We start from the raw sequence: 72,089 nt of genomic DNA, 5'->3' as shown, positions 1-72,089 counted from the left end.
TGTTGAGGGTGGAGGTGGTGATGTTTATCTCCGTGGGAGATGTTCTGCTAATGGGCCATCCATTGAAATCAGGCACGGCATTGTTCTTTATCTTTTCACAACTCATCCTTCCTCCATGGAGGTATCTTCTGCTAATGGCCCATTGAGTCCCACTGTGTGACTGATAAAATTACTGCATCCCATTGGAAGTTGCTCCAGCCAGGGGGAAGGGCCCAGCATTTCTTACCAAGACAAAACACGGGTTTTGGGACACCAAGGTAGCCCCCTTCTCCACTGGACTCCAAAGGGAAGCTGGATTTCTCCACATCACCACTGGACCACCTTCTACACGAGCACTGCTTCAACTGAATCACATCTGTCACTACAAAAAGACTACAGCCACCATTTAATGGGACTGCTACCAACACCATGCCTGACGGGGTGTCAGGTTGTACTCTGATTTTGTCAGGGCTTGAGGTCTGTTTCTTTGTAGTATTGTATTTCTATTTTAATTTTCCTAGTAAAGAACTGTTATTCCTAATTCCCATATCTTTGTCTGAGAGCCGTTCGATTTCAAAATTATAATAATTTGGAGGGAGGGGGTTTACATTCTCCATTTTCAAAGAGAGGCTCCTGCCTTTCTTAGCAGACACCTGTCCTCCAAACTAGGACATGTAATCACACTCAAATGGAAAAAAAATTGAATAAATTCAATTCACTTCATATATGAAGTAGGTAAAGATTAATTCCTTTTAGAGTGAAGTGAAAAACCATGTGTTTTCCATGCAATTTCACCATCCTCCAGAGCAACTCAGAATTACAGGGAAGGGAAATATTTACATACTCCAAAGGCTGAGTAAGTGTATTGCTCAAGGTTGAACTTCTGTAAATTAGCATGAAACATGAACAAATACTGAACTTTGAGAAATTATTATTGGACCACGATAATGCATAGTAAAGCAGTTTACTGGCAGGAATCAACACACATCCAAACATGAACTCACATGTACAAAGGAATGAGTTATGTATCAATAATTTCATAGTTAGTCAAAGAAGCTCACAAGAAAAAGAACTGAAGAGGAAGCAATGTTTTAGAAGTAAATGTGCATGGTAATGATGAGCAAAGTTTTGAGGGTTATGATGAGTGTGACATTTTAACAGTAGTTAAACAACTGACTACATTCAGCTACATATCAGAAAAGCTCTAATGTTACAAGGATTAATAGATAGAACCTAAAACAAATTGAAACCAGAAATAAAATATTGATAAAGGAAGATGCTAACAAGAGCAGCAAAGAGAAGACTAAGAGTATGAAAACTCAAATTACCTCAAATGAAGTGAAAGCACAACTAAAAGATTTTGTGCATTCTTTATTGAAGGAAATGGTTTACTGAAGCAAACTGAATCTCAAAACTTTTGAAGGCTATACTCTATGAAATCTTGGCTTTGATAGCAAATATTTTCTACAAACTTCTTGAGTCAGTGAAGGCACAGTATGTGAGGATAATAGGAAAAAACATCCATATTCAAAGAAGAGGGAGTGAACTACGAAAAACAATCTATATTAGTCAAACTTCAATGGCATTTAAGGTTTTAGAGCCAATTAGGAAAAGTCATCTAAGGAAGATGGAGTGAAACAAAAACCGCAAAATGCAAGTATATTAAAGGCAAAGCCAGGCTGAAGTATTCTTTTTCCTTAGGAAGAGAACTAAAAGCTTCTTTAAAAGCAAGCAAAGGAAACAAACTTTAATAAACACCAGCTAAAAACTTGTGGAACACTACATGCTCAGTTGGAGAAGGGATTATTGCAAGAACTCTTAAGGTCCTTCTGGAAGGACTGTGCCCTCACTTGTAGCCATGTCATCTCACAGTCTCCTTAATGACCTTGGGATAAAGTATGTAAGTAGGACTCCACTGGTTAAACCAATTGCGCTGGTTTTGTATTAATTGAGCTTCGGTGAGGAGCTAATGAGCCCAGCCTAGGAAGTGATGTTCTCAGAGAAACTAACAGCTTCCTTTGTGCCTGGCAAAACCAGCTGCTGGCTGTCTTTAAAAACAGGCATGCTAACAAGCCAATAAAAGGAATGGATATGCCTCTGCGGAAGTCACATTTTAAGATTAAAAAACCCCCAGGAATCTCTCTTCTTTTCAGCCTGAGTACAGTAACAGGCCAGCCCAGCTCCCCGCGTGGCCGGGCCGGCTGGGCTGGGTGGGCAGGGGGAGCGGAGGCCATCGGCCACGGAGATCCTGGCTGCTTCCCTCTCTCCCCAGAGCAGCCAGGCTGGCCCGCGGCTCGGCTGGAATGCTGCCGCTGCTCAGTTTCACCAGAAACTGCCAGGCAGGGGCAGGGGAAGCCATCTACCCACTGTGCTCTAGCCTGGCTGCTAAGATCCCAGCTTGCCCCCCAGCACGGCCACCTAAAAATTCTCCACTGTAAACAGCTCCGGCCACCCAGCAGGGATCTCATGAGTATGTGCAGGCCTCAGGCAAAATATTAACTCTTTCACTGCACAGAGGACCTTCAATCCTCTCTCAAGTGAAAGAAAAGGACAGAGTGAAGGCACACAGAGAAACAACATGAAGGCATAAAGGTCAGTAAGGAAGGAGTCAGGTCCCAGATGGGAGACCATGAGGAAATGCCCTAGCTTGGACTAAAATTCTCTTGTAAGGCTATGGTGAAGGTACGATTGATATATCAGACTCTTTCCCCTGTAACTCATTAAAAAGCATGGGGTGGTTGAAGTGTTCAAATTGTAGATTGTAGAAATAAAGGCATTTATGCTAAAGCAAGCAGATGTTGAAGTAGCTGTGATTTCATGAGAAGTGTGAACAGAGACAAAGAAGAGTGATGAACACCCTTTGCCCTCAAGAGAAGACGACGACCTGTGTTCCCAGAAATGAAGATGATCTCAGAGATAGATGAAGAGAGCCTTTGCTTTTGAACAGATCATCCTTAAAATAGTACCCCATAAGTTTGACATGGCCCACAAAGGCAGATGTGGGAAGGCTGTAAAAATGGGAGGGACTTCACAATAGTAGGTTTTTGGGCAGCTGCTATTCACGAAAGTTAAAAGCCACGTGAGCAGTTTTCCTGCGGAGAAGTCTCCATAGCACGACGAGAGACACCTCTCCCTAAGTGAACTGGAAAAAGACTATTTCAGAAACGGGAAACTCACTGATTTGTCTCTGTACATTGTCAGTGGGAAAGAAAAGAGGGTATAAGTGGGAGGAGAAGTGTTCTGAAGGTTTTATTCTGGTTCTAATTATTTTTTTCTTTTAGTTTCTGTTAATAAAGTTTTGCTTTATACGCTTTAAAGTTTGAGCCCGCTTCGCTCTTCTCCTAATCCTATCTCACAATGGGAAATGAGTAAATAATTCTAGTTGGTGCACTGGCATTTGGTCAGCGCCAGACCCCTTACATAAACTGGTGCGTTGGCTGGGAAATCTCAAATTGGTGAACCAAAACCACTACACCAACAGAAACCCGAGGAATAGAAGAAAAGCAGCAAGATACTTCAAGAAGCAAGAGGTCTCACATCTTGAGTAACCAAAACTAACCTTTATAGCTCAGCATTTCCTTGACATCACAGCCTTAAGGATGCCTTCCTGTTTTGTGAAGCATGAAAATATCTGGAATCAAGGAGGATGGCTGTACACTAACCAAACATGGGAAGAGAGAGATGATTTGGAAAACATCAACACTGTTTCACAAAGACATACTCTCCTCTGATTTGTCTGGACAGATATGCAATTGTGTGGAGGTCTATGTATGATTGTATGATAATCTCTCTGCATTTCTAACACTCTCAGCAAGGTCATCCATCAAGGATATCTAGACAGGTGACAGGCAGCACTCTCCAAGGTTCTGCTCTGGGATTTGTGGTGTAGACAAAATTTAGAATGATGTGGAAACACCAATGTGGTGACACTGTTGATGTTTATTTTTCAGGGTAGTTGAAAAGGGCAGTCTTCAACAATTTCAAGAGAACCTCATGAAACTGAATTATTATAGATAATAACACAGTAGAAATTCAGGACACATAATAATAAAGTCAGTCCTAAGGAAGAAAAACAAAGTATTCTAATTTCCAATGCAAGATGATGTTTTCCAAGCTAACTGTTACCACTCAAGTAAAATTTTGAGATTACGATAAATAGTTACATAAATACAATTTAGAGCTCAGTAGAAGTCAAAAGAGCAAATCGAATAATAAGAATTATTGGAAAAGGAGCAGAGAGCAAAATCAAGACCATTATGTCCTTGTATAAATTGAGGGTTTATCCATAAATTGAATACTGTGTGCAATTCCATTACTCGCATCTTCAGCAGCACATAATAAAATTGGGAAGGGTTCAGAGAAGGGACACAAAGATGTTCAAAGGTTTTTCCCACTAAGAAGCAGAAGTTTGGGGATTTTTTGTTTCAGAGTCCTGAATCTGAAAAAGAAACAACCAAGGAAGACAATGTTAGAGAGACACACAAAAAGATGACACCCTGCAGGGATAGCAGTACTGCATCTGGCAGGCAACTCAGAAAAGGCATTTGAGACAGGCTGTCCAGGGCGGACATTGTAGCATTAATCATAAAAGAAACAATTTGGCTAGCCAAAGTCTGCAGGGAGAGATAACGCCTCATTAAATCAAAAACTATACTTGGAGAAGAGATGACAAATTTCTGGGTATACTCATCCTTCGGGTTATTTGGCATCTACCACACTATATATCTGGCAAGAAAATGTCTCTTTCAAGGCCAGTATTGAAATGTCTTAAACCTTTCTCTTTTTCTAATGACTCGATTGCTATTTTGTTTGCAAAGCACAGCGCATATCAGTTGTTTTACTGTCCTCACAGCATCCTCGTACTGCCTGAAGCCCACATGATGTAGCTGAGGTGGGAATGGGAGAAAGGATCCCCACACACACCCTTCTCCTGTTCATTGCATGGGGAACTAGAGCCTGTGGCTCAACATTATATACCACTGCAGCACCTACATTAACATGAGCACTGGTCACTGCAGGAAAACCTTAGTCACTTCTGAGTCTTAGTTCCTAACTTAGAGACTTTTTAAAATGAAAAATAAAACAATCCAAACATGAAGAATGCTTCCAGCTGTAACAGGAGCTGTAACAGGGTTGCTATACATTCTCTTTTCTTGTTGTTGGCAAGATATACGTGTAAGTGATATTTGTGATATGTGATATTATTCAGCAGTGTCATTGCATCTGCTCATGCCACAGTGTTACAGGTTGATAAGGAAGAAATGCAGATATCTATGAAACTGCTGTAGCTGAGCTCTCATCTGAGCTGCATGCTGTGATGGTATTTTCTCTGATTTACAGTTCAGAGCATTCAATTCTTATTATACACGATCAGGAAGCAATCTGCATTTTCTCTCCTCTGTAGTAATCCACTGGAACAAGAGCTTTTTATCTTACAATGTCTCCTCCAGTGCTCCTAGAAAAGAAATTTTTAACATAACAGAATGATAAAATATCTATTAAATGCAAGGCTACTGAGTACAAGTTATTTGTCCTCATGCTTATTATTCCACTATTGGAAGTTAAATACATTTCCATGCACTGTTACCTCAGTGACCTAAAGAGCATGTCAGTAGAGCACTACCCACATTGCTGCCACCTGTGATCTCTCTGGAAGTCTCAGAAGCAGCAGCAGCAGCAAGACAAGGAAACAAGAACAACCCAATAGAATTAGTGGAACTGCCACAACGCACACCGGGGGCAGAGTCATTAAAATGCTGCAGAATTAGTTTCAGTCTGGAAATTATCCGTGACCTAAATGCCTTTTATAGATTACCAATCCTGATGACGTTTTGCCTAATGGCACATTTAAAGCAGTTTTCCATCATTTGTAATTAATTGTTGAAAGCAAATAAACACCCAAATGTCTGATAGCATAGCCTCAATTCTGTATACCAAGGTAAGTGGTGAATTTTATTCACACAAGCAACTCTTTTAACTTCATGCATACAAAATTCCAGGGAAACAACTACATTCATCTGCACTTGCAAAATCAGAGCCAAGGATCATTGCCAACCTTCTCTCCTCATAAAGCAAAACATGTACTTTCTTTTTGTTCCAGAGCACTTGTGGTAGAGACTGGTTAATCTCTTTGTTGTGAGGTCACAGTGTGGGAGTGGGAGTTGGGAGGGAATGTGTGGAAAGAAGGAGAAAAACAATAAAGTAAACATTTCACAACAATCTCCAATAAAAGTCACCACAAGGCATGCCAGCACTGCCAGATGGATTGGGTAAATATGAATTTCAACAGATTTTCCTCTGAGATGATCTCCTAGCTTGAAAAGCTACACTGTGAGTTGACTGTTTATGGTTTGGATTTATTGCATGTCAGCAGCTTCAGCCTAAATATGTTCCATTTAACAGAAAGAACACAAAGCAAATAAAATCCCTTTCTTAACAAAAAAAATTACTTCCCAAAGGAACAGAATGACTGAACTATTTGATACAAATTTATCATATTCTGCCTTAGAACTATTCCTGAAGTTTTATTACTTTTCTTCCTTTCATATGCTCATTTGTAATTTAGTATTGCTCTACAAGGTTAAGCAGCTGCTGTACACAAGGGTGAATATGTATCAGCAAGGTGCAGTGGTTTTTGTGCATGTTATACACAAGCAGCTATACAGTATTGGCCCAAGAGATATGAAACTGTAGGCAAGTAAAGGGTGCATCACAGCTAAGCATCACATACATATCTGGGGATTTAGCAGCTGCATGCCTGGTCAAGGCTTTCTGGAACCACAGCCCAGCAGATGAAAGCATACACACACTGAAATATTACCTGAACCAAAACCAACCACACTAAGTTTCTGAAAGCAGATATTTAGTAGCTGCTTGTGAAGAGCTGAAGTATCCCTCAGACCTGCAAGCTTTTATTCTGGGCTGTTACCACTAATTAAATATGTCAAAACTAGGTCCTTTCAGTAGAACAAATATAAACATAGGCTTATAAAAGAAGCCACAGGCCTGTAGTTTTATATGTTATTAGTGAAGGGGCATAGTTTGGCAGCCTGGGAAAACATTTCATTAAAATACCCCATGCAAGTTGAATGCTGGGCTGCATGCGGTTATTGGCCTCCGCTCAGTTGAAACTGCTTTGCTACCAATTATTATGGCAAAGCAACTTTGGCAACAACAAAGTCTGCAGATATCTCTGAAAACAGTCTCCTGCCTGTTCAGCTCCAGCTGCAAGTGCACCATAGGATCCTCATGGGTCCTTCTGCCCTTTTCAGAAGGAGCTCATTAGCCAAGCATCAGGGCCAAGTCTATCACCTGCCATCTGCCCTGGACTAGAGGCTCCCACACAGTATTTTCCACTCTGTATTTCCATTCTCCTTCTGTCTTTCACAGACAAGAGAGATAAGCAGACCTTTGCTGTGAAAAGCTGAAGGCAGCCAAGCCCCACAATTTCAGCATAACTAGAATTACAACCCCCAGACCTCCACCTGTATAGTGTCCTTCCAGATCACACTATACTGTAGCAGTAAACTATTATTATGAGTGAAAAGCCATCATGGGAAAGGTAGAATACACCAGAATTAGAGTTGCATTCACAATGTCAGGACACAACTATTTTTATCTAGTGAAGACAAGCCTGTTGCTTTGGATTTGGTTCTCAGCTTCATTTCAGGGTAAAAGTTGGTGTTCTGAAAAACTACTATTGCTTCATTATTTGTTTTGTTTTAATATTTTCAGAACATTTTATTCTAACTATGCCCTTTTCATTGATTCATTCTTTCATAAAAGGTAAATGTTTAGGGTAACTTTGATTTGCACTTTAAAAAAAACAAAACAAATACAAAAATCCAATTACAAGTTTTGTCTCTAAATGAAAAGAAAAGAGAAAAGGTATAATTGCGGGCAGTTTTTGAAGTTTTTACTCAGAACTATCTGATTGGAAGATGCTGTAAACCAGCCCCTTCTCCACAAACGCTTTTGCTCAATCCGTACTTCTGGTTCTCCTTGTGGATGACATTATTTACTTCCAACTGTTCAAACCATACTCAGACAACATAATTATGCTGTTAATTTTACACTGAACTTTGTTATGGTGTTCCTCATTCCCACTACCCCTTCCTAGGCTCCACAGGAGTATCCTGGACCCTTCTGCATGACCTTGTCCAGCTATGACCTCCCCTTTTCTGCCACAGATAACATATTCTTGCCCCAGTTACATCCTTTCCTTTAACACCATATCACAGCCACTACTTCATTTCTTTCTACCTCATCATCTTGACCAAGGTATTTTTATTACTCAAGCCAAGCTAACAATCACTCACTGGAAGTCTGCAGAGACAGAGGCTGGGATGGAAAAACAGAAACCTGGGTAAGTGGAGCTATCCCCAGCCACTCGTACCTCTTCCCATCCAACATTAACCGCCTGTAACATTCAGGTAGCTGTGGGAAAAGTCTTCTGTACACTCCATCTCAGACAGACTCACAATATCCATTTTTTCAGCCCATGCAGTCAAAGTAATAAGAAACTTAGTTTAAAAGAAACAAAAAGATTTCTGATGGAAAATATTAAACACCCTTAATAAATAATGTAATTTTTTGCTGCTGAAGGAGGAGACAACCTTTCTACAACATGAGCCTCCTATTCTTAGAGGGCATTTTCCCATATTTTGCCTCTCTTCCTATATGTGGTTATTGCTTCCTCTGACTCCTTAATCTCTGTGTTCCCCCCCATATTTTCAGCAAAATGTCATTGAAACAGACCAAGGCTTGACTCATGTCAACTGACATCAGCTCTTCTGTTTATAATTAGTTCTAGGCTTTTAGGAATATAAACTAACAGATATATTTTACCTGAGCAGTATGAAAATTTCCTTCTCATGTAAATTGAGGATTAGAAGAAAGCTCACCCATCTCTGGAATATGGCAGCACACACACAGCGCAGCAAGACTGGTGACCTGCTGCTAGCTAGGAGACAAGGCTGCTGCAGCATCTTCAAATCTTACTATCATGTTCATTTAAAGTGTCCTTGGGGGTGATAGATTAGAAAAATACCTACTCTGGGCAATTAGTTGCTATCTGATTTAATTAAAGGGCTATGTGCTGATAACTACATAGACAGTGGTAAACATCCACAGAAGTTGCTCATTCACACACCTTTTTTCCCACCTTAGAAAGGTATTAGAATCACATGTGAATCAAACAGTTCATCACCTCTAAAACAGAAAATACATACTCCATTAACTCCGTTAGCAATTGCAAAATAAAAGTGTGCAAAGAAATTCTGAGACCCTGATATATCTACCAAGAATCTGAAACTCAGAAATTAGGCTTGAAAATAATTTCCAGCGTACAGGTGTGAACTCAAGGACATCTAATAGTGACAGAAGTTATTGTGAATTTAACAACTCAGATATGGTACATTAAGATGAAAAAGTTAAATCAGCACTAATAGTGCATTACAAGAAAAAAATCCTTTAAGTGTAGAGATCCAGGGGGTGCAAGCTTTATAGCAAGATTAACACTCCACCTTGAGCCCAGTGTGTACCAGAGCCAGGGCAAAACAAAGGATGAGTGCAAGTGGCACTTTCAAAACAAGGTTACCTTTTAGAAAACAACATTTGCAATACTTAATTTCACTATGAAACATGAGGGGTTGGTGGTCAGTGTTCTGCTCTGTGGAGGGCCAGCCTCCAGGAGAGCAGTCCTGTATTCAGAAAAGAGGCCATCACTGGTATTGACCCCTGCACGTCCTCCACCATCTGCTCCCTGTCCTGCTGAGCTCAGCACGAGGATCAGTCACAGGCACTGAGAGGCTTGAGCAGAGACAGAGAGGGTAATATCATCACCTGGAACCCTGTAACAGAATACTGCATCAGGCAACTGACATGGAAGTTATGGAAAATCAAAGGATGAATATCAAGTACTTATGATCCATTCCACTGGCTGAGAGCAAGCTCTCACTGAGCTCTTTACAAACACAATTATTACATTTAAGAAATTACTATATGCTGTCCTTTTGTCCTCTGCCTTCCCGCCACATACTTCTCCTAATTACCCTGATTGCACAAATTGCAAAGAGCTCTGGAAAAGTGAAGTATGTAAAAATAGTTGAACTGTCTTTGTTTTGTTTGATTTTAACTACTTCATTGCATAATATTAAAAAAACAGACTTTAGGTCCATTAGCTTAAAACATCAGAAAACAAACAAGTGATGAGCTTTGTCAGGATAAGATGTACACGAAAGACCATTTTATTTCCATCAACCATACAATTTCCAAACAACACGCTATTTGTGTGCACTTGATATGCTTCCTTCTGGCTCGGTTGGTTTCAGATACATTGGTGATTTATGAGATGCTACATTGACTGGTTATGCTAACGTGAAAGCATTTGGAACAGCTGCAGAACCGTACCAACAACCACTTTTCTGAAGAAAAATAAGTTCAGCAGGAACCACGTGTAAACAGATTCTCTGAAAACCACGGAGACATTTTAAAAGATGGGTCAAACAAACATCTCACAGTCACCAGAAGACAAAGTTTCACTTTTCTCAGGAAAAATCAAATAGGCTTATGGGTTTTTTCCCAATTCTATGCACTGAATCAGCTTACCTAGGGATCAAGGACATCTGAGTCAATTCAAGGGGCACTGGAGCGTGGAAGACCATACAGCCAGTGGGCAAGTTCTCCAGAAGTAAAACGCTTTCCTGATAGCAGTAATCTGGTAGACGTGCTCTGCCAATGCCATGAAATTACACCCCCATTTGTATCCTAAACTCAGACTAGCAGAGATAATTTTGGCCAGTGAGTGGATAAAAGACAGGGGGCTGTCTTCCAAACAGCAATGATCCAGGAGGATGGCTAATCACGCAGCAGCAGAAGTTCTCAGGCAGAAGGACCGGCACAAAGTCAGCATTTTCCTGGTCAGTATTTAATATAGGTAACTTCAGAACCATCACTGCCACAAAGCAGCCATACAGCAATAGGTAAAGTGCTTGCTGCCTCTCAGTAAACTGTCCTTTTTGTGAAAAAATTATGAAAAGGCAAAACTAAATAGAAAATACATTTTTGAAGGTGTCTGCAACGTGCATGATTTGCAGCACCAGACTGCAAAACCTTACGGTCCTTTGTAACAGACTACTTAAATCAGTTCTGTTTTCCTGTTTTCTGGTATAAAAGACCTGGACCACAGACAGCAGGAATCACAGAGCACACATAAGCATTGATGTGCACAACAGCACTAATCCAGAAAAAAATTACACTATGAATTCTCAAATTTACATAACAGAAATAAGATCCTTTCCAAACCTTTGTCTTTGCAGTTGCATAAGGTGTCCTTTCTCTTCCCTAGCTCACTTTCACAGAAGTTAGGACTCACTGATCAGTCTTTGAGAAGCATCCCATAACACACCATAGAACTTTTCAAATCCAAAATTACTCTTTGATAGGCATGTGAGACTTGACCTTCACTCTCATAGTACAAGTCTTGATAAAACTGGACATTTTAAGTCACATAAAGAGCATTTGTGGAGTATTACTTTCCTTCTCACAAATGGCAAGTGCCTCGTTTGCTAAGAATCTATGGCATACACCTGTTCACTTGAACATACAAATTTTGAAAAATAATGTAGGCAAAAAAAAGACCTAATTTGAGTTCCAACTTTTCATATTCATTCCTATAATGCTGCAGACAGACTCAGCAGAAATCATACTTTACAAATAATTCAATGTGGTTTCTAGAATTCACTTACATAAATAAGAAAACTCAAATATACAGAGTTCCCCTGCTCTCATCATCCCAAGAAGGATGACAGTGTTAAATATATATATATATAATTTTTTTTTAAAAAAAGGTTCCTGTGATGATTTTTTATAAATGCAGTGGAGAAAAGACACATTTCTGTGCCTCTATTCCCAAGTTTTCCATTGACTGAGCAAGTGACAACTCTACAAGCAGGATTTTCAGCTGTTTACATCCACCCTGTGATATCTTCAGAGACTGGAGGGCTCTCAGTTCACCTGCTGTAACAACTGAACTGAAGTCCATAACTAAAAAATAGACATACAACCAGGCAGGACTAGGGGAGGACTCATCAGCATGTGTCCTTATCTCTCATGAGCTGGCCTAATGCTTCAGACTTATTGCAGAATCGTGTGTCCAGTTCCTGCTATCCCTTTCAATTCTATGGTTAATTTGGAAATTAGAGTAGCTGTATTTTGTAGCTAGATTTGCTTCAGGGAGAAAAGTAGCCGGGCAAGAAGCAAATTCAAATGCAAGCATCCTAAAGGCACTATTTCCAGGATTATCTGATTTCAATTTAAAAAAACCAAACCAAATGAGCTGTTTTGATTCAGAAAGATCATTAATAATCTTTGAACTCTTTCGTTGTTCAGTGGATTGGGACCCACAACCATCATTCAAACTCCTTTCAATCATACTGACTTATGAAAACAGAGGTCATATAATACAAGACTGTCCAAAAGGAGAAAACAACAGTTAAGTAAAAGGAGCAAAAGGCACAGAGATTGCCAGCATCTACTACAGCTGAATTTGAGAACTCAGTTTTACAGACACTGATATATAGTGACATACCCTTGCACCCTTTTATTCTTGACTCCCTAAAACATTTGCAAATAATTTTCTACCATGGACTTCACTGGTCTTTCTCCTCTTTACTTGCCTTCATACTGTGCTGCCATTTTGCTATGCATTCATGCTGGCTTTCATACCAAGCAAACTATTTTAAGAATCTCAGACTTTGATATACTTGCGGGATGCCTAAAATCAGTGCCCCCTTCTAAATCCTAGTAATGCTAGACCCAAACATGATAGATTTCAAAAATACCATAAAGTCAACTAAGCACAAAAAACTGAAGTAATTTTTTATTTAAAACTTATATTTTAAATTAAAACTCACCAGATCTACCCTGTGATAAATTTCATGTTTGGACTTGGTCCAGCTGGGCACCCTTTCTCCCCAGTAGCCAGGAACAGAAGTATGAATGCAGGAAGAATGGCACCATAGTGATAATTTCTGTGGACATTGTACCTACAGGCTTTCCTGAATCAGAGTTTGTGTATTCAGTCTACTTCCACTAATTTTACTGGAAACTTCTTGAATCATCTTAGTTCAGCAGTTACTTGTTTTGCTCCAATCCAGCATGAGGTTGCTTTCCTAGTGCTGTTACAGAAAACAGAAGGTGAAGCTGGATTTCTATGGTTTTCTATTTCTATAAAACAGGGGGAAAAATAAGCACAGGGAACAAAATAGGAATACACAGCCAACCTCATTGTGAATCAAACCAGAAGGGTTATTTTGGCTACTCTGTTTCATGTTCTTTTGAACTTTTAGGACTTACTTTGACATCTTGCTGCTTCACTTTCATGTGGGCAAAACACCTGGCAGGAGAAAAGAGAGGCAATGACTCTCATTTCACTCTGAGATTTGATAGAGTTTTGTCGCTCCAGGTGAAACCTGAACGAAAGGAAGGGAGTCCCAAGTCAAGCTCTCCACGGACCTCAGACACCCTCCGCTCTCTCCATGCACCAGTACTTTTACCAGCCTCTAAACAAGACTATTCAGACCTGGTAGTAGAGGATGAGATCTCCACTGCTTCAGTCTGTGCTGGCAGTTAGGGAGTGGGGAAGGGGAGTAATTCCCACTTCCACAGCCCTGACCCTTGATTCCTGTGTTCCTACAAACTGCTGTTGTCACCTGATTTGATACCATTGCAGTTTGATGAGCACATGTTGGTAAACAAAGCGGCAATGGAAGGGCAGCATCCTGTTTATATTTCACTGTGGGATGATTCATTTACAGTTCTTCAGCAGTGTAGAGTCTGTAATCATGCAAAAGGTCAGCAGTTTCTGCTAGGGCTTTTGCATTTAGTCAGATACTGTTTAGGTTTTAAAAAAATCTGGTGTTGACATAATCCTGCTGAACCATCTTCATCTTTCCTGGAAATCAAGAGTTTGACGTAGATGGAGCTTCTTTAATTTAAGGTATGGAAAACTACTCTCAAAGTTTCAAAAGGAAGTTGATTGTCTCTGAGTACATCTCATGTAATCTGCCTGCAAACTGTACCTTCTGGCAGGCACTGGCAATGTGCCACGTCCCACAGATCTCCAAAACCAGTGCTGCCAGACTTGCAAGGTGAAGGAACAAGAAATCACCCGAAGCATGAATGTCCTCTGTTAAATAGGGCTGGGGGAAACTGGTTGGATAAATTATTACAATAGGCAAATAATCTAAAGCACTGACACTTCAATTATAAAGTACAATGGTCTTCAGGATCAGCCACTGAACTTCAGCATGAAGATATTGAACACAACATCCAGCTCAGTAGGAGCTCATCTGTTTCTGATGAGCTGATTTCTATGATTGATAAGCTATGATTTCTTCACGCTTAGCATTTGCCTGGAACCTTATCTTCCACCCCAGCCACTGAGCTGTAGCTTCCATATGCATTATGTAACATCTTTTCATGGTGAGGCCTCACTGTGAGAGCAACACATGTAGGCAGTGCTTGTCCGCCCCATCTCTGCAAGAACACACTTCATGAAATCCATGCACGAGCTCTCAGATAAGTTATTGATTTAGAACTTGACACCAATTCCTAAATATAGCAAACCCTGCAAAGGTGTATCCTCTTCAAACACTAATCTTAGCTCGCCTTTACCAGAACGCACACAAGGAACAACCTTCCCCAGAGTCTGACCTTAAAATGCTGCATTATTTATATTACAATCAAATAAACATGGCCTCTGAGAAGATTAGAGCTACTTACAGCTTTCCAAATACTCCCTCAAATAAGTACTTTCAAGCCAAAGATGTCCTTAAATCAGTAACTACTTCAAGAAACCCTCGAAGAACTAGGATGTAATTATTACAGCACTAGCTCCTGATTAAGGAGTTGTTTGAAAAGGAGTTAATTAGTTTTCATGCACATTTGATTGACTGTAATGGAAGGGAGCAGAGAGCACAGTGCTTAGAGCACCAAATACATGTTAGAAGAATTGTCACCTGCTTGTTTTCCACCTCTGCTATACCTTAACCCCTAATACCTCAGATCTCTCCTTTTCTCACTGACCAAATTTCTATTAATAGTTCTCTGCAAGTCTGTCCAGGTTATAAAGATATCCACAAAAAACAGTATTTGAGGAAAGTCTGGCCTGCTTCCAAAGAGTGCACAACAGGAGGGAGGGACACCAGCATGGCTGTAGAAATAACCTGCTGCCTGTTTTCCCCCTCATTATCTGCTATATAAAATACAGCCATTTTATAGTGATATGAAAAGTGACTGTGCAACTGCTAATACCATGTTAAGGATTGCTCAGGAAAATAGGAATATAGCTCCATCTTATGAGTACATTTTAATAAAGAAAAAGATTTCATTACAATTTTACCTCCACTATATAAAAGGGTTTAAGTCTTTAAAAAAGTTTATAAGCTTTATAAGACAGGTCTGTGCGCCTGAATTATCCCAGGCCAGTTGGCCAGATTTACCCTGAAACCAGAAGGAAGGCAGGTAAAACTACCTCACTACTTCAGCAAGACAAAGGCCACTGAAACAGGAACTATAGGAACAATAAATACAAGGGAGTGCACCAGTCAATTTACCTGGCAATGTTCCCCAGCATCAGCTGACAACACCACAAACCCACAGGAAGGAGGGAGCCCCAAATGCAGGGACCCTGGGTGCCAAAAAGTTTCCCTCCCTGGTTCCACCCTTGCACATGCGCACAGATACTTTGTCTCCAGTTTCTCAATACCTGCCCACAACCTCACTTGGAATATCCTGGAAGTGGCTCGATTTTGGTGGAGCATTCTGTGAAAAAATTGGAAGAAATGCTGTAGGAATGTCAGGAAGGGTAATTTTCTTCATGCCCTGGAACAGCAGAAATGCAGAGCTAACATGTTTGTCCTCCCCAGTTACTTATATACTTCTTCAATTTGTAAAATATTCACTATTTTAGGTCAGACTGCTTTCAAGTGAGTGGCACAAAATTGCTTGCAGACAAAATTCTTCATGTTATCAATTCCAGGGAACTATGCCTTCAATAAATGGTTGCAATCTGTCTGGGACCAATACCTCTCCCCTGCCTTCGTTGAACAGTGTTTGACATTATCAGGCCTCTAGCTTGTTTTAACACACAAGCTTTTCACCTGCTGCTGATTCCAACCATTTGTAAGCTTTTTCACCAAACTCTGGAATTTTGGATTTTTTGTTCTCCTAAATATCCACTTGCTTGTTTGTCTTGGCAAAAACATTTCTGTGTTCACAGTTAAACTTTGAAGAACTTGGAAGTATATAAGGGACAACCACCTTTTTCTCCGTGCACACAAAGTGATCACATTGGCAGCTGTGACCACTCTGCTGGAGATGGGATACACAGGTCTTCCCAAGGCCTGCCTCTCCACCTCTCCTCCTCCCTAAGGATCAACTCTCACGCTCCTGACAACACAGAATTATTGGATATCTCTAAAATAGCTGTATCTCTAAAAGGACCACCTCTGAGGCAGTCAAATTCCAGGTGTTCAGGCCTGCCAAAATGTTTCCTACAAATCTTGTGCAAAGAAAAACCTACTCCTTTGCCTTTCTATCCACTGTGCTTCCAGTCTGCTTCCCTTGCTTTGTGTGCTTGTGTTGCTGGTGACAAACACAGAGGATGGACTGATAGCAGTGAACACAGGCAGTTTCCACTGTCAGCCTATCCTTGGGGATACTCAAAAGCCATGTGGACATGATCCAGAGCAGCCAGCTCCAGAGAGCAAAAAGATTGGGAAAGGTGACCTCCAGCAGTCCCTGAAAGCCTCCACCATTGCATGATTCTGAAATTTGAAGTTCTGTTGGTTCCTACTGAAGAAAGCTGTGTAAATCTTGTTCAGCTACGTATAATAATCATAAAAATTATGAGATCAATTCCACCTAGTGCTTTTGTTGAACACTGTAGAACCAGAATAAAATAAGATTTTAAAACTCATAAAACACAGATCAGCATAATTATATGAACATTGCCAGCTGGCCTTAGATCCGAGAAAATTTTGATTTTCAGTAGAAAAGAAATATGGTATAATCAAGCTGTCCCTGGATGGCTGCAAATTAAATATTATTTTGATGCATGGGAACTTCACAGTTTATAAACTTGTGTATAGGAAAGCTACAGAGATCTGGAAAGAAAAGTGAAAATTGTTTAAATCAATATGAAAATGCTCAAAATCAATAAGACATGATACAAATTACTTCACATTTCTCAATAAACAGAAGAAAATGAAGATTTAAGATCTGCAGGTAATAAGTTATAGAAGTACTGGTTTAAAAAAATTATTTTGCCCCTACCCTTTTATTTTATTCATGTGATGGTTTAGAAAGAATATAATAAATAATGTCAACACAAAGCTAATTACTGCAAAAGTGCACTTGAATTCCATTTAGGAAAGGTCTGATACACAAAAGCCAAGGGCTGCAGATTGCTGCTTTTGTTTCCCAGATGTAAACCCAAGCACGCTGTAAGGTCTGTAAAACCAACAAACAAACATGATGAGTTCATTGGACTAAGTGTTCACTTTAACCCCAGAATATATTAATCTGCATATACAAACACTGTGTGAGAAGAGTTCTCTGTTTCTCAATTACACACCATGTTTTTTAGACATATGGTAAATAACCTTTGGAAAGGTTGCCTCTGATTTCCCTGCATAGTAAACCAATTCACTGTTCAAACATAAATATAAGTCACATACTCCAGGAAAAACAAAACTGGTTTTCTTGAAAAGTCATGAAGAGGGGAACCAGCTGTCCTGTGCTTTGTGGGTGCACTGGCATCAGTGGGCCCCAGAATGGACCCAGCAACAGCCTCATGCCCTGCAATGCTCCTCACACATGGGAAAAGCATTTCAGGGGGTCAGACCAGCCTCCTTGCTCTGAGGGAAGCTGCTTGATGTATTTAAAAGCCAATGTGTTGTTTAGTAATACTGAAAAAGGAGTGGCCAACACAAGAACTAGCCACTGAAGAAATGCTTTTAGAGAGACCTACAGGTATTATTCCTGCACAGGTGCCCTCTGAAGATGATTGAACAGGTAAGTCAGGAAAGAGACAGCATAGTTACACCCAGTCTTCCAGATCTTCGTTTAGATCTATTAATTCCTTACCTACCGCACTTGAAAATAACCTCTGAGTACTCAGGCCTTAGAAGAGAGTTTATAGTTTGATTCATCGAGGCAGGATTTTAACCAGTAACAAACATAGAGAGACACTTGTTATTACTCTCAAGAGGTAGTCCCAGCCTGGAGGGAGGATGAGGACATATTCTGCTTGCACAAAGCAGCACAAGCTGCAGTCAGGCAGTCCTCTGAACTTTCTCGGGTTGTGTCAAACCAGGTACCTTCAGCAACAGTTGCAGGTCTGCCCACTACATCCACACCACGTTCCTTTGGGTACCTGGAGCCTACAGCAACAGTGTTAAACTTCTAAACAGTACATCCTTTAACAGAGAAGGCAGAAAAAATGAAACATTCCACAAAAAATTATATGGTTCAAAAAGGAGAGAAGGCCTGAAATACAATCTCTTCTCAGAGTCCTTATACAACTAAAGAATTATATGTATGTGCATATACACAGACACTCAGATGTGTTGGTTTTAACAGTTCACTGTAGGATAAGAAAAAAATAATTAGAAAACTCACAATGTAATTTTAATAGATTTCATATTTTTGCAAAGTCACCTCCTACAGAAAGTAATGAAAAGTTTAGCAATAAGAAAACTTCAAGATTTCAGCTGAAGAAAATTTTATTTCCTACTTAAAATCTCACCTCCAGAGTCTGCTGCACACATAGATCACATCATACAGTGACATTTGTGAGATGGTTGGTTACCTCTCCTATATTTCACCTTGCTCTATTGTCCATCCACTATCAACCCAAGAGTCTTCCTTCAAGCACCTGCTGTCTCAGCAGCCTGATCCCTCACATTTTGGTGTGCTGCATGTGTTCTGCCTTTACCAGCAGAGCAAGATGGACTACAGAATGTTCTTTCCTATAAAGAGGAATTATTTGGGCCTATCTTAGAGGCAATGAAAATTATTTCATGGGTCTGGAGCCGTTAGAATTCCCTCTACTGTACAGCTCTGCCTCAAGCACAGCAGTGCCATCTGCTCACAGCAGTGAGATTCACCCACCACACACACCCCAGCTGTGCACCACCAACCTGGGAAAGATGTAATCTATTCTGCCTCTGGCATGATCAGGAGAAATCCTCAGATTTGAAACACTCGGGTCTTGCTGCTGAGTGAAGAGAGAACTGAAACACCCGAGCTCTTCTTACAGGGCAAACAAAGCCATTGAAGAATTGGAAGAAGATAAGGGCAGAGGATTTCTTTCAAATTACCCTTTGCAAGTGTGTTTTGGTTTGGTTTGTTTTTTTTTTCAAAGGTGTGAAAACCTGGACCCTGATTTGAATGGTGAACAAAGTGGAGGCTTGCAAGAGAGAGAGCAAAAAGTCTTGTGTGGGCAGATGGGGGTCCACATTACAGAAGTAATACCAAAAAAATCTATGGATGCACTTTCCCATTCTTGGATGGATACCTGCTGTTTTCCAAGGAGACAGAGACAAGAGTGAGCACCTTTATTTCACTTTGACCTGTATGAATCCCAAAAGCCCTATCATAAAAGAACTTTCTGCTGTGTGAATGTTTGACCTCTATTACACAAGTAGCCTTTGATTTTTATTTATAAAAATACTTAATCAGCTCTCTAGCCCCACAGAGCAGGACAATGTGCCTACAACTACAAACAAATGTGAATGAGGAACTGAAGGGCTGAGGACACAAACACTCACGGCATCTCCTTCTCCAGTACGTGATTGAAGAAGAAGCTAGGGAGAAGAGTTGCCCATCTCCCTGAGGAAGAGAGGCAGTATCACCTCATATCCATAGACACAGGTTGGCACATTAATACATCTTATTGCTTAACTCCCTTAGGTATGCATAGATGAAAGAAATTTTCTTCTAATTAGAAGTCTGAAATGAAATCATGAAGTCTTGTTTTCAGTCTTTGTGTCTTTAATTCCCACTGGTAAACAGCAAGGGATTTGCTCTCCATCTCTGAATAAGGCAATTACATCTCCAAATAAAGGTGCCTAATGCTAGCCCCTCAAAATTCAAGATTTTTGTCCAAAAGCTACAAAAACCTGTTTAAGTGCTCATGACTCATTTCCAACAAGCATGCATCAGTACCAGAACTGAAGAGCAAGACAGAGATTAAAACTTCTTATAAAAATTCACTGGAAAAGAAAACTCCTAGAAGTGAGCTGCAAGCTGCAGACTGTAGAAAGCCATCTCATCCCAGCTCTGAAGAGAAGCAATCTGGCTGCAAATACAAAAATGAGAGCATGCTTCAAATATATCTTTTCTGTCCCCTAGTGTCAGCTTTTAGTGATTAAGAGAATCATAATAAGACTTTTTCTGTTGTCCATTTTAACTGTTTCTTTAAAGTAAAAAAGTACCATCCTATTGTGAATTGGCAAGCACACGTCTCAAAAGAGGCCAAGTTTAACTAAAAAAGTCTGTTTTACCCAATCCTAACTGCAAATTTTCAAACAGAATCATTGCAGCTCATAAAGCAATCTGCAAACCTCAAGCAGGGGATTTACTCCAGGGGAGAATCACAGTAGAACTGAGAAAACAACTGATTTTACTTCCATCTTTTCTTTAAACTAATGTTCTTGTATGGACAGTGTTTGTGTAGCTGAAAATATCTCAGAATGGTCTTTCCCTTCTTGATTTACAGCAGACCTATCCATGCAGGCTGTTCTGCTTGAAAACATGATTAGCCAAGCTCCAACCTACCACAGACTGCCATTTCACGCATTTTATCAATACAGGCGTGTATTGTATCAAAGCACAGTAGTTCCATGAACAGTTTAATTGTCTCTGCATTTAGGTGTTGGGATAGTAAAGTATTGAAAGAATCCTGGAATACTTAGGTGCACTAGCAGAGAAAAGCAAAACCATATCAACAGTAGTTCCACGAAAGCTATGAGGACAGCAAGCGGAAGATCTCCAGCACCCTCTTCTGGCTTCCAGACCCTGAAGGCACCACTGCAAAAACCTCTCCTCTGCTTGAATTACACTGAAAGATCCAGGTAACTAATACACAAGTACAGGGAAGTGATGGGGTGCTAGTGCCCTCTGCAGCATGTTATCCTATTGTTTTGAAAATTTCAGGAAGAAATTTCAACAGTAGAGGGATCTTTCCTCACGCTTGCCATGCATTGACACACAACAGCAGCCAGGACATTGCTGCTGCTCCTGGGCACCCCTAACCTTAGAACTGCTCTGAAATACCTTTCCCGGGTCCACAAGGGGTAAGGTGGAGCAGGAGCTCAACCCACTGACCACTCACCCCCCTCAGCACCAGATCCCTCAGCTCATCTCCCAGAAAAGCCAACAACACCGAGCCCTCTGTCACACCGCAGGTCTGCCAAGACTTCCATCATTTCAGAGGTCATTAAAAAGGTTTCAGCTTTGCTGAGGCTTGCCGCATATTAGTTAATACAATCTGTCCATCCTCGCTTGGTAAATCCTAATAGCTATCTCATACAGCAGAGAAGGGTTCTACCACCTTTTTAAAAAAAAATTAACAGTGAAATAGTGGCAGTACTGGGTTCCTCTGCTCAGCTTCCCTGCCTCCCCCATCCACATACCATTGAGTAAAATTCACTGCTCAGTCAGTGAATTTCATCCACATTTCCTCCACATGCTTCCATGTTTACTCTTTGGCAGGGCTTAAACAACCTGTTCAGTACTCAGACATCCACTCATCCACTTGCAGGTATTTGATGCCTGCATCAGATACAGTCTGCCCTAAGCAACAGTAAGCACCCACTTTCCATCAGTCACAGAACCACAGAAAAAAAGCTAAGTTGTAAAAGACTTACAAGGATAAGTGAGTCAAATTCCTGGCCCTGCACAACATCATCCCCAAGAGTCACATCCTGTACCTGAGAGCATTGTCCAAATACTTCTTGAAATCTCTCAGGTTTCATGCTGTGACCACTGAAGAGTTGTTTCAGAATCCATCTGGGGGAAGAACCTTTTCCTGATATCCAGCCTTTACCTTCCAACATAACTTCAGGCTTTCCCCTTGGATCCTGCCCCTCCTCTTCCCCTGCCAAAGAAGGTGTAACTGTAGTGAGGTCTCCCCTCAGTCTCCTCCAGGCTGAACAGACCAAGTGACCTCAGCTGCTCTCTTAGGGCTTCCCCTCAAGGCCCTGCAGCATCTTCTCTACCCTCCTTTGGTTGCTCTCCATTAGTTTTATAACTTCATTATGCTGTAGCACCCAAACTGTCCCAGCACTCGAGGTGAGGCTGCCCCAGTTCAGAGCAGAGCAGGACAATCCCCTCCCTTGCCCAGCTGGTGATGCTGTCCCTGATGCCCCCAGGACACGCTTGGCCCTCCTGGCTGCCAGGGCACTGCTGGTGCCATGGACCAGAACTCCAGGGCCCTTTCCATGGCACTGCTCTCCAGCCTCTCATTGCCCAGTCTGTCTGTGCATCCAGGGCTGCCCCATCCCAGGTGCAGAATCTGGCACCTTCTTTAGTTGAATTTCATATGATTGGTCCTTCTCCTTGCAGCTTCTCTTTACCAGGCATGTTTCTGAGCTGTGATGTCACTGTCTGTCCTCACAGCCCTACCCCTGCATGCTCCCACAGCCCCACCAGGCAGATCAGACCCAGCTCCTGATCCACAGCTGCAGCACTGCTGAAGCCCCTCTACCCAGCACAGACAAGCTGACTATCCTTCATTTTGCCCAGATGTTTCCACCACCCAGACATGAGAGCCACACCTCTGCAGAGTGCTCTTCACCCCCAGTTATCACTATTTCTTCAATTTCTATCATTCCATTCTTTTATTTCTATCACTATTTCTATGAACTACTTTCCACTCCTCATTAGAGCAGATTTTTCACCAGCCTCATCTCTCTCCCCTCACTCCTTGAAGCCAGCTCTACCTGTGACTGCTACCTGCCTTTGGGCATAGGGGAAAGAAGCCAATGAGTTCTAGTACATGGAGGACTCCTGCTCCCTCATCCCAAACAGAGCAGCTTCTGGGCAGGTTCTTTTGCTACCAGTTGGTTGTCTCTACATCACAAAATCTACCAAAAATTCAAAGGTGAGGCCATTTCAGAAATTTTAACAGCAGCCAAAAATTCAAATACAAACAAACAAAAAAAAAAATCCTGGGAAAAAAGCAAAGCAAAAATAAACAAAAAAAAAAACAATTAAAAAGTAAAAACGAAGCCACAAACAAATAAAAACACCAAAACACGAATAAAGAAACCCTCCAAAAAAACAACACAAACCAAAAGGTGAAGAAAAGATGTAGGTTTAACCTGTATTGTGGCTGACCACTGCTGACCCAGGCCTGACTGTGCATAATTGTTTTTTACTCCATTTCAGTCAAGTACCAGTTTCCCCTCCTCAGAGAGCTCTGGCCTCTCTCCCCACTCTCACCCTATTCTAGCAGTGATGCATGTTTTAGATAGGCACAGTCCTCCATCCTGCGTTACTTGGAGGATGCTGTCTGCCCTATGAAAAGCAGAATTGTGTCTGCTCTTTAACAGACAACTTTACAGATTGTCCAACTTTTTTCTCATCCCTTCTTCAGTCTTAATTTTCCCATTCATATGACAGGAAACTAACATCAGGTCCACCTTTGAGAGGGCTTTATCCAAGGTTTGAAGGGGGAAGGGGATGCAGCTGGACTGTCTGGAAGCAGGCCCAAAGGTGGTAAGCCTGAGTTAGGGTGAAATCAGTAGCCCAGCTGAGGTGCACGTATACCAGTGCACACAGCAGGGGTAACAAACACGAAGAGCTGGAGGCTGTGGTGCAACAGCAAAGCTGTGGTGTAGTCACCATCACAGAAACGTGGTGGGATGACTCACACAGCTGGAGCACTGCACTGGATGGCTACAAGTTCTTCAGGAGAGACAGGAAAAGGAGAAGAGGTGGAAGGGTGGCCCGTTGTATTAGCGAGGATTTTGATGCCTTGGGTATTGAAACCAATGATGATGCAGCTGAATGCCTATGGGTGAGAATTAAGGGCAAGGTCAACAGGCCTGACATCCTACTGGGAGTCTGTTATCATCCACCCAACCAGGGAGAAGAGGTGGACAATTTATTCTATAAGAAGCCGGAGAATGTTTCAGGATCACCAGCCCTTGTTCTTGTGGGTGAATTCGACCTGCCAGACAGCTGCTGGGAACTTATTACAGCAGAAAAGAGGCAGTCCAAGAAGTTCTGAAGTGTGTGGAGGATAACACACACAGTTGTCACAACTGGTGGGTGAGCCCACCAGGACAAGGACTATGTTAGACCTGTTGTTTGTAAATAGAGATGGGCTGGTGGGAGAGGTGGTGATTGGAGCTGGCTTGGGGCACAGCGATCATGAAATTATAGAGACCTTGGTATTTGGTGAAATCAGGAGGAACGTCAATAAGACTTTTACACTGGACTTCTGGGGGGCAGACTTTAGATAGGCAGATTAAGGAGACTTATTCAGAGAGTTCCTTGGGAATCAGCCCTTAAAAACAGGAAAGGTAAGTGTGCTACAAAATAGAGATCTTGAGGGCACAGGAACAGACTGTCCTGATGTTTCAAAAGCTAAGTCGATGAAGCAAATGTCCAACCTGGATGGGAAACAAGGTTTGAAGGAACTTAGGAATAAAAAGAGGATGTATCATCTTTGGAAGGAGGGTCAGCTCTCTCAGGAAGTTTTAAGTGGGCTGCTAGGGCACATAAGAAAAAAAAATAAAAAGGCCAAAGCTCAGTTTGAACTTGACAACTTTTGTAAAGGATACAATTATATTGTCGGTAAGAGGAAGGGTAAGACCAACCTTTGCTCTCTATTGGATGTGGGAGGGAACTTTGTAACTGCAGATGAGGAGAAGGCAGAAGTACTTAACACCTTCTTTGCCTCAGTCTTTAGTGGACTGATGGCTTGTCCTCAGGACAACTGTGCTCCTGGGATGGTAGATGGTGTCAGGGAGTAGTAGGCAGTCACAGAACTGCTGAACCTCTTGGATGTTCATTAATCTATGGGCCCAGATGGGATCCATTCCAGGGTGATGAGTGAGCTGGCAGATGAGCTTGTGAAGCTGCTCTCCATCATTTATCAGCAGTGTGGGACACTGGGGAGGTTCCAGATGACTGGAAGCTGGCCAATGTGACACCCATTCATAAAAAGGGGGGGGCAAGGAGGATCCTGGTAACTATAGGCCAGTTAGCCTGACCCTGGTACCTGGTAAGGTAATGGAACAGTTTATAGTGAGTGCCATCACAGAGCACCTACAGGATGGTATCAGGGTATCAGACCCAGCCAGCACAGGTTTAGGAGGTGCAGGTCATGTTTGACCAACCTGCTCTCCTTTTATGACCAAGTGACGTGATGGATGCAGGAAGGGCTGTGGATGTTGTGTACCTGGACTTCAGCAAGGCCTTTGACACTGCCTGCCACATCATACTCCTGGAAAAGCTGGCAGCCCGTGGTTGGGACAGGAGCACTCTGTGCTGGGTTAAGAACTGACTGGATGGACAGACCAGAGCATGGTGGTGAACAGTGCTGCATCCAGCTGGGGATCAGACCCAGTGGTGTTCTCCAGGGGTCCGTGCTGGGACCTGTTCTGTTCAATGTTTTTATTGACGACATGGATGAGAGTTCTGAGTCTTTCATTAGTAAATTTGCAGATGGCACTAAGCTGGGAGTGTGTGTTGATCTGTTGGAAGGCAGGAGGGCTCTGCAGAGAGGTTGGATGGATGAGCAGAGTCCAATAAGATGAAGTTTAACAAGTCCAAGTGCCAAGTCCTGCATTTTGGCCACAACAACCCCCTGTAATGCTATAGGCTGGGGATGGTGAGGCTGGACAGTGCCCAGGCAGAAAGGAACCTGGGGGTACTGGTCAAGAGCCGACTGAACATGAACCAGCAGTGTGCCCTGGTGGCCAAGAAGGCCAATGGCCCCTGGCCTGTATCAGGAACAGTGTGGCCAGCAGGAGCAGGGAGGTCATTCTTTCCCCTGTACTCAGTGCTGGTGAGGTCACACCTTGGATGCTGTGTCCAGTTCTGGCCCCTCAGTTCAGGGAGGACCTTGAGAAACTTGAGCATGTCCGGAGGAGGCATCAAGGCTGGTGAGGGGCTTGGAACACAAACCCTGTGAGGAACAGCTGAGGGAGCTGGGGTTGTTCAGCCTGGAGAAAAGGAGACTCAGGGGTGACCTTACCACTCTACAGCTTCCCGAAAGGCGGCTGTGGTCAGGTGAGGCATTGGTCTCTTTCACCAGGCAGCACTGACAGAATGAGAGGACACAGCCTGAAACTGCACCAAGGACAATAAATACAGGTTAGATATTAGGAAGAAGTTTTTTATGGAAAAGAGTGATAAAATACTGGAATGGTCTGCCCAGGGAGGTGGTGCAGTCACCATCCCTGGAAGTGTTTAAAAAAGACTGGATGTGGCACTTGGTGCCATGGTCTTGTTGAGGTGTTAGGGCACGGGTTGGACTCGATGATCTTGAAAGTCTCTTCCAACCTAGCGATTCTGTGATTTGTTAAGTGGCACAAGAAAGATACTCAAAGAAAATCAAGGTCAAGATTATAAATAGAGAAACTTGCTGAAGGCCAGGAAGTACAAACACATGCAGCCTGCAACCTTCAGTGGCATGTGTTACTGTTAAGTTTTTAACTGCATAAGCACATACCACTCACCTGGCATGCATGAGCCTAACAGAGTTTTTTACTTACTTAACACATCATCCATGCTGTGCACAGAACACAGAACTACTCCCCTCCTCTGGTACTTCTGTCCTTCAAGCATTGCCAAGTCCCTCAGCATAAAATTACCTTTGTATTCTTGTGGTTAGCCAGCAGTATGGTCCATTTTCCTCAAGTAAGTAAACTACCAAGGTTAAGGTAAGAATTTGCACAAACATCCACTAGAATCAGGGTCTTGCTTACTCATTGATAAACCTGGCGTGTCCTGACCAGCTTGTTTCCTCAACATTAACAAAAGAAAGGAACAAGAAATAAGAGAACCCCATCAAACCTCTACACAAAACAGTGAAGACATTAACTTTCTTACAATAAAACACTCTAATCTAGGATCATCACATGCAACAAATGTTGGCGGTAATCTAACACAAAACCAGCCACTAAGAGCAGAAAGGAACACTTCACTGGCATCAGAAGACTCACTTTCCAGCTACATGATCAGGACAAACTTACTGCAGACCTTAATCTTTCAAAATTATGAGACTGTTTGCTCATGTTTACCTTATCACTGTAATTTTTTTCCCTCTTTTGCCACTGAGTTCTCCACAATCATATCTGCCTTCAGCACATCTGCTGGGCTCTGTCAGACTGCAGCTGCATGCTGAGGGGCTTGGTCAGCCAGGGAAAACTGGTCCCACAGTATATTAAGAAGTGACTAGGAACAGATTTTTCCAGTGGAAACATAAGGTAACCACAGCCAGTACTACAAGATTCACCTACAACAATGTGCTTGTTTTTCAGTGGTTTGTATAAAATGAAAGACTAAAAACTAAATAATACTGAGTTATCATTTATCTGGAACATTAAGATACTTATGAATTGCATTTTCAGAATAACTAATTCATTTATCTCAATTAAGAAAATTTATTTATTCTGCACAAAGGTTATTTGTGCATGCCCACTTTGGAGCTGGACAATAAAGGAAATTGAAGCAAAGAAAAATAAATGTTCACATGAGGATTTAGTAAAATATCTGTGTAATTTACATCCATTGAGCTTCTTTTGGAAACAGCTTTCCAATGCAGACAGAAGTATTTCTCAGCTTTTGGTAATGAAGTTTTGCATGAACTTAGTGGTTTGACTCAGCAACTGCTTATAGTGTATGTCAATTCCTTACAGATCAGCTCATTTCAGACAACTTTCATTTTCATTATCCTTTCAAACAGCATGAATTGTTACCTAAAGCAATGTTGTAGAAAAACAAAAAATTAATCCAGTCATTGAGGAAGAGGCCCTTCAGCCTGGCTATAATTTAAGCCAAGAAAAAATATGATACTCATGGCAAGAGCCACCAGTAACATCAACCAAGCACAAATGGCAAGCACAGAAAATAAGTTACTGCTAACAATTCTATAATGTCCCCTTGTATTACCTTCACATTATAATAGAACACATCTATGCCATACAGTATGTGCATGTGTATGCTAGAAAACTCAAAGCTCTATTTTTCACCTATCCATATTGCAGTCACTTGAGCCCAGACAAGATTCTCCTTGATAGCTAAAGATGGTTTCACTTCAGCAGAAAGCCATGGGAGATGGAACACACAGGATTACAATAGCACAGCGCCCCAGACTTGAAGCTACCACACAAAAGGAGGAAGGAAGCTACAACACTAAAGCCACCATGCTGGAGTAAGCAGGAGCAGAGCTGCACATCATCCCCTGTACTGGCTACATCAAGTAGCTGACTGGGGGAAAAGCTGCACCACCGTCCCTGACCCAGCTGTGGTAACACTAAGGCAACAAAGGGTACTCTTTGGGTTCAGAACCAGCCAGGAGCCCTGTGTTGGTACCTAATGCACAGCTCTGTTTCACAACCTATAGACTTAGAAGATCCCAACTCAGGACAGCACACCACCGGCCTGATAAATTAGCAAAATGGAATAACTCAGGCCACTAGGCTGGTCCAAGTTCTCAAGCATGTGGAGTTTCTTGCAACAGCTCTCTAATCTGACACTTCCTGGCAGAATGAAAGGAGTTTGCTTCCCTTTGCTTCCCAAGCCAAAATTCAGTAGTGTCTTGCAGAAAGAGTTCTCATAGAAAGAGTTCTCTCCCCACATCTCCTAAGGGAAACTCAAGTTCCCCCATACTGACCCAAGCTCCACCAGTCTGTTAAGCAGATGCCTGTCTGGACATCAGCAATCATCGGTTACCAAAAACACTCTTTCATTCAAAAGCTGTATCTTTCATATGCATCGGAGACAGAATTAAATGAGCACTTGTCCTGCAGGTATGGAATAGCAGTTCTCTATGAAAATCATGCCAGTACCAGGGAAATAAATAGCTGCATACTGAGAATATCCAAAAAGAATGCAAGCTTATTGTAAGATATCTTTTCAGCAATTTAAGGAATGCATGCTGCTATAGGTCCTGTGAGACCTCTCACATCCATGAGGTGATCTGATCTGCACAAGAGACTGCAATGGAAGCACAGACTGGTGGATGCTGAACTCAGTAACAGAACAGTAAATTCTACTGACCCACTGGTTGAATGAATGACTTTTTCTTTAGTCTGGAGATGTCTTCCAGATGATAACCCAGTAAGAGACAGACCTCAGAACTTGCTTACAAACCATTCAAGTAAGTGTAAACCTCTTGAGACAGAAGAGTTTTTGACACTGACGGGCCCCATCCAGAGCCAGACTGCTTTGCAGATCATTGCCAGTGCTGGTTTAGCAAATGTATTTCCAGGTACCTCTAAGGAAGGCTGCAGAGAGATCCAGGCTACGAAACAAATCTCATTCAGTTTACAATATAAAACTCATTGATGAAAAAACAAGAGGAAAGATGACCAGCTAGTCAGTACATTTATTATGCTAATGAGGCAGTAATCCTTGGTGCTCAGGTGCAATAATCCTTAATCAGATCAAAGTTCCCTGTAAGCTGAGTAAATTGCCTCAGCCGCTGCCTAGCAGCAAACTGAAAATGGAAAAACAAAGGCATCCTTGACTAAACTCTCCTTCCAGTTTCTAGCAGTCAGCAGTTTAAATGTATTTACTGAAAAATAGATAATATTTAAAAAATAAACATTAAAGCTGAGGTTCCCATCTCAAATCAAACAGATGTTTTTTCCCCCACAGGCAATTGAATAAGAGAATAAAAATTAATTTCCTTCACATTTGGTAACATTTCTCAAAGACTGCGATGACAATTAAAATCTACAGACTCTTGACTGGAACCGATATGAATCAGCGGACGGCTTTACTGTAGTTTTAACACTTTTCAGCAAAGGTAACTCCCTTCTCTTACACCTTCAGAGAGAGAAAGGCCCTGTAAAAGTCAGTGAGGGATGCCTCTGGTCATATGGGATGAGGCAAAGGACCCCCAGCTCCCACTCTAAAGTCAGGTACCCTCCATGCCAGTAGCAGGCAGAGAGTACATTCTCCACCTGCAGCAGATCAGAAAAATCAGCAAATGACTGATCACTCCTGTTTGCTTTTGAAGAGAGTTGGAACAGGGAACCAGGCATACATGGTTCTCTGCCAGTGAAGCCAGGAAGATGAAGAGAAATCGTAGTGACTTCAAATCATGTCTGCATGCAGCCACCTGTGATTACCATCAATGAAGTCAAGCTCTGTCAGCCCAGCTCTGACAAACTATCTCCAAGGCTTACTAGTGCCCACTAAGGAAATGGGCAAGCTTAGCCACCAACTTCTCAATCCTTTAAGGCAGACACCTGCTCAAGCAGAAAAACAAGTACTTATTTGGACTTATTCTGGGAATGGATCATAGTTGACACAGGAGAGAACAAAAAGGTCAATGCACTACTTAAATTGCTCTGGGAAAGAACAAAGTCAAAGATGGATAAAGTTGCATTATTCAATACTAGAGAATCAGATTCAGTCCCCTCTACATCATTAAGCACTGAAAAAAAGAAGAGGAGTGGTATAATAAAATGCTTTAATACATTTTATGAAAACTAAACATTGTTTTGGGTGACATTTCCCAGGAAAATAAAAAACTAAGAGAGTTCCCCCAGTAAGTGATTAAGAGTTTCTTAAGGTGACAAATAAGATGACAGATAGTCTACTCAGCTTTGTCATAAGTAAATATAACATAAGGGAATCCAGATCCTCAGTGGAATTAACCAAATCTCACCCATTCTCACACCGCTGTGAAGGGTGAACAGAAGTAACAAAGGAGGCAGATAACCATTTAAGCCAGGGGCCAACAGACTTCTGAAGGGTCTCTGAAATGGCAGAACCAACCACTGTACAAGACCAGAAATTAATCCACAAGTCTCAGTAGACACAAGAGGAGAAACCACACACAGAAAAGTTACGAAGGCTGTAAAAGTGTTTCACTCCACAAAGCAAAGCCACTGCCCAATTCCTGCTACCTTCTTTGCCCACAGCTCATTATAATCAGCGCATCCATCACTAGTTTCAGGATATAAACTAGCAAAAAAGAAGTACCAAACATGACTAGTACTTCTACTTCCCCTAAAGAGAATTTTCTCAGTTGCAACTTGTAAATTTCCAAATTTCTATACAATTTTAACACAGCTCTTCTGTAATTATATTAACTTCCAAGAGAGTTAATTACTGAGGTGACACTTATTACTAAACTGAATAAAGAAGGGGAGGAAAGCCTACACCCCACTTTGAGAAATGCCAAGGCAAAACCATTTCCCCTTAGTATTAAAATAGTGCATCCATATATCAGTAAGTAATTAGGATAGGCAGAAGATCCCGTTGATAGTATGTAAAAACCAAAAAGTGAACAAACCCATGTGTCAAAGTCAGTTAAAAAAAAAAATCAGAAGAAGGAAAGAAGAAAGGTGCATAAGGCATGCAAGTTGGAAAAATATCATTACAGATATGGCAATTTTCTTTTTAAAAAGAAACATTTTTATCCTCTTAAATTGAGACTAGAAATGGAGTATTTCAATACACCATGCCAAAATACTACATCAACATTTGCAAGCCTCTTCTAATACAAAACTGACCTCTTGAAATATCTATTTAAATTAAAAATAAATCAAAAAGAGAAACATACCAAATTTGGCCCGAAATTGATGCCACCTTATAAAAAAAGTATGTCCCTAAAGAAATAGAGACAGAATCTAAACTTTATAAATATTTTTGCTTTCAAGTTCTAAACTGCAAATAATTTAAGAAGTAGTAGAATTCAAAAACATTTTGACAGAGAAGTGTCTATATATATGTGCATATATATATGCTATGCTATAAACATATGTGACACCCCTGAGAGCAGTAGCATTTACGAATTCATGCTACATAGCTCACACAACTGTGGAAAATATTTAAAGAACTAAAAAAAACCAAATAAAACTATAAATAATACAATATTGGTTTTTATATGTGAGATCACAAAGAAAAACTCTGACACAGAGTAAGCAAAACAGGTGGTTATTGCACACATATACTTTTGCTGCTATAAAAGCAAGATCTGGTGATGAAAGCATTTTTGCCTTGTTCTGAAATGCACAACTGCACTGCTGAAATGCAAAACTGCATGTAATAAATATAAATGAAAAAAAACTTGGCAGTTTAAAAAACAATACCCATGAGGCTATGTAATAAGACAATACTCTGTAAATCAATTTATTTCCCATGTAGTGAAAAAAATCCAGTCAGTGTAATGATTTTTCTGCAGGTTGAATAGTAAAATCAAACTGCTTATTTTCCCACAAGTCACTGTGAGAATAAGGTCTTGCTATACCCTTTAAAACTTTCAATTTAAAAGTTAATTCTAGAAATTTGGAACTGTAACATCAGGGTCTTTTGCCATTAATGACAACAACACTACAAACAGCTAAAGAGCAGTTATTTGTAGAACAACTCAGTTAAGGAAAAGAGCCAACATGCTATATTGCCCTTTTTGAGTGGACAAAGTAGACTCATTGATTTCCACTGTAAGAAAGAAATGACTTGGTAAGGAAAACAAGTGCTGTGTCAAGCTGCCCCTTTTTCTCTTAAATATTTTAAGACAGAAGCTTTGCAAGACATAATAAAATCCATTGCTTTTATTATTAAGTGAGAAAGTCTTGTTTGTAACATTGTCACATTGCTAGTCAGAGAAACACTTCAGTGATGAAAGTCAATGCTGGGCCACAAGGCCTCATTCTATAACATTCGCTTACAGAGAAATTAGAGTGATTTTCAACACACCCAACAAAACATTCCTTGCTTCCTTCAGAGAAAAGTCCCATCATTCTTCCTGTAGTGGGCATGTTACTACACAAATTATAATTTTTGTTTTTGGACAAAAAATCCCCAAATTTTCACGAGAATAAATGGGCTTCTATAGGTGTTACAGAAGTCTTCACACATCATCATCATCTGATGTATCACTGCTGCTTGTCTCAGAATCCTCATTCTCCACAGCAGGTTTGAAAGTGCTGTTTTTCCAGGTGCTAAATTTAAAATTACAGATGAGGCCATTTTTCAAAATGCCATTTTTCCGAAGGCCGTTTTTTTGTAACTGAAATGTGAAAACATGACACATTTAGAGAAAGAAAACGCCAAACACAACAGTCTGTCTCAATTCAACACTCTTTATATCTTCACCTCTGGGCTACACTGCATCCACAGCTTTTCATATGTACACAGAAAGGTTAACTCCTCTGCGAGTTCACTTCTGGCCAGCCACTGTATCCCAGTGTCTCCAGCTGTGCTGAACTGCTGCAGTCAACGAGAGTTCACCCTGTTCTCACCCACATTCCCACACATCTTGCCCCAGAGATCCCTCCTCCCCATGGTCTCTCCCTGCAATCCAGTCCCCTTTCCTACAGTGCTGCAAACATCTGTGCTAAGAAGGGCAAGAGGCAATAAAGAAGGGGCCCAGAAGAGATGCTGCAGAGGGGAGTGGGTATCTCAACAATTGGAAAGTCAAAGACACTGAAGAGAAAGGAAACAGTTGATTCTGTAAAAAAGAAAGGAATTATTGCATTTCCAATATCATGCAGAAGGTGTGCACAAAGACAAGCACTTCAGAGTTCAATATTCCATACTCAGTATGTGTGTGGCTAGACACAAGTGGAAATATCAAATGTTCAGATTTAGCACCACATGCTATTCTCCTTTCTGACTCTTTCCCACTAACCCCAACAGGTATACTCAACACTCCTAATGAAAATAAACTATTAAAAAAAACCCCGGAAAAATCAAGTCTAGATTGCCTTTTCATACTTTGTTACTGGTAAATTTAATGTCTCCCAATTCCCAAAAAAGAAAATGCAGCTCTCAGAGTAGCACAGAAACTGCATAAAAACCTTGAAAGAAGACTCCTTAGGCTAAGATGAGGAGTTTGAAAGCTTGTCACTTCTACCACCACCAACACTGAAACTACTCAGAAGTACTCCCTACCCTTCCCTTGATGCTTTGTTAATAGACCTGAGCCTTGATATCCTATTTTTTAAGCAATTATACTTCCAAAAGCACAGTATTGAAATAGTAGTGGAACAGCAACATCCCTAATGATAAAAATTACTGCAGATCCTTCTCAAAAGGTAGGCATCTATGGTAACTAACCACAGGTTTATAGCAAAAAATTAACTTAGTCTTACCTGTTCACTAATGACTTGGAACTCCCTCATCTCATCCTCAGTTAGTGGAGCACATGTTTCATCATTTTCACTATCTTCCTGCCAGCCCATCTCCTTTAACAACCTTTAAATTAAGAAGGACAACATTAAGGAATTTGCTACACACAGACATTTCAAGCTCTCCCTACATACAAGTCTAAAGACCTGTAATAAATGCATTGATTAATTTGCTGGTATTTTTTTAAACAAACTCTTACATAAGTGTGAGTTCAAAGTCTTGTAAAAGGTTTGTAAAGCATGGAAGCTGAGTTCTCAGGTCCCTCAAAGATGACCCTATTCTACCACTCTATGTGGTGAAAACTATACCTTCATTATAAGGCAAGAGATCTGTGTCAGATAGAACAGTTAGAACGTATTTTCTTAACACAACTTATAAATGTTACTGAAGCAGAATGTACTCCCCTGCGAACAGTATGAAGAGACAAAGACATACTGAGGGACTATGCAGGCTTTCCCAAATAACAAAGCATGAGTATTACTGGTGGCCCTTGATGGAAACAAAGTCAGGATGCAATGGTCTCGTGATTTCTTTTTTATACCACATGCTAATGTCAGAGCCATGCCAGGCTTCTTCACAATTCAGTCTCAGCTAACAGCACATGCTGGTATTTCAGCTCAAACAGCTAGAAGAGAATTTTGGGATAAGGGTAAGAAATGAGGAGAAGAAAGACTTCCCTCATAACTAAACTTGAGGTATACAAAGATGCAATAATCAGCAATAATCAGTTTTGGCTAGTTCCAAAAGAAGGATGGCAGTATCTGAACAGGAAGAAAGTGGTTTTACATTTGAAGATCCTGTGAAAACACAGGTTATCTGAGGATGAAGACACCGTGACATTTAACAGTGAAGTTACTAAGTTTGCTTGCTGCAAAGTTTTTGCAAAAGGATTAGCACCTTCTTCAGGCAAACCAGGTATCTTTTGACCTTAAACATTAAAGCAGACTAAAGCTATTTCACAAAAAATTAAGAGGTACCTAAAATGTATGCCACAGCTGACACATAAGAGTAAAAAAACAGTGAATATATTAAAATAGGGAAGTAAGACAAACTCACAGCTGATACCACAGGGACTTCATTTAGGCAGACACCAGCAAAAAATGCCCTTCAACACAACCCTCCCCAGAAAGAACTCTTTATCTCAAGTATATCTCTATATGCAGTAGATGTGCACTGGACAAATTTGCAGGTAACCAAAGCCACCAATGTCTGTTTTTAAAACTGTAACAAAAACCTGGAACTGTAGAAGGAGAAAAGTACCACTCCACTTAAAAAAAAAAAAAAAGTCAGTAGGACAGTAACAGAAATGAAAATTGTATCCCCTCTTGCATTTGGACCAAATTCAAAAGCATAACAGGCAGGAACAATCAAATCATTAGGATATGGTAAAAACATATGCAAGTCATACAAAACTCTAAGAGAATACATTGTACAGAAAAGTACAATGCCAAACACAGTTCAGTGATAGTTGAGTTTAGAAGTTTTACTGCAAGCAAGCTCATACATTAACACTGCATTCAGGGAAGTAAACAGTTACAAAGCCCCTGTTAATGCAAGTAAAATTTAGGGTAATGGCTAACTAACTCTAAAGCTGCATTTTTAAATGTTAGCAGCATCACTGTCCCTTTAAATTGATACTGTTCTAGAATGGCTAGAAGTGTGAACTACTTTAAAAATTTCCTTTGGATTAGCAAATTTGATAGCAACAGGATTGCCACATGTTGGAAACTTCCCCAGGAGAAAGGAAGCTCTTTTGTACTAAATGTGCCAATACTGTTACTAGGTATGCAAAAGTAACCTGGGAGCTAAGCTGGTGACCCAAAGTACAATTTACTACAAAAAAGCTAGTGATAACATCTGTCCACATGCATGCTGAGCTCACAGTCAAAGGGCTGGGGGCAGTATGCACACACAGCCTCTCTGGGATACCACAAAAGAAAGACATTTGCCCAGAAACCCTAACAAGGCTATTTAAAGTAATTTGAATTGAAAAACCAAGAGTTAGGTTTGACTCCCATATTCCAGTCAAAAAATCATGAGCCTCTAGTGGCCAAAGATTCCACAGACTCCCAGAGCATCTTGAGTTAGAAGGGACCCACAAAGAACGCAGCATCCAGCTCCTGGCCCTGCACAGAACCCCATGAATCACACCCTGTGGTGGAGAATGCTGCCCAAAGATTTCTTGAACTCTCAGATTTGTTGTGATCACTTCCCTGGGAATCCGGTTCCAGTGCCCAACTATCCTGTGGATGAACAATATTCTTTCTGAAAGCCACAGATTTTCTCCTTACAATGGCAAGCAGCATTTCTGCAGTCTTCACATGCCCATGGTATTCCAAGCAAATAACTGGCAAGTTGAAATCCCCCATTAGGAGAGCAGTTCATTTTGAGGTGTTCCTTAAAGGACAGTCAGTGTCATCATCCTGGGTGGCCAACCTACACTGGACTCCAACAATGGTATCTCTTTTTTCGTGCGCTCCTTAATCCTTATCCAGAAGACCTTAACCATTTCATGATCAGCTGCAAGCTCCATATATTCTACCCCATCTGTCAGATACACCACCACTCTTCCCCCTCTGCTGCTGTCCATGCCTCCTGAGGAATCTGCCATCATCCACAACACTCCAGCGACAGAACTCATCCCACCTGGTGTCACTTATGTCAGTGATGTTGCTACTCCAAGACTAAGCCAATGTTTTCTGTTTCCAAAGCCAATGGTGGGGGAAAAAGGAACACAGCAGGGTTCTTTGTACTCTTGATACTCATGAGGAGTAAGAGGAAATGAAAGTTTCTTCTACAGGCACTACAAAATGAAGAGCTGTCTAATCCAATGCATGGACTCTATAACAAAGCAAAAAAAACCAAAAACCAAAACAAACCAAAACAAAAAAATCTGTCTAATCTATCACTGCAATTCTGTAGTTATCAGAAACCATAAGAATCTGACAGCTCATTTCCAGTCTGGGTTGTGATTTTCCAGCAGCATCATTCTCCTATCTACTAACTGCTACTGCACTTGCTTTACTAGGACACTAGAAGCTGTTACAATCCTTTTCATGAAATTACTTCTTCACCTTCCAGTGGACTGCCTTGTGATATTACTAACGGCGTCAAGAAGTCAGCTAAAATAATTAACTACTTTAACAATGATGAAAAGTTCACTGGAGTTTTATGTGAGATGCAGCATTTAAAATATTATTAATACAAACAGCAATTACATGCATTGTTTCTCCCAGACACCTAGACCAAAATCAGAGGGATGAAGTCACTATGCAGTTTGCTATATTCTTTATTAAGAAATAAACTTTCTTTACTGAAAATTGGATGTAAGTCAGTACACAGGTCTAAGAAACCAAGTGTATCTCATGTTACATTAGTATGTGTCTAACAGATAAATTTGACATTACTCAAGAAACATTGTTCTCACTTTTCAGATTCTGATATCTGAAGTAGTAAGAATTTATGCACATGCTCAGTTACCATGAAGGAACACTTCATGTTATATAAAGTACATACCTATGCTCTGCCTCAAGCGAGCTTGAAAGAACCTTTGCCTGAGGGAAAGCTGAAGACTGAATGATCTGCTGAGGTGTGATTGAAGCATTGCCATTCTCCTGTGGAATCACATTTTCAAAGTTTAAGTTTATATCTCTCTCACGATGAGGACTGTTGCTGTTATGCAAGCTGAAGGACTCATCATCCTAAATACAAAAATAATTTTACATCAAAAAAGTAGAAGTGAATTCCTTCCATAAGTAAATGTCCAGAAGTGCTGCAATTCAATAGATCTGTTTAGTTTAAGTTTAAATGGAGAGGCTCTGTACTTCATGGGTAATTCTGTTCACCACTCTGGCATTTGCAATATTTGCATACTGCAGAACTCCTGAGATACACTACTGATTAAGTAATGCAGAAAGCAACTCACATGCTTTTCCCCATTTTTTTCCCACAAAGTTTCAAACATATCTTAAAATTAAAACGTACTTTAGCTATCCTTCATATTTACAGAAATAACAGGTTGTTGAATTTTTAATGCTCCTAATTAAATATCAGAGCTGTATGTGGCAGAAGTCTGAAAGTATATGAGTTCTCAAGATTACTTAGTCTAAGTGACAGGTCACAACACCAATATCTCAAATAGCAAATTCTCTGGCATGAATCCAGAAAGACTGCATACTGCTTTTTAAATTCAGACAAGTTCACTTACACATATGCACTCAACTCCAGTTTCTCAGGCTGTTGCAAACAGTAACTGCAAATTACTAGCCATGAAATACAAATCAAGAAAAAAATGTATGTAGAAAGCTGACTGTTCAGGTTCACTCGAAGATTAAAAGATCTTTAGACTATGAACATAAGTTATTTCTTTCTACTCTACTCATTCAGCAACTGGTAATTCTTATCTATGAATGAGAAAGCCTCAGAAGTCTTACAAACTGTAAAAACAATGAAGTGTACAATCACTATCTAGTTAACACCTTTCCATGAGTAGAACCCCTAAACTGGGCATGTAAAAGCGTTACCCATAGCAGGAAGAAATCACGCAGTCTTCTGCAACTGTAAGAAATTGTATTTCAGAGCACAGAATCAAGACCATAATGACTTCCCTCCATTCACATGTTGTCTGCTTTCAGAAATTTTAGAATAGTCAGCAAGATATTAAGAACACATATCCCAGTAAACATACAGTCAGCTGTTACATGCCTGAAGAATATGTCATATAATATCAAGAAAAAATTACAAATTTATTACGCAATTCTAATATATAGGGGAAAACAGCTTCTTCTGAGTGTGATCTAGCTGCTGAGTACATTTTGCCTCATTATTTCATAATTCTGAATCTCTAGATGGTTCCTAAGATCGTTCTAATCTTAAATCAAAATCTTGGGGTATTTCCTGAATACATGAACACAGCTACTACCCCCAATATCCATCTCAGAGTACTCAGTCACAGAATACCTGATGAAAAGACATAGGCCTTTTTTAGCTCACACATATGTAATTTACATATGGGATTTTTTGTTTCAGTGAGACATTTTAAACCACTCATTTACAGCAAACAAATTTGTAATCCTCTCACTCTCAATAATAAGATACTTATCTTCACTTGATCTACGTATGATAACTTGGTGGTAGCTGGTAGCATTTGACACATTCTCTAGTATCAATCAAGTATGGCATAAATCAATTCAGACTGAAAGAAACCTGATGAATATTATATACACAGCCATTACAGGCCTTCCAGTTCTCAATTAGTAAAAATCGGTGGTTTATGCATATATTGAGCTATTGCTCCCATGATTAGAAGAATAGAGAACTTCTGGCTACCTAAACACTAATTAGAAAGGAAATGGTTTGAGAAGCAGAACGAACTTTTTTGTTTTGTAGGATAACTAGCAGACAAGGTACAAAGCACTGCCTTCCTCAGGTCTGTTAGGGCCAGGTGGGACTCACACAAGACTACAGAGGAAGCTAGAACTTCACTGAGCCACTTTCCATTATTTGCCAGCGGTCCTCAATTACCAGACAGGTCCCAGGCAACTGGAGGTTGGCAAATGTGATACCCATTTGCAAAAAGGGTTGAAAGGAGATTCCAGTGAACTACAGGCCTGTCAGACCGGCCGTGGTACCAAGGAAGGTCATGCGGCAGATCACTGTGAATGCCATCACACAGCACATGAAGGACAACCAGAGGATCAGGACCAGCCAGGATAGCTTTGGGAAAGACATGTCCTGCTTGCCCAACCTAATCTCCTATGATCAGGCAACCTGCTTAGTGGATGTGGAAAAGGTTGTGGATGTTTTCTGCCTGAACTTCAATAAAGCCTTTCTTTCACACCGTTTCCCAGAGAATTCCCTGCAGAAGCGGGCAGCCCATGGCTTGGACTCTTCACTGGGTAAAAACTGCCTGGATGGCTGAACCTAGAAGGTGGTGATGAGTGGAGTTATATTCAGCTGGTGGTTGATTATGGGTAGAGTTCCCACAGGCTCAGTACTGAGAGAATTTCTGTTTAATATCTTAATCAATTATTTGACAAGTGTACCTCAGTCTGTTTACAGGTGACACCAAAATGGGTAGAAACTTTGATCTGCTGGAGGGCAGGAAGGCTCTGCAGAGCGATCTGGACAAAGCTGGATTATGGGCTGAGACCAGAAGTGTGAGGTTCAACAAGGCCCAGTGCTGGGTCCTGCCCTTGGGTCACAACAACCCCAGGCAGTGCCACAGGCTGGGGCAGAGTGGCTGGGAAGGACCTGGGGGTGCTGGTGCCAGCAGCTGAACATGAGCCAGGGTGTGCCCAGGTGGCCAAGAAGGCCAATGGCATCCTGGCCTGCATCACAATAGTGTGGCCAGCAGGAGCAGGGCAGGGATTGTCCCCCTGTCCTGGGCACTGCTGAGGCCACACCTCGAGTGCTGTGTCCAGTTCTGGGCCCTCAGTGCAAGAAAGACGCTGAGGGGCTGGAGTGAGTCCAGAGAAGGGCAACGGAGCTGGGGCAGGGTCTGGAGCACCAGTCCTGAGAGGAGCAGCTGAGGGAGCTGGGGGTGTTTATCCTGGAGAAAAGGAGGCTCAGGGATGACCTCATCACTCTCTAGAGCTGCCTGGAAGGAGGCTGTGCCCAGGTAGGGGTTGGCCAACACTGACAAATGACACAAGAAATGGTCTCAAGTTGTGTCAGGGGAGATTCAGGTTAGAGACCAGGAAGGCTCTCTTCACAGGAAGAGCAGTCAAGCACTGGAATGGGCTGCCTAGGGAAGTGGCTAAGTCACCAATCCTGGAGACAATTTAAAAGACATGTACATGTCACACTTGAATACATGGTTTACTTGCAGACTTGACAGTACTGAGTCAATGGCTGAACTCGATAATCATAAAGGTCTTTTCCAACATAAATTCACCCATGATTAGGTTAGTTTACTAAGCCAAATTTATCCTTTTTATTGTTGCTAAAGACACACAAGTACCTAAGTTATTAACATATACTAACAGATACTGCAGAAAGAGACAAAAACAAACTACGAAGCAGTACTGGAGGAGGAGTAGTACTTGGAGCAATACTTTTAAATTCATCAAAAGATATTCCTTTTCTTCATTTAGAAATCCAAAATCATTATTTAACAGCTGTTTACAGCAAAATAAATGTAAATTATCATTTGTCTGAAATCTACAGGACCTATACTAAGTACAAACAAAATTACCTTCTCTTGCTCATCATGATCCTCATCTTCATGTTCCTCTTTCACTCTATCTCTTTTCAATGTTTTCAAAAACTCACTCTTCTTATCAGTCCGCATTCTTGTCAATTTTGTTAAACGAGGCTGACCATTTTTGTCAATAGGGGATGAAGAATTTGACCGATTACACTAGTTAGGAAGTCAGAAAAATAAAATGTTAGAAGTGTTTTCATTTAGAAATTTTTCAATTAAAGACATATGTATTTATTGTTTTAGGTTGCACAGTCAAAAGCAGAGGGAAGATCTGTATTTTGGTATATATGGTTTGTAGACATAAACCCAGAGACGCAGGTTTATGGAGCACTGCTAATGAACAGTGGGTCTTCTGAAACATGTAATACCTTTAGCAGTTTTGAAGTCTAAATGTATCAGGTTCTATTTCCAAATGTGGGTTTTTATTCCAAACCAAACCTACAAAGGAAACTGCACAGTACTTTAAGGCCACTGATATGCCTCCCATCTTTCCTGCACATTAAGTCCTAAAAAACATATTTAATACAATTCTGCATAAAATTTACTGATTATCCTCACTTAAATAAATTAAACATTTTATAAATGTAACTACAGCCACTGCTTTACCTCTTTCACTGAATTTTGTGTTACAGCAAATGCCTTGACAGTTGATTTGAAAGGACTGAAAGTGCCAACACCTTGTGCAGACTCATGAGGAAACGCATTCCCAAGTTTATTTTCTTTTGCTTGGCTTTTCCACTGTGTGGGCTAGACAGAAATATAAACAGAGACGTAAAGAGTCCTTAACTACAAAAGGATTCTCTTCAAGGATCTTCAGAAAAATGATTAAGCAAAAGCAAATCCTAACTGCAATCTTAATGTAGTGCAAACATCTGTTTTCTTGTGGAAAAGAGGTTGTTTATGAGCAATTCATCTGCTCATAAATACTGTTTACACTGTTTATATAAAGACTAAAATTTCAGAACAATTAAGATCCTCATATTCAAGGTATTGAAAATAAAACACGGGACTTCAACAGCTGAAAGTATTATTTTTGGATTCAAAATGTTACAGTGTTAAGAACTAATCTATCATATGCTCTCAAGAGCATGGAAAAATTCCAGAAACAAAAAAATAAAGATTAAGCCAGTGAGAATAGTTCAACTGGTTAGAACCTGGTACTAATAATGCCAGGGTCGTGGGTTTGAAGTCCATATGGACTACTCATTTAAGAGCTGGACTTGATGATTCTTGTAGGTCCCTTCCAACCCAGAATATTCTGTGACTATGCACATGGAAAGTTGCATTTGGAAAGAGACGATAATTACTAATAGGTTATAACATCATCTCTTTCTGGAATAAATTCTGAAGGTATTATGCTGACTATACCTCTCCACTACATACCTAATTTTGTTTTGTTAAAATCATATAAAAGCGACTACTATTCCTTAAGTTAAAAACACCACTTTTACTCTCACTTGTACAGCTGCAGCACTTCTCAAAAGTGGTAGACGAGAAGCAAAGAGAGACTAAATTATAATTTAACAAGAAAAATGAAAAAAAGTTGTTTCTATTAATTTTTGAGGTGTGTTGCATTTTGCAAGTGTTGAATACATGAATCTAGGAACAGTGTTCTCAGGGATGAAATGCATTATTTTTCTAGACATGTTTTTCATAATGCTGGTATCCAATACTCACCTTTGCAGGTGGAGTGACAGGTTTGGGGACTAATCCTTTATAAATACTTGAGCCAGTTCCATTCCTTATTGGTTGTGAGTGAAGACTTCCCACTACTGGGAATTCAGATATTCGCAGTTCTTTTGTACTGCCCTTTTTAATGACCAGCATTCTCTGAGATCTAGATTTAGGATTTAAAGGGTACTCTGGAAAAAAAAAAAAGAAGTGTATATGTATATAGATATGTGTGTGTGTGTACATGCCTGTGTACACAATCTCACTAGTTTTTAGTTCATAAGGTATTGGATAGCCATATGATCCAGAGCAAACAGGCATAAATCAGGAACTTAAATCAGTATGAGTTACACAAATAACTATGTGCAAACCTGAAAAAACACAGGTTCTGTTCCATTTTCTACAATCATAATTTCAGAAATATTTCAATTGGAGATGCAGGAATTACAATTTTTATAAGAAAATATATTCTTCAAAGAACCCTGCTACACAGTTCTAGAGACTGTTGCATAACAATTTCAAAATCAAAATATTGTTAGGTGTTGATAGTTACCCAAACTTCAAAAGAGATTTCATATTCCCTTAAGGTTTCCTAAAGAATAATTAGTATATAATTAGAATAATTGTGTATTTATTAACAGTTCAGTTTAGAGCTCTGCACTGAGGTTCTATAAACATGAGACAAGATGTACACTACATGTTAGACCATGGCAATGATCAATTTCTGTAGCTCCATGCTTCAGATGGATACAACAGGACAAAATTTCCATGCTCATTGAAGCCCAAACTAGAAGACATATAGTCAGCTGTCAAACCAGAGAAACTGCCATTTAGCAGTGTTAATGAACAGCTATTAAAAAGTTTTTAAATTGCCAAAAAGTGGGAAAAAGTCTATTTTTTGTACATGCATTCCAGCATTGACTTAAGAGCCTTTTCAAGTATTATCTCCTCTCCCTGCAAGCAATGTTACTTTACATAGTCACTATATCCTCTGTTTAAAAAAAAAAAACCAACAACAAACCCTATCTTAAAAGTAAACATTACTTTAGCTTTGTTTAGCAGGTAGATGCTACAAAACAGTTATCATATTGTAAGCTTCATTCTTATTAAACCTCATTACAAGATTTCTCATAATACCCACAGGCTCCCATCACATATACACCAAGTAAAATGGAATCTAAGAGAAGCCTACATTTTTAACAGATGTTAGAATGGATTGTAACAACTCCTCTGTCCTGAATATTGTGTTCTTCTAAAGAGAATAATGAGAGCCTTAATTTCAGTTTTTCAATTCCAAAACAAGATTCTTTTATTGAAAGATAGATTATCATGTGAAAGCTGCTAACAACACAAAACCAGAAAGCAGTCCAATTATTTATGATGCTGCGAAGAGGAATTAGATATTTATATTGAGGGGTTATGTAACGTTACTTTGTAAAAACATTAGAGTGCAAAAAATACTGGTTAAGTATGAGAAAAAGAATGAGCAAATCAAAATACTTTTAAAATCTCAGCATTAGTAGTAGTTAAAGTAGACAAGTAAAAGTTTTCATGTTTAACTTTTTTTTTAATAAAATGAAATGTTCTTATTTTGAGTACATTTATTACTTTAAAAGCCCTGCCATCAAAAGCTACCATCTTCTTAGGGGTAAACAATTGACTACATAAAGCCCATTAGGATTGTAAAGTGGTAGCCAAACATAATCAGATGAGGATGAGAAAACAATCCCAACTACAGGTCTGCTCAGTGCCCATGCTCAGGATAGTATTTGTCATACAAATAATACACAAGCACAATCAACAGCATAAGACATTTGCTTCCAGAAACACACCTTAAATCTCTGCAAGCTAACCTACTCTTCCAGCTTCTCAGGTTTCTTACCAAATTTTTCCAACACATCTAATCAGTCAGAAGCATTATTTTACAAAGCTTTCAGCTAGCAATCAACACATTAATTTAAGTGACCAACTTTTATTTCACTTCCTCTTGAAAATAAAGGTGAAGATTTCTTGACATCTTTACAAAAAAAGATGTATACTTGTACTGTGAAAGAATACTGCTTGTGGCTGCACCTACAGACAAGCTGAGTGATACCCAAACAGAAGCTGTTGTCCTATAATAAAAAGATATCTATTGTAATAATACTGAAGTCTTCTCAATCTATACCTTTATAATTCCAAAAGGAGGCTTATGTTTCAAATAAAACAGCTTCAGATCTCTGCTACAATTTTGTATTTAAAAACATCAAAAATACTCACCCCACACACCTGCAGCTAGAGATTTATTCTGGCTTGGTTCCCTCTCATATTCAGGGTTTAAAGATGGCTGAAAGTAAGTTTTGTCATTATTAAAAAGGTAACTCTTGAATAATTGTGGGATGAATGAAATAAAGACTCACAATAACACCAGCAGCATGACCTAAACACTTCCCCCAAGAACCAAAAAGGTCAATGCTCACTTTTTTCTCTTCTCCAACAAAACACCTCAGGTAGCAGCCAAGGTCATTACATGAACTGCCCAGAGAAAGCAAAAACAGCAATGTATGTTTCTTCAAAGAGTCAGATCACCCTTCCCCTCACATCCTAATGGTAGGTTGAAGCACAGGATTACAGAAGGCCACAGGCACAAAGATTACTTTGTTACTATTTCAGATTCCAACAAGGTAACTGCGTAAAATGTAATACATACACATACCACAGCAGACAAGAACCCAACTGTAGTTTCACTTAAATACACCAGTAACAATAATAAATGTATAGTGGCATAATCTGATTATAAAATGAGAAACAAGTTAATGGACAAACTACTAACACTCCCTTACCTATGGAAAATTCCTTATATCTGAAACTGGTGAAATCTCATTAAGTGATACTTGCAGACAAAATGAAACCTTTTTAACTGTAACTAAAATTTACTTACAAAATCCTCAGCCTCAAACTGGTTGGGTATTTCTTTCTTTTCCTTTTTGCGGGTTTCATTATCAGGTACACTGTTTTCATGCAGTCCCTGGCCTTTTCCACAATGGAAGGTGCTGCTGCGAGTACGGGAACCTCCACCATGGTACCCTCCACGATGGTTTACATTTTCTGGACCATTTCTTCCTTGTGAATGCCAGCCATTCCTCTCTTTTCGCCCAAAATGCCCTTGGATTTTTAAATTTTAAAGAAATTAATTACAAACAATTTTAAAAGAGTATTTTACTCCGCAGAATTTTTTTAAAAGTTTAATCACAAGCTCTATGCACTGGGATACACTAGCATAGGAAACAAGTTTCACTCACATAAGCAGCAGGGAAGGATCTTACAAAACAGCTTCAGAGAGAGAAGATAGCCAGTCAATGCTACAAGTTAACCTCTTCTTCTGGCTCCTCATTTATATGCTGTTGGCCAGAGTATTAACTCAACACTCTTATTCTACTCAAGCAAGAAATATACCTGGAATCACATTACTTTAACCAACCCTTAACGATCACATCCTCTCCCAGAAGTGTCCTTCCATTATCATGCTTTTACTGCAGAAAAAGAATTTAGCATAGATGAGCTATCATCAGACTTCCTTTCCAGCTAGTGCTACAAAGAAATGATGCAAACATATTCAGTGTTCTACAAATTATACCTCCATTTGGCCTTCCAGTGTTAGAATCAAACCCCTCTGGAGAATTGTGTCTTCTACGATTTGCTTCGTAACGATTCTCTGTCCATGAAAAATTTTCAGAATGTTTCTCAAAATTCAGCGATGACTGTAAAGGAGTATAAGTGGTAGACCTGAGATCTGATCAATAACAAAGCTTAATCATCAGAACTGTAACATGCGCAATATTCACACGATACAATTCCTTCTTAAAAGAAGTTAGAGTGACAGACAATGTAGCAGTCCTCACATTCAGAGCTGTGTCACCATCTCTCAGGGAAAGTGGAAGTTGTATCTTCTGCCCCAGGACACTGAAACTGCCCTTAAATCACATGTCTATGACACAAGGTAGAAAGTGTCTACTTTGCTTTGGCAGCAAAACAGAGCACAGAAGAAAAACTTTTTTAAAATGGTAAGAAAGGACAGAAGGTCACAATTGGGAAGGCAGAAAAGAAATCTAGGATCTTAATCTGGATTTTCAGAGACCACATATGTACAATAATTTCATGACTATAAGGCGCACTTCCGGGTGTTGGCAAATTCCCAAACTTTGTCCATATACAAGGCGCACCAGACTATAAGGCACACATTTTTTTTGCAGTGAGGATCTGCGCACAACAAAGTAATGAATTAGTAATGCAGATGCTCAATTTACAAACATTTTTCACAGATTGGTGTAGCCTTTAAACGCAGCCCCAGGTGTCCTCCCCTGCTCGTGGTTCACACTTCCGGATTGGCTCAGTGTGGCCGCAGCTCCTGAGGTGCAGGGCTCCCACGGCGCGGGGGTGTTGCGGCGCCAGGCTGCCGTGGTGCAGGCGCGGCTCAGGGCAGCTACGGTTCGCACTTCCAGGTTGGCTCAGGGTTGCTGCGGCTCCTGCAGCACGAGGCTCTTGCAGCGCGGGGGTGCCACGGCACAGCCACGGTTTGGGGCAGCCGTGGCTCGCACTTCTGGGTTGGCAAATTTCCGAACATTGTCCATATATAAGGCGCTCTGGACTATAAGGCGCACTTCTGGGTTCGGACCAAATTTTTAGTCAAAAGGGTGTGCCTTATAGTCGTGAAATTACTTTACATTGCATAGAAAGCAAGGAATCACTTCCACCCAAGGCAGTTATACCCAAATAAAATCTAATTCATTAATCTTGTCATTTTAACTTAAAAAGGCAAATACAAGTAGTTGTGAAATAGTAATAAAGTCAATCTAGGATCAGAAAAATCCAGATTCACAAAGATACTGCAAATATTCATCTTACAAGCACACATTAGAGAAATCTTAAATAAATAAATATTTAATATATCAGTAGGAAGTAGTAAGCTAAAACCTTATCTTGAGAATAACACCAAGAAATCAAACCACATCCTGACTACAATTCACACTTAAATGGATTAATCCAAAAAACATTTTGTCTTACACAACCCATATCTTCCTTACAACTTCTTTCTGGGTCTACCTTTAAAATTACAGTAAATTCACAAATACAAGCCGCACTGAGTATAAGCTGCATCGCCAGGTGTTGGCAAACATTTCGTTCTTTGTCCATAAATAAGCCGCACCTGAGTATAAGCCGCTCTGTCGTTCGCAGGGAGGACCCGCGTGCAACAAAGTTGCCAAATAGTAACAGAATCATGGCAGGGTGGGGTTTACTGACTCAGCTTGGGCCATGCGGGCTCGGGGCTGCCAACAGGGCTGGGTGGCCCAGATTGGTGCTGCCGCTTGGTGGGGCCGCTTGGGGCCGGCCGCCGCTGCCGCTGGGCTCGCTTGCCCTGGCCCAGCGCTGCCCCGCGGTGGCAGCGGGGGCACAGAGCCCGCCGGCACCCGTGGCAGCGGTGGGAGGTGGGGATGGAGCCACCCTGCTCCTGCGGTGGCGGCACGCGGGGACGGGAGTCCCTCGAGCCGCGGGGCCAGCAGCACGGAGCCCTCTGCCTCCCCCCAGGCCGCGGGGCCAGCAGGAGAGAGCTGCCTGCCTTCCCCCAAGCCGCGGGGACAAACAGGAGAGAGCTGCCTGCCTTCCCCCAAGCCGCAGGGCCAGCAGGAGGGAGCTGCCCCGCCTTCCCCACCCCCTGTGCTGCCTGCACAGAGCAGCTCCACCTGCCGCGCAACAGAGTAACCAATTTGTAACAACTGTGTAAATGCAGGGTTTTACTGGCAGGAGCTCGACTTTGCAGTTTGCACTGACTCGGTTTGCACTCCTGAGGTTGAAAATGTCAGAAAATTATCCACATATTGGCCGCTCCTGAGTATTAGCCGCATTTCTGGTGTGGGAGCAAAATTTTGGTCAAAACAGTGCGGTTTGTATTCCTGAAATTACTGTACTTCCCTCTTCCTACCTATCCCACAGAGGAAAACATACACACAAAAAAGATACCCAAGCTCTATGGAAAATGCCCTGTAGAGCTCAATGTGCTGTTCAATATTCACTGCTTAAAATTCAAATAAGTATATATTTAAAAATTAAAGTATGCATTTTTAAATAGTACAGAAGTCAAATGTACAGGGACAATCCTCTCTATCTGAGACCTGGTATATTACTTACTTGACAAACTCTCCTTGGGAGAGAGCAAAACCAGAAAACTGCAAAAAACTATTATAATAGAAATATTTCAAAAATTACCAAATTAATCTAAATATTTAAGTGAAAGAAAATCCTTAAACAGATTTTGACTAAGCTGCCAAAAATTTCAGAAAGCGTTAGGTTTGCCAACCTTAAGTGAAATTTTAGAAGATGCTTCATGTGTTCATTTACATACAATAATCTCTTAATGTTGCTTTTGGAATTTAACTTTCACTTCTTTGTATTAACTTCAAAACAATCAACATTTTCACAAAATATGACTGACAGTATTTTCTATATTGCATTTGACTTGTGCGTACTATAATGAATCTGTTTCTTCTAAACAGTGTGAAAAGATCATGCAGTTTGCATTTTCCCCACATGATGGAGGTACCAGTCTATGAAGTCTCTCGAGGCAGAGATGACAGTAACTTTGCAATCAAAAGGAAAATTATTGGCAACTTCTCTAAATTGAGAAATTATCTGACTCTGTTCAGCCAATCAAGAAAAAGGGATAGAAACAACACAGATTTTAAGAAATACAGGAAGCCTAACTGCTTAAAAAGAAGTAAAAGTGAACTTGTAAAACTGACTTTATCCACCTCCAATGTCCCCTTTTTAGAGCAATACTTTCTTAAAAGTTTTGTCCATACCCCAAGATGGTTTCACTACTCACTTCACCTTCCCATTCCACCTGCCCATTTGTAGTACTGCACTGACACAAACACCTTACTTCTAGACCTGAACAAAATCCACTGAGTGACAGATACACGCCCATTTAGGTAGATTTTGCTGTGTAATTGACAGAAGGAGGAGAAAAGTTTGTTGTTAAAAGGAAATCAGCAGCAACAAATGAGATGGATTTCAATCAAGTGGCAATCTGTATGTCACATTAAAAAAGCTCATTCACAATCACAGCTTCCTGGTAGCAGGTTTCTGTAATGCTAGCCTTGAGCTATGTAAGAAAAATATCTCAGCTACCAAGGGCTGACAGGGAAAACCAAGGTCCTGTAGGTGTAATCCCTGAAAGTGATTACATTTCAGGAATATAAAAATTGACCAAGCAGAGGTCAGTTTCTACTTCTCAAGTCTAAATGTTGTTCATACCATAGCCTCATCCCAGCTCCATTCCGCAGGAAACATGAGATGCCTTGCCTTCCTCATCCCTTCCTCTTCCTCTCCATCCCTATTATCTGCTGTTCTCCTCTGCTTTTTTGATATACAGCAGAAAGTAAGTCTATTTTAGGAAATAGAGGGGGTCACAACATTTGCGACCTGTCTTCTGGAGTCTTATTCTGACAAGTCTTATTCTGTAAACTAAGAACTACAAACAGACTTTTCAAGCACTTAATATCCAAATGTGCTGTATATCACAGAATGCTCATCACTGAGGGAGCATGTAATACAGGGAAGTAAGGTGCATTCTGACAATGACACACAAATAGTACAACAGAGTAAGCATACAACATGGAGTTTTTGAAAGAGAAGAAAACCTAACTAAACTCCATGAGGCAAAGAATCATGGAACAGAATAGGAGCCAAAAAATACACTTGCAACAAAATTTCACACAATTCAGAAATGAGGTGACAAATACAACCCATACCTCAGATATATTTTAGTGTTACTAGAGTACTTCTGGAACTTAGTTTTATCCTGCTATATTGGCACATAAAGCACGCAGGTAAAGTTCTTGCAGCAAACTCTAAATACGTAGTGAAGATTGTTTTGCAATTGTGACACTATCTCAAATTAAGCTCCAAATACTTATCCAAAAATCAGATCAATATAACTGAACGCATCAGAAATCATAGAGAATGAAAACAAAGAGACTGCTTCTAAACTTGGATTTTCAGACACTATGTATCCCAGAACAGACAGGCTTTATGTTCCCTGAAACAGGCTATACTGAGCAAAAAATCTAGCTAGGTCAGGGTAGAAAAGACATAAACAGTGTACTATAAATAAGCACATCCAATGACCTGAGTAAAAAAATATGTTTATGTTTGTGTAAACATACAGAATCAAAGCATTAGGAGTACAATTATCACCACCATCTATCAGTGCATTTAACAATATCACAAGCCTATGGTCATAAATTTCTCAGGGTTAAGTATTTTCCACGGACATGAAAGACTGCACGAAACTTACATATTAAAGAAAAGAAAAGCAATTCTGATAGCAGCATAAATACTGAATTCAAACTATTATAATAAAGACAGGTCTGCAAATAGGGAAGCAGATGACAGGAGTTTTAATATCCAGTGCTGATTCTGATACTGCATTTGCACAAATTAAGAAAGAGTAGAAAGGCCAGGGAAAAACATTTCTGAGATAAGACTTCCATGAATACTTACAAATTCTAAAAATTAGGAGATTATTATTTCCCATTTCAAACTGTCTCATCATAAAAAGTAAGAGTAGTCTAAATGAAACAATCAGAGTGAAGATGCCTAACAGTATGAAAGCACCATACCCCACTAGTAGCAACAAGCATTCCACCATCAAATGCAGAGCCATTTCAGAAAGTCTAAAAAAGCAGAATTTTAGTCACTAGGATGACAGAATAATACTTCTCTAAAATTTACAGGACTCAATTAAAAATCAGAAGGAAGAACATCAAGTACATGCTCTGTCTTGGTCCTTCCAGCATGGAATATAATAATTAATTTCAAACACCCGATGAAGGCAATCTTAAAGCGACCACAGTCAAGGCCAGGCATGTGCTTCTGTCCATGTCACCTGTTATCACAGCGCTCATTAAGAGATTTGATTTTTACTGTGATTGAGGTTATGACATTTAGACTTCCCTAATAATGAAAGTGCCTTTTCAAAAGAACAATACAAAATTTACCTTTGTTGATGATGGTGGAGTAGGAAAATTAAGCCAGGCTGGAGCAAAGTCATGCTGAGCCATTTAGGTCCAGTCTCTCCAAATCAACGAAAAAAGGCTTAGCACCTCATGGCAAGTCCCTGTAATCGAAAGAAAATAAATGAGTCCTTTCAGATGCTTATGTTACAAGGGAATTATACATGTTGTCTTTTGTTCAGTATTTCCCTTCTGTTTTTCCATATTATTTTCCTCATAGATTTGATTTAGAATCTAACTATCCTCATCTCATTTACAGCATCAAATCTGTGCTTTTATTACCAAAGTAATATATCAAATATATCACAGGAATAACGAAAATATAACTGTAATATTTCTTTATTTCCTCTTATAAATGGGACAAAGCACCTTGTGTTAGGTCCGATCCAGAACACTATGGCAAAATTAGCTTACTGAAATATTATCTGGTACTATCTAGAAGGGATTTCACAAGCTATTTTAAGAGCTTCCTAGAAGTTGATTTTAGTCCCTAACAGTTAGTCTCAGCAGCCATATGAAAGTTCCTTATGAAAAACCTAGATACTTGGGCTTATCACAAACCTCACAATGTCTCTAGCTTCACTGGAAACAGAGTCTACATGTCCAGAGTATCAGAACTCAAAACTCGGCAAATTCTCTAGTTTGAAAATGGGCATTGCAAAGAATGCAACGGTTTATGATTAAAACAATTTTAATTGCAAGAATACCTTTTTTACCCTACACTCTTCCCACAGGTAAGAAACTATTTCTCCATAAGCAAGCGAACATAAGGTTCTTGCTTATTGAAGCTGAACTGTAGCACAGACAGGAAAGAAATAGATGAAACACTTCCCGAATTAGACTAGGGCAACTGAATCATGCTCTGTCACTACTAAATGGTCAACAGTTCAAAAATATTTTAAGTATGATATACAAGCTACTAGAAATTCAGCTAGTGAAAACATAATATACACCCACACTCATTATACAGGGAGGCCCAAATAAACATGAATTCCACATCTCTGCACAGCAGAGTACAGATCTGTTACTGAGCACAGATATAGTTCACTTTAATCTATGGTTGCTGTAATGTATCAGTAAGACATGTGGAATCTGAACTTGGCAACTCATAATTATGGTTGTTCTCTGGCCTGGACCAGAACATTGCAGGTTACTGCCAGATTTTCACTGACAGACAAGACTGTTCTAGCTTCTAAAAGGAAGTCTAATAGATTTGTTAGATTCAACTTAGTGCAAAACTGTACTTAGTTGAGCTGCTGTTTCTTTTTCGTGAGCTCATATTTAAGTTTTTGGGTCCCTCCAGTACCATAGTATTGTAGTACTGTAAAGTAGGACGTACAGTTATTACAGTTAAATACAGACTAAGTTAAGTCTCACCCAAATATTTAACTATAAATTACTCTGCTGAAGTCATTCAACTCACTTCTAAACTAATCTAAACAAAAAATCCAGAGAAATTTTCTACGTATTTCCAGTTATATCAAACTAGTAAAATATGAATGAACAAAATTCTGGAGCCAATGAAACATCACAGAAATGGTATCTCTTTCTAAAAGGAACCATGTTCATTTTTACTGATATATCCCATTCATCAACAGTATACAAAAGGGCATATGTTTACAAATGGAGTAAGAGATGTTAAATTGAGAAACAACAAATCAGAGCAGATTCCACCAAGAAAAAAATTTCTTCCCCTTCACTTAGACACAATTCTCATCTCCAAGCAGAAGAATAATGATATCTTCAGAAATTATCAAGACAGATTTTCAGTACTGAAAGACTGACACAACAACAACAAAGTCTTCAGACTGAGGGACTTGCAGTCTGAAAACAGTGAGTAAGACTAGGTTTATAAGTGTAAAAAATATAAAGATTCCAAAAAGTACCACCAAGTTGTTGCATCAGCTATTAAGTACAGGATAGCAAATCCAATAGCAATGTAACTTAATAGATTTATCTTACTGTTTTTAGAAAACTAGTCAACTTCCTAACATTATTTATGCAACTGCCATGAGAAGAGTTTGTTATTAACTCATTAACATCCTTACCTTTTATCCTTTGCACAAAAGACTGTGTGATCACCAAATACCCGACAACTGGAAAAGTATTTTGTAAAAAGTTCTTTTCCCACAGCTCACTGACACTGGCTGCCTATTTCTTCATGCAAAATTTTTTCTAGAAGCAGATGCAAGTCTTCCTCATGCTCTCAGCTACAAAAGTTTTACAAAAATTTTGATAGTACTGCTCTGTCAGATGAGTCAGCCCTTTTCTTAGAAAGAAATAAACTTAAATGGTAAAGGCAGAGACCTGGGCCAAAACTGCACAATACTCAGAGCACAAAGTCAGCAGCAGAATACTTATGTAAGTTTCAATAAGCCCATAAAAGACAAACTTCTCCGGCTAATTCTTCCAAATAGGTTTAATTCTAAAAACAGCAAGAAAAAAAGCACAGATGTATTTCTAGAACACTACCTGACCAAACTCAGAGGTTTGCAGTTAAGCATTAACATGAAAAACAACTCCCGTGGATACTCTACACCAAAGTCAAGGAAACATTTTCTTTCACCTAATTGTACATATGCCTAGTCTAGCAATTAGACATGGGAACAGAGTGTACTTTCATTATTAAGTCTTTCTAACTTTGAATAGGCACAAACATCCCAGCCATAATTAAGCTGGGTAACAAAACGCAAGTCAGGAAAAGATATTTTAAACTGCTTTAGAGGACACAGCCTACTCAGCTTAAAGTTGCTGGTTCTGTATTTTACTAGGTTTCATAAACATTCTTAACAGCTGTTAGCTTTCTGATGTTGCCAACAAGTTTGCCCTATATATAAAGAAAATATTATAAGCAGGATCTCTGTTCAGATGACCTGACACATATTTGATCACTCTAGGATACTCCTCCTTCTCAGGAAGGTGTTTTTGATAAACTGAAAACACAAAACATAAGAATATCAGCAAGGTACCTCTGCTGCCACAGGCAGGATTTACTATGCTTAAACCCTTTGTGATCAGCTTGGTTGCCAACATTAGTGTGTTTCTTGCTTGTTTTCCAACTTAAGCCGGACCAACAATTAGCAAATTATTCTCCAACACATTCTAAAATTAAAAAGGTTCTTTCTACCTTCTTTACCTGCTATTCAGGTCCCCTACCTAAATTACCCCAAAAAGTCAGAGATGTGTCTGCATTCTGCGTCCACCAAAGCATTTGCAACCTTTGTTCAGATACATACTATCTACTACTTTTAAATTAAACAAAAACAACAGTTGAAGTATTTGAATAGAATGAATGTCAGTAGCATAAAATTGCTTTTACTACACTGACATGAAACCATACATCTACTAGCAAGTTTTCTTTTGCATACACATCACAAACACCATTCAGTAACATTAATAAAGCAGCTGATGCACTCTCAGCATTAATAAAGGTATCAGAAGTACACTTATTGAGGTAAACACCACAGACTAAAAAGTAATTCCAGGGCTTTCAGAAACTGTCTTGGTAACAAAAGAGCAGGCCTAGAATTTATCATGATTATTTAAACCACCACTCCCTATGAGCACAGATCTGACATTCTTCAACCAAACTTGGCTCAGGCTCTCAGCTGTAGAATTCTAGAATGGTAAGAAAAAGATACTGAAATACTGCTATCCTCATACTATTAACACCCAAATACATTTAAACAGCTTTAATCAGACTGGCCAAACTATTGTCTCATCTCAGCAATAGCCTCTTGTGACCAATTCAAGTAACGTGTAGTGACCTTAGTGACCTCAGCAAAAAAACTCTTCCATAGCCCATAAATTTAGTTAAAAGTCATGTGTTGCTCTAAACTATTCTATTACCTACAGTACTGCAAAGAAAGAAATCCTCTTCTTAAGTTTTACATCTTGAGGGGACAATCTGATAGAAGTCTGTAAAGAATTTTGCTTTAAGTAACATGCAATAATTAATCCAATATTCAATCAAATCAAATTTAATTCTAAAGTTTTGTGAAGTATGATCTCCAATAATAAGGCAGTGACTGCCAAGGAATAATGAACAGCTGGTTCCAGATGATGCACAGTGAAGAGATTGTCTTAAACATTACTCAGTCATCTACTTTGAACCACATTTGGAGCTGAAATAAGAACACTACACCAAATACACTCAACCAACACAAAGAAAAAGCTGGACTGGGCTTTTTTTATGATTGAGTCAAGGTTCTTTTGTGACAGAAACTATTTCTCTGCAGTTGTAAACCAGCAGGAAACTCTGCATTTTAAACAAACGTGTGTTATCTGCATAGCATCTGGGAAAAACTGATATATTGCCTCCATTTTACAAAAGTAAGTACAGTAATTTCATGATTACAAGCCGCACTGACTATAAGCCGCATCTCCAGGTGTTGGTAAACATTTCGTTCTTTGTCCATACACAAGCCGCACCCAATTATAAGCCGCTCTGTCGTTCGCAGCGAGGACTCGTGTGCAACAAAGTTGCCAAATAATAACAGAATCACAGCATGGCGGGGTTTGCTGGCTCGGCTCGGGGCGTGAGGGCTCGGGGCTGTCAACGGGGCCAGGTGGCCCAGCTCAGTGGGGCTGCTCGGCGGGGCCGCTTGGAGCCGGCCGCCGCTGCTACTGGGCTCGCTCACCCCAGCCCGGTGCTGCGACGCGGTGGTAGGGAGACATGGAGCCCGCCAGCACCCACAGCGGTGGTGGGAGGCGAGGATGGAGCCCCCTGCCTCCCCCCGAGCCACGGGGCCAGCAGGAGGGAGCCCCCCACCTCCCCTGGGCTGCGCTGCCTGAAGGAGGGAGCTCCCCCACCTTCCCCCCCACCTGCGCTGCCTGCACGGAGCCCAGCTCCACCCGCCGCGCAACAGAGTAACCAATTTGTAACAATGGCGTAAAGCCAGGGTTTACTGGCAGGTGCTCAGCACCTCGTTTGGGGTTGGAAATGTCAGAAAATTATTCACATATTGGCTGCTCCTGAGTGTAAGCCGCATTTCCAGGGTGGGAGCAAAATTTTGGTCAAAACGGTGCGGCTTGTAATTGTGAAATTACTGTAACATGCTATGAAAAGGGAATCAGAAAACAATTGCATGAATCAGGAGTCAAGACTTCAGGAAAAAGGCTATGAAACAAACCTAGGGTCAACACCCAAACCTGCAAAAACAACAAAAATGAAGCCAAAACGAGTAGCATTGGTTTAACTTGTGCTTACCAAATTAAATGAAGAAATCAAACATTAAAGACTATAGCCAATTTTCCCCACACTATTACATTTTTCCTTTTTAAATTCCCACAGTACAAGCAAAATCACACGTAAGAATAACAGCACAGGGATTCAAGATCTTACTTGGTGCAATAGCAAACTATTTCAGTGATCAGCGACATGGAAAGTCTAAGGAAACTATCTGGCTTACTTTGCCTCACAAAATGAAGAGATAAAATGTAATAAAAAGTGGCTATGAACATCTGAAGGAGAAAATTTCAGCAAGAAAGGAGATGTGTCAATCCAAAACACAACCAGAATCACGAGGTACATCAATCACAGCAGACTGAAGGTGGACACATATGGTCCTGAAGATCAGAAGAACAATATTCAGAAACAACTTTAAGACTTAGACAAGCATTTGAAACTCTGGGTTTCTATTACACTTCCAAAGCAGACTCTAATAATTGTTTACTAGAGAGTTTAACATGCAGGATGGTGTATTACACAAAGGTAACACTGTAAAAAGTAAACACTTGTTCCCTATTTTCAGTGCCAAACATGCAAGAGTGATGTCTCCCCTGCAACTTTTTTTCCTCTCCCCTGCTATTTGAAATAAATATACATTTTTAAGAACTTACTTTTTAATCAATTAGAAAATCCATTACAACCAAAATATAAGTAAAACTCTGGTTTTTTTCCTGCAATAACATGAGTAAAATTCAATACAATACAAAAGCAGAAAACACCCTTCTATTCATGAACTTTCAGATTACTTTAGCAAAGTGCTTCTTCAAACTTCATCTTAGTATTAAAATTTTCACTTTATCTGCAACCATTAATTCACAATTACTAGGACAAGTAAATTTACTAATATTCAAGTTTCATTAGCAATGCTTGTTCATAAAATAAAACCTCCACTACTCAGTTTGCATATAAAACAAATGCATTAAATATACATATCAAGGAGGTCTAGATAAACAAAAAGGTGAAATAGTGTTATAGAGTACATCCTGGCTTTAACAAACACAATTTGTCACATTTCAATAAAGTCATGTAACTTCTTGCAGTAAAAACACATTTATTTTAATACTAGTTTTTTTCTCCTCTATTTATTTACTGGGGAGTGGGGTGGACAGGCAGGAAAAATGCTTGCTCATTCTCACACCATTTGGGATAAATTTGGGACTGCTGCTGCCATAGTCATGTTAGTCATGAATTTCATGCCCCTCACTCCGATGCAATTCCACCCAGCAGGCAGGCTGTCAGTACTTTCCAACCACTAGTGAAGTTTGAGAGCAGCACAGGCTAAGCACAGTGCAGACCCCCAGCAAGCATCTTTTACTCTAGATTGTATCCCTGCATAGCACAAAAAAATGGGAATACACCACAGCCACAGACCCAGGACAGGGTAAGTGCAGAGCCGCTACAAACAGAATCGTGTATATCTCACTTAAATGCAGCACTACACGAGGAAGCAGTTGTGCTGCCAAACACAACTGAAGAAAAAGGATAAGACATGAAGACACATGTCTTCATGTTCCCCCATTCCACTCATCTATAGAACACAGGAAACAGCACACATAAAGCTTTAAAATAAAAACTATAATGAAAAACTAAAATGAAAAATAAAACAAAAAAATAAGATAAACTAAAAATAAATTACAGTAATTTCACGATTACAAGCCACACGGATTATAAGCCGCATTTCCGGGGTGTTGGCAATGTTTAGGTCCTCGTCCATGCATAAGCCGCAACGGATTACTAGCCGCACTTTCGTTCGTAGCAGATCCGTGTGCAACTTTCACAAATTTGCCAATTAGTAACAGAATCATGGGATAGCGGGGTTTACCGGCTCGGGTCAGGGCCAGGCAGGCTCGGCCTGCTCATGGTTACCAATGGGGCCAGGTGGCCCAGCTCAGCGCTGCCGCTCGGCGGGGCCGCTCAGGGCCGGACAGGTGGTGTTGCCACCGCCGCCAGGCTCGCTTGCCCCCCCTGCCGCCTGCATCGCCACCGCCGCATTTGCTCACCCTGGCCCGGCTCTGCCAGGCTCCCCCGCACTGCTGGCCCCAGCTCTGCCAGGCTCCCCCATGCTACCAGGCTTCCCCACGCTGCTGGCCCCGGTTCTGCCATGCTCCCCCACACCACTGGGCTCCCCCGTGCCGCTGGGCTCCCCCGCGCTGCCAGGCTTCCCAGCTCTGCTGGGTTCCCCCACGCCGCTGGGCTCCCCCGCGCTGCTGGCCCCGGTTCAGCTGGGCTCATCCATGCTGCCGGGCTCTGCCAGCCCCCCCCCACCCGCACCACCGGCCCCGCCTCTGCCAGGTTTTCCCACCTCTGCCGGGGCCAGCCAGGCGCCAGTTTGGCTTGGGGCTGCCGCGGGCTCTCACTTCCAGGTTGGCAACTTTTAGAATATTGTTCATGTATTAGCCGTTCTGGATTACAGGCCGCACTTCCGGGTACGGACCAAAACTTTAGTCAAAATGGTGCGGCTTGTGATCGTGAAATTACTGTACAAATAAACTTTAAAAAATTTTAAAATATTAAGAAACTCTCTGGCTCAAATTCTGAAAAATTTACAGTGTAAGCAGAATACTTTCACATAGGAAACTCATGTCATACTTTCTGTACTTCTTCCAACAACACTATAGAATAGTAAATTCCTTTACAGAAGTATTTAATTTGGCCTTAAATGTATCATGAAAAGAAAGGCTACTGAGGTCTGAAATAAACTGGTTACACAAAAACCTAATTCACATGATCACTCGTGGTTCCTCTTAAAGAAAATCTTTGACTCACCATTTCTTCTAGTTTTAATTGGATTCATCAAACCTTTACAGCATTTAAAAAAAAAAAAAAACTCCAAGATTTACACAACACCAAAAATAGCCAGAGAGCATCTCTGGAAGAGCACAATACACTCTGTTGGAACTGGAAAAGTGACTGTTGTGAGTATTGAGCTGGAGGCAATCTCTGCACTGTGTAAGTGGACACAAGAGCCTACAGATGGCAGGGCAAAAGAAATCACCTTCTGAAATATTGCAATATGGCAGGGCAGAGAAAGCAGATGTAATCAAAGCATTTGGGATTTCAGTACTCCTGTACCTACAGTCTCTAGTCCCATCAATAGTACTAACAAAACTAAAGTTTCCCTCATCACTTGCACCTTTACACATACAGTTTAATGGCTTACTAATTTTAAATTTGGAAAGGACCTTCCGAAAAATTAAAATATAACATCCAGAGATAACTCAGAGACTAACGGTCAACTTGTATTCCTAAACTTCAAACCAAGACTAATGGCCAACTTTTACCTCCAGAGAACTTTAAACCAAGTATCAGCCTGCTCATTGCAGGCTCTTTACCATCTTTGTGGTCCTTTAGTGAACTCTCTCCACCCAGTCTCGCCCTTTCTTGTATGAGGGAGCTGTAACAGTGTTACACATCCTGGAAGGGTGACAGTCCTACACATGCGGCCTCACCAAGGCTGCATACAGGACAAAGCAGAACTCCCCTGGCCTTGCCAGCAACACTCCTTCCAATACCACCCAGAGAGATTTTACACCTTACTCCCTATGAGGATGCATTGGTGGCTCACAGTCGCCTTCAACAGGACCCTCAGATCCTTCTCTGTAGCTGTATATGCAGCTGGTATTCCAGAAAATTCACACCTTCCCTTTGCTTCACGAGGATCCTCTATCCATACTTTTCCACACAGCAACCAATCATCAAGTGTGTGTATCAGCCAGTTCTGCACAATTTACATAATCCGAAAACTTGCTGAGGGTAAACTCTGCCCCACTGTCCAGGACTTTAATGAAGGTGTTCAATAGCAGGGGCTCCACTACTGAACATGGAGCAGCTTCTTCCAAATGGCCTCTGTGCCATTGATTGCATCCCTGAGGATCTGTGCCTGACCATTCAGGCAGTACTGGATACACCTCACCGCTCACTTCTCCACACATAATTGTCATCTTTTCCATGATGATGTCACAGAAAACAATGTCAAAAGCCTTACTGAGGTCAAGATAAATACCATCCATTTCTCTCTGTTCACTACCAAGCTAGTCACCTCATTAAAAAGGGTTATTAGCTCACTAAAGTGTGATTTCCCCTTCATAAAGCCATTCTGACTGCTCTCATTCACCTTCCTGTCCTTCACATTTGGAAACAAGTTTCCAGGATCAGCCGGTGTTCAACCTTTCCATGGACTGAAGTGAGGCTGACTGGCTATAGCTCCCTGGATTCTCCTTCTCATTCTTACTGATGACAAAATTAATATTTGCTCTCTTCTGTTACTCAAGAACCCCTCCCAATGACGATTAGACCTCTCAAAGATAAGGAATGATTTTGCAATAACATCAGCACTCATGGAAGAATGGAACACCCACCATGGAGCACTGCACCTATGGAAGCATCCTGTCAAGCCCCATGGACTTACAAGTTATTTAAGTGTTCCCTAACCTGATTAATTCTTCTAAGAAGAACTTAGGGCGGAGAACTAAGTAGAACTAAGAACTAAGGGCGGAGGAAAAAAAGCACAACAGAATTTGAAGATGACAAGGACACAAGACCAGAGACAGTCTCCACCCAATTTTAACGGCGTTGTTTAACTTGTCTAACCAGTACTCAGCTGGCAGAGACAGTCCCACTCGTATTGAATAGATCCAACCTCAAGGAAGTCTCTTCCAGTGAATAAAATAAAAGTATTTCTGTAGCTCAGAAACCTATCCTCAATAAATACTTAAAATAGATTTCATTGCTATAGATAAGATACATTTGGCAACACTATCTGTCTGAACTGTGAGAATAAATAAACACGGCTTTGCTTTTTCATAATGTTCTGGAAACACATAAAACAGTGTCATTACTACAATAAGGGAAAAAAAAGGCCAATAAATAGTGAAATAGCCAAAACTTCTACATTTTAAAAATTTAATCCACTACAAGTTGTATGCTTTTGGAATGGATTTATCATAGTATAACTCCATCCCACTGAAATGGAGCTGACCAAAATTTTGTAGGAAAAGCAGGCTTTAAAATAAAGCCAAAACCGGGGGGCGGCGGGGGGAGAAGTAAAACAACCTGTCAGCACTGAACCCATCAGCAAAAAAAAGAAAAACCAAGGAAAAACTGTTCTGTATTTTCAGGTTCTATACTTAAGCTTTGTCTACGCATAGTCTGTATCACTGTATCATTTCACAGGAAACAGTTTCTGTAACACTCGGGAACTTGAGAGATTGTCAGAAGACCATTAAAATAAAAGGCAATATAAACTCAAACAGCTAAGAATACTTGAAGCTTGTGAATGGAATTTTAAATTTAGTAGCAATGAGGGAAGGGGAGAAAAGGTTCAAGCCAAGAATTCACAAAATTAGAAGAGATACAAATTTCTTAATGCTCCCTGAAGACCAGTTTAGAAGTTCAGTCAATTAATTTGCACAGAGAAAAGCTCGAACATAATACATGTTAAAAGCACTGAGATGATACACATATTTATCTTTTCCAAGAGAATCTAAAATTAGTATGTATGCATATCTAAGTAGTGCATTCTTATGAGCTCTCCCTAATGCCTCACAGATTATTATCACAGTAAGTACAGCACACCACAAATTACATAGGTAACCCTTAACCTGAACTCCGCTTCTCAACTGCACACATCTGACAAACCACTCTCACTTTGTCAATGTAATTTTTAGCATAATGTTTATAAATGGGGTACAAGAAGGTTGTAAGCTGCCAGAATTAAAACATACTACAGTGTTGTTATGAGCACATGGGAAAGAAAAGGTTATATGCAGCATCTCAATTACCTGCTACTGCTTTGCTTCCTTGATAATGAGCTCCAGCACACATACCAAATTCTTATTTCATCAGAAGACAAACAAGAGCCTATGTATGAATTTCAGAGGGTCCAACAAGAATACTGGTCCTTCAGTCCCCCCATCATGTGCTAGCTTCAAATTGGCTTCAGCTCTTTATTATGAGCCAAAGAAAAACTACCAAGTAGTAGTCTGAATTAAGCAAAGAAACTATGTGCACAGGACCCAGCTACCAGCCTGCACAGGACCCAGCTACCAGCCTACACACTCTTTCTTCATATACAGAATCATTCAGGACTTTTTTCAAACTAAGCAGACCTTCAAAATAACCCACACTACCAAAAGTTTTTTCTTCTGCCATAAAACACATCTGTCAAAAGAAAAATTTCAAAAGAAATTTAACACATAAATCTGTCATAATAAATTTAAAATAATAAATTTAAAATAATAAAATAATAAATCCATCAAAAGAAAGGAGAAAGGGAAAAGGGAAAAGGGAAAAGGGAAAAGGGAAAAGGGAAAAGGGAAAAGGGAAAAGGGAAAAGGGAAAAGGGAAAAGGGAAAAGGGAAAAGGGAAAAGGGAAAAGGGAAAAGGGAAAAGGGAAAAGGGAAAAGGGAAAAGGGAAAAGGGAAAAAAGAGTGATACTGGATCCTTCTCTGTCATCCCTCTCCTGCTATCTCCAGTTAAGAGTAGCACTAATTTGAAATCAAGTTGCTAAATGTAAGGTCTAAACAACATTTTTATTTTAAATCTATAAATCTCAGTTTTCATTCCCCTTTTGAAGGCACAGTTTATTTGGTACCTTCCTCACTATTCTGCAATTCATGTACTACCAAAAATCAAAATAACCTAACTTCAAGTGATTTTGCTATCCAAAATTTGCACGTTAATAAAACAGAAAATAATATTCAAACCCTTACACAAGTTTTATGAGTTTTTGAAACAGGAAGCATTTCTACTGATCACAAATTGCTGCAAAAGCATGACAAACACTTGAATTGAAGATTCTTTCTTTCCTCTCCATAAGTGAACAGCCACAACAACAGAATAAGTTTACATCTTTACAGTCAAACTTGTAAGACTCTGAAGGGAAGGAGTCACATGCCTTGTGGCATTTCAGTGAAAAACCATTTTTAAAAAAGATTAGATTTCGGTATGGTAATTATCTCAAGTTTTTTGGTTCTCTAAAATTTATTACCGAAGACTCATTACCTTCAATGGAAAGGAAAGGGAGCTGAACTTCTGAAGGTCTCTCCCACCAGTTAAACAAAAAATTCTGAAATTCAGCTCAACTGTAGCCTCTTATTTCTCAATCATGCTAATGCAGAGTGAGCTAAATCTCTAGGTTTAGTTCTGATGTCCCCACCATCCAATGCAGAACTATCCTCATAAATATTCTACCACTGGACAATACAGAAGAACAAAAGAAGATATCCACACAATTAATGATTTACCTTCTTGCCTCATATTTTAAAGAGAGATATTAGAACGAAGGTTTCCTCCAGAGCACTAAGAAAGGAGCAAGGTCCTCTGTTAGATTTGACCACTTATGCTTAGGTATGAGGAAAATACAGAGTCAAAATATAGTTTTTTAACCAATTACAGCCAACACATTCTTTAGTACAGTCACAGACTTAATACTTACCTTTACAAACACTTGGCAAAAATACAGAAAACCCAACAAAAAAAAATCCACCTTCATTTCCACTTTGGACTCAAGTTCCTTATGGGAAATGAACCAACTTAAGCACACTATGTTTTGCATAAGGATCAAGAATGTGAGCACTGCTCTTTATCATATGGCCCCCTCTCCAATATATAGTCATGGTTCACAAGCAACAGCTCTTAACATCACCTCTGTGAATCAAATAAACAATCAAAACAAACAATCAAAACATCTTTTTGAAAGTGTTTTAGGTATAGATGAAGCTGCTAAGTACTTCAGATAACACAATGATGACTTTTAAACAAAAAAAAAAGATTTCGTTTTCACACTGTACTGAAATGCAGATTTAAAACAAAAAGATGCAAACTATTTCATAACATGAAATAACTTCACATCTGAAGGTTAACTACAGACAGGTTTCTACTTGAGAGTCTAACACACTTTGCTGTGTAACTAAACCACTAAATGGTACTGACCATTTAGCAAAAGACTGACAGATGCTCATTTCTTGCCCTTTAGTAAGTTCAAATTCAAAGCTGAAGTATGAGTTCAACTACATCACTGCCCTAATCAGTATATGTTATATAGGAAACCACCAGGAATTCTTCAGCACTTTGCAATTGTCACAAGGAAGAAGTAGCAGCTGAAGAAGGTAGAAATTTTGCTGAGCATATAAAGCAGATAAACAACTCCTTCTTTCAGCTGTTTACCTGACTTTGTTTACCCAAGACATAAAAGGAGGAGACTGTGGAAGACTTGACAGCATCACAAAGGGCATTATCACCAGTTACCATGTTCAGTCACTCAAACATAGAGTAAGAAAAAACAAAACAAAACAAAAAGCGTGCCAAGTTTCATTCACATCTGTTTATAATGAGGTCTGGAAATGGCTGCCTTTGCAGAACAGAATTTACTCCTACTACTAAAAAAAGGAGGAAATAAGCTCAATTTTCCTCAGATATTACTGATGAACTGTCACTGTAAAAGTTTTTATCCACACATTAAACAGATAAACCTCATTAGAATGGAGGACAAAACAAAAGGAGCACAAAGTACATTAACTTATAACCATGCTAAATATCTGCACAATTTACCTCTATCATTTTACTGATGTAATTGTTTCAGCTTTACTGCAGGGTTAAACAGGGTTAAAGAGTACTAAAAGTTTCCACCAATAGTTTTTTCACACAGTACAGCAACCTGCACCATTCTAAAGAACAAGCCAGTACAAATGTACCTATTTTATGAACCTACCAGAATAAACACTTGAGTAAAAGTCACAACCTGCTGACAGTCACATCACTACAAAAGCTCTGTTTACATCAAGGCTTAAAGTGTAAGCTCTTAGGAGCAAGGGCATTATCTTCATAGGTAATGAACACGTCTGCAAAGACAATTTAACAGTCTGTAAGCACTTGAGAAGCAAAAATCTAGGGAAGAAATTAAAGTGGACCAGTATGCTTGGCATTCTTTTCTTGGTATGAATTTTGCTTAGGGTACAAGAGCACAGCTATAAAAATTCCTGAATGTTTGTCAAACACAATGTACAGTAATTTCACCACCGTAAGGCACACCGGACTATAAGGCGCACCTTCTTTTTTGCTGCAAAGATCCATGCTGTGTGCAACAAAGTAACTAATTAGTAACGGAATCCCACAATCGTGGAGTTTACTGGCAGGTGCTCAATTTGCAAATATTTTTCACAGATTGGCATAGCCTTTAAACACAGCCCCAAGCGTCCTCCCCGTATGTGGGCCCCGGCAGTCCCTCCCGCCCCCGGCGCCTGCTGGCGAGGCAGGACTCAGGGTTGCTGCAGCTCGCAGCTTCTGCGGCAGCCTGCTCCCTCCCTCCCCGCGCCACCCTGGCGCTCTGGCAGCCCCGTGCCACGCCGGGAGCCCCGCACTCACCTGGTGCTCCAGGAGCCACATGCCGCTCTGGGAGGCCCACGCTCCCCCGGGCTTTACCCCCACGCTGCTAGAGCCCTGATACCAGCAGGCTTGCCCTGCGCCACCGCTGCCCCGATGCCTGCAGCTTTCTCCCGCCGCCCGGGCTGAGCCACCGCCACCGCAGCGCTTTCTCCCCGCCGCCCGGGTCGCGCCGCCGCTGCCCCAATGTCGGCGGGCCCGGGTTGCGCTGCCACTGCCCCGATGCCGCCACTGAGCGGGCTCTGCTCGGCTCGGGACTGTTGTGGGCTCACACTTCTCGTTCCCCCTGTGCCCAGGTCTGGGCCAACGCCGTCCGGTTTCTCGTTTCCCCCGTGCCCGGGCTGGGCCAGCGGCAGCTCCCTCCCTAACCGTGCGGCTCCTGCTGGACATGGCGCCTGCTCCCTCCCCCCTCGCAACTCGGCGCTCCTGCGGCACCGCCCCCCATTGTGGCTCACACTTCCGGGTTGGCAAATGTCACAACTTTGTCCATTATATAAGGCGCACCAGACTATAAGGCGCACTTCCGGGTTCAGGGAAAAATTTTAGTCAAAAGGGTGCGCCTTAGAGTCGTGAAATTACTGTACACTTCTATAGAATCCCTGAGGGGAAAGGGCTAACGTGTACCTCAAACACCAACAGCTGAATGACCGCAGAGCCAGCCAACGGTTGGTGGTAAATAAGATGTGGCTAGAGAAGTGGCAATGCAGAGGTAGAACAGCACTCTTCATGGACAAACATTCTCATTCTAGTCCATGGAGTCACAACAAACAAAAGACAGCAACAGCACAGAAGCAGGCATGAACTGCTGACCAAAGGCCAATGTAGTAGGGGGGTAACGAGACCACCAGGGACCCGCCCAAAACTCCCCAAGCCATTTCCAGAAAGGCCTCAAAGAATGGACCATGCAAGATAACTGATTTACATAGAAAATTAAAACCTTAGCTTCAGGATGAGGAAATTATCTAGAAAAAGGTACCCCACCAAGCGCCAGCTGCACACCTCAGGACATCACATCAGCCAGACAACACTAGGAACCAAGGTTGGTGATCTCTTTTTCTCTCTTTCTTTCTTTCTTGTTCTCTCCCTCTCCTTAATTCATCTCTTCCCTTCTACCCTATCCCTACTATGTAGGCCATGCACTTATCTAGTAGGCCAGGGGCTGACATACCCATTTCAATGCCAAGTGCACAATTTATGTATAAAACCCGGTGATTTTTTGTGGACCCTCTGACTTTTGTTGTCCCTTTCAACCACAAGCATTTACGAAACTTGGGTGCTCCCTTCCCCTTAAGTGTGACACACTACAACTTCCCAAGTGTAAGTACTGTGAAAGGAATAATTATCGTACTAGCCAACAGAGGGGTGAAAAGACATAATTAATTTAATGAAGCTAAAAAGCAAACTCCTCAAAACTTCCAGAAGGAGAAGAGTACAGAAAAAGACATCACTCAAAATAGTAAATGGGGGATGTAGTTCCTTGGTTTCAATGAGAGCATCTTGAAAAGAAGTAGAAGTATCTCACAGCACTGAAAATTAATAGCTTCGAAAAACAAGCAACACATCACTTTTTCTATGAGTTAAGAAGTGAATATTTCTATTACTCTCATGAGCATGTAATGGACAACAATCAAATTAAATGGCCACTCATACCTGAACTCTCCATCTACCAAACGCTTCCAAAAAAGCATACTCACACAAGTAAAGGAATATTCAAGATCATTCTTTTCTATTGGATGGGTTCCTTAACAAGTGGCTCAGCTCACAGTCAATCCCAGCCACACCTGGACTCAATACAGAAGAGCCACAAGCCATAGCCAGAGATTACAGAAACAGCTCCCTACTGATGCCTCACAGTTTCCATATTTTCAAAACAACAAAACTGAAACAGAAGTTAAAATAACAAAACAGCACGACCATCCAAAGCAGAAAACTGAAGCTAGTCCAACTTTTAGTACTGACGACACACAGATAAGAAGTTTAGTAAGACCAAGAATTTACAAAATTTATGTAGATGCAAGTCTTTCATTTGTGGCCAAAATAACAAACTACAGGAGTTAAAATACACTGCAGTAATTCTTTTAATACAGTTTAACATGCTTAACTACACTTTTTTCTACAAGGCTTTAACACAAGCAATCTTCCAAACATCTTTGCACTGCCCTGAGAAAACATTCTTTCATGAGTTCACTAGTAGTAATACTTCAGTATTGTACAAGCTCTCAAAAATATTTTAGGTGACAATTGAGGTAAATGTGTAACCTCTACCAGATGCTCAGTTTAAAGTCTACCCAATAATGCTTTAATTATTTAAAGCTTTATGAATCATCAGGGTGGGGTAGGGGATAAAGAACTTCAGTAAAATTACCACTGACTTTTGAATTAAGTTGCTCTGTCCATCTTAATTTTCTTTCAGGCAGCAGCAGTTCAGCTGAATGCAAACCTACAAAAAATTATTATAAACACATTAACACCATAATTTTAAAAAGCATTTATTCACTGTGGGATGAAGGAAACTGCAATACATCTAAAAATAACATGGAAGATAAGCCAATTCATCACTAGATTCAATTTTGAATCATTCCAAGGAGAAAGAGCCTTATTTGAAGTACTACACTTGCAGACCAGTCAGACTAATTAATTCCCCTTACAGAATAGGAAAATACACTGAAGTCAATCTTAAAACATCAACACAGAAAAAAGCTAGCCTGCATAGAGAGTGAAATAATTTTTGGTAAAAAAACCTCTGGCTTTTGTAAGTGAGAAAGAATAGTAGAAAGAAATTTTTTTTAAAAGAGTAAAAAACCTATGTTACTACTACTCTGATGCTGCAAACACATCTAGCACAAATGGAAGGACTGACACATGCAAGCTACCCGAAAGACTCAGCCAAAAAGATACAACATTTACTACTGAGATTACAACATTAACATGAAGGCTAAATTCCTTACGGATTTAATCCAGACATAGCCACTTTCTCATCTCACATATTCTTCAAATTCTTAAGGAACTATTCCATTAATTATAAAAGCCAGCAAGTAAAAATTAACAATTTCAACATTCTCAAAAAAACCAAAAAAAACCCAAAAAAACAAGGAACCTCTGATCAGTAAAAATTACTGGTTTAACTGTTTTACTGATAAAATGTTTTTTTCAAGTACAAATTGATTTATGAACACCATAACACTTACCTAATCCAAGAGGACCCCAAAAGGCGCTAGTATTGCGTGATTTAGATTTTTCCAGTTTGTTTTCCTTGAGACAATATCCCAAGTTCCTGTTGATACTACATTCACAGCAGTTTGACATAGATTTGACCTCACAAAAATCAGCTACCCATCCTTCTCGCTTACAGATCCTGCAAGGCTATTTACAAATGCCAATGTCTGTCTTAAAAACCTTTTATTTTCTCTGACAGTTTCTTCTCTTGTCTATTCCATGTCTATTCCATAGATATCACTATACGCAGCATCAGCTCCAAGTGAAATAAATGGGTTTTATTCCACAAATGTGATGCCAAAAACCCAAATTTCACATGTGAATTGTAGAACATTTCCTACCTTCCGGTAGCAGAGGCGTTTGTAAACAGTTATCTGGATATCTCCATACTGCCTATTGGCAATAACATTTTTCAACAGAAGTATTAAATACAATACAAAAGAAAAAAGGATAAACAAACATCTATTAAATTCTTCATTTATAAAATCGGTCTCACTGCAAAACGAGAGAAGACTGTGTCAGAAAATTTTAAAAATTAAATAAGTGGGGGAAAAAAACCTGCCATGAAACTTTTCAGCAGTGTCTCCACAGTGACTCAGGCCACATTTAATCTGGAGCCAGTTAACAAAACTGGTTATGCCTCTGACTCAAAAAGAATGTTGCCGAGAAGAAAGAGAGTACGTAAAAAGAGGAAAGCATTTTATTTTGGCAGCTGAAATATTCAGAACTTCATAAATTTAGCTATGTATCCATGCCATGCGGACAAAAGAATCCAAGGGTGATGTGCTCAACATTGCTAGAAGAAAAAACCTCACGACTTCCTCAATTCTCTTCCCAGATGTCTACTGATTATTTCAGAGGCCTTTTCAGGACGAAGCACGCACAAATAATCCCAGAACAGGGTCCGATATTTCTTCCCTTCCACGGGAAGCAAGTGCTGCAGGTCAGTGTTCACCTTTTTTCTTCTCTGCCAGCCGAAGCAAAAGGCTGCAAACATACAGGACGGACTCTGTCGTACAAGCCACCTAAAGTAAAAAGAACCAGAGAAATCAGTTTTCCCTTATGAAATCTGGACTGACGTTAGACAAACACAAAACAAACCAAACCCAAAAACCTGAATCTTAAAAACAGAAACAAACAGCGACCTGGATCCTAAGAGCAGACACGGAGGCAGAGAGGGAGCCGAGCCCGAGGACGGAAGCCTCGGTTACACCTCCACTCACACCCGGAGAGGGCGGCAGCAATGTTTGACGGAGGGCGCAGCCTATCAGCGAAAACCTTCTCCTGCCTCTCATCCCGGCAGAAAAACAGAGAGGGGGGAGCGAGGGGGCACCGGGACTGGGGGCTGGGAGGAGAGCGGGGAAAAACAGGGAAAGAAGAGGTCATTTCTCGTTTTACTGGGAAAGCTGAACAGAGCTACAGAAAGCACGGGGCGGCAAGCGCCTAACCTGGGCCAGGGACATTTCCCGGGGGGGGGCGGCGGGGGCCGCCTCGGGAGCCCCAGCGCTACCCGGGACATGCTTTCTTTCCCGGCGTGTGGGGACAGACCCCGCTCCCGGGGTGCACGGACACACAGACCGCCCGCTCCGGGGCGTGCGGGCACACAGAACCCGCTCTCGGGGAGCACGACCTCCCGCTGCGGCTCGGCCCAGTGCTCTTCCTCTGCACTCCCGGGGGCCACCCCGCTCCCGCCGCCGGGGGCGGCTCGCGTGCCGTGCCCTCGGGCGGTCCGGGCAGCACGACAGGAAGCAGCGTGACTGCCCGGCCGCTGTCTGTGTACTCCGGGGCTGTCCCGGAGTATCCCGAGTTTCCCCCGCAACCCCCCAACCGCGCACGCGCACCGCGCGCCTCACTCTCTCAAAATGGCGCCGCTCCGCGCCGCAGTGCTCGCCCCGCGCGCGCGCACGCGCAAGCTTCGTGAGGGACCGTGTGCGCGAGCCCGGGGAGGGGCGGGCTGGGCTCCCCG

The 72,089-nt window shown here is 40.7% G+C and overlaps 1 protein-coding gene across 2 annotated transcripts; it reads right to left on the bottom strand.

Annotated features, from left to right (window-relative positions):
* Window positions 1-32,777: 32,777 nt before the first annotated feature.
* Window positions 32,778-71,401, bottom strand: GPBP1 (GC-rich promoter binding protein 1). Of its 2 annotated transcripts, XM_033085608.2 has the most exons (13): window positions 71,269-71,401; window positions 70,096-71,148; window positions 69,280-69,347; window positions 52,282-52,400; window positions 46,863-46,986; window positions 46,167-46,390; window positions 45,506-45,572; window positions 43,253-43,437; window positions 42,182-42,322; window positions 41,567-41,731; window positions 37,888-38,072; window positions 34,335-34,437; window positions 32,778-33,250 (listed from the first exon to the last, which is right to left on the bottom strand). In XM_033085608.2, the coding sequence occupies exons 4-13, from the start codon at window positions 52,342-52,344 to the stop codon at window positions 33,092-33,094; spliced, it is 1,416 nt and encodes a 471-aa protein (XP_032941499.1). In that variant the 5' UTR covers window positions 52,345-52,400; window positions 69,280-69,347; window positions 70,096-71,148; window positions 71,269-71,401; the 3' UTR covers window positions 32,778-33,091. The 2 variants fall into 2 exon arrangements, with proteins under 2 accessions (XP_032941499.1, XP_032941500.1); XM_033085609.2 differs by lacking the exons at window positions 69,280-69,347; window positions 70,096-71,148; window positions 71,269-71,401 and having other exon boundaries at window positions 46,863-47,011; window positions 52,282-52,334.
* Window positions 71,402-72,089: the final 688 nt, after the last annotated feature.

Source organism: Catharus ustulatus, chromosome Z (genome assembly GCF_009819885.2).
Source record: "Catharus ustulatus isolate bCatUst1 chromosome Z, bCatUst1.pri.v2, whole genome shotgun sequence".
NCBI classification, from domain to species: domain Eukaryota; kingdom Metazoa; phylum Chordata; class Aves; order Passeriformes; family Turdidae; genus Catharus; species Catharus ustulatus.
This window is presented reverse-complemented; position numbering and strand designations above follow the sequence as displayed.

Coding starts and splice junctions, on each gene's coding strand:
- GPBP1 (XM_033085609.2), bottom strand. CDS start 52,334: ATGACTTTGCTCCAGCCTGGCTTAATTTTCCTACTCCACCATCATCAA. Junction 42,323..43,252: donor CTGTCACTCCACCTGCAAAG/GTGAGTATTGGA, acceptor ATTTCTGTCTAG/CCCACACAGTGGAAAAGCCA. Junction 38,073..41,566: donor ATCATGATGAGCAAGAGAAG/GTAATTTTGTTT, acceptor TTTTGTATTTAG/GATGATGAGTCCTTCAGCTT.